This window comes from Eucalyptus grandis, chromosome 2, assembly GCF_016545825.1.
Source record: "Eucalyptus grandis isolate ANBG69807.140 chromosome 2, ASM1654582v1, whole genome shotgun sequence".
Taxonomy (NCBI): Eukaryota; Viridiplantae; Streptophyta; class Magnoliopsida; order Myrtales; family Myrtaceae; genus Eucalyptus; species Eucalyptus grandis.
The window spans coordinates 18,524,909-18,596,693 of record NC_052613.1 but is presented as its reverse complement, the minus strand read 5'-3'; the positions used below and the strand labels follow the sequence as shown (position 1 = coordinate 18,596,693).

The 71,785-nt window shown below is 39.4% G+C and overlaps 4 protein-coding genes, 2 long non-coding RNA genes and 1 pseudogene across 10 annotated transcripts; 5 read left to right on the top strand and 2 right to left on the bottom strand.

Moving 5' to 3' along the window:
• Nucleotides 1-5,567: 5,567 nt before the first annotated feature.
• LOC120290548 lies at nt 5,568-8,197 on the top strand. The gene is made up of 2 exons (XM_039306845.1): nt 5,568-6,495; nt 7,382-8,197. The coding sequence occupies exons 1-2, from the start codon at nt 5,968-5,970 to the stop codon at nt 8,195-8,197; spliced, it is 1,344 nt and encodes a 447-aa protein (XP_039162779.1). The 5' UTR covers nt 5,568-5,967.
• A 176-nt stretch (nt 8,198-8,373) lies between these two features.
• Nucleotides 8,374-12,560, top strand: LOC120290845. Its single transcript, XR_005548510.1, has 5 exons — nt 8,374-8,639; nt 8,739-10,425; nt 10,530-11,003; nt 11,819-11,934; nt 12,145-12,560. It is a non-coding gene; the product is annotated as an uncharacterized LOC120290845 (long non-coding RNA).
• Nucleotides 12,561-14,801: 2,241 nt separating this feature from the next.
• LOC120290846 lies at nt 14,802-20,274 on the top strand. Of its 5 annotated transcripts, none has more exons than XR_005548515.1 (6): nt 14,802-15,221; nt 15,921-16,081; nt 16,728-16,888; nt 17,944-18,950; nt 19,332-19,448; nt 19,659-20,274. It is a non-coding gene; the product is annotated as an uncharacterized LOC120290846 (long non-coding RNA). The 5 variants fall into 5 exon arrangements; XR_005548514.1 differs by lacking the exon at nt 19,659-20,274 and adding an exon at nt 15,353-15,611 and having other exon boundaries at nt 19,332-19,617; XR_005548512.1 differs by lacking the exon at nt 19,659-20,274 and having other exon boundaries at nt 18,447-18,950; nt 19,332-19,617.
• A 12,452-nt stretch (nt 20,275-32,726) lies between these two features.
• Nucleotides 32,727-33,443, top strand: LOC120290266 (protein DMP2-like). The gene has a single exon (XM_039306129.1). It carries the CDS (start codon nt 32,759-32,761, stop codon nt 33,368-33,370), a length of 612 nt encoding a protein of 203 aa, XP_039162063.1. The 5' UTR covers nt 32,727-32,758; the 3' UTR covers nt 33,371-33,443.
• A 7,890-nt stretch (nt 33,444-41,333) lies between these two features.
• On the top strand, nt 41,334-42,036 carry LOC120290258 (protein DMP2-like). The gene has a single exon (XM_039306093.1). The coding sequence runs from the start codon at nt 41,395-41,397 to the stop codon at nt 42,013-42,015; it is 621 nt and encodes a 206-aa protein (XP_039162027.1). The 5' UTR covers nt 41,334-41,394; the 3' UTR covers nt 42,016-42,036.
• Nucleotides 42,037-44,587: 2,551 nt separating this feature from the next.
• LOC120290273 lies at nt 44,588-47,288 on the bottom strand (annotated as a pseudogene).
• Nucleotides 47,289-59,308: 12,020 nt separating this feature from the next.
• Nucleotides 59,309-64,954, bottom strand: LOC108957455 (iridoid oxidase). The gene is made up of 3 exons (XM_039306044.1): nt 64,426-64,954; nt 62,245-62,642; nt 59,309-60,013 (listed from the first exon to the last, which is right to left on the bottom strand). Exons 1-3 carry the CDS (start codon nt 64,931-64,933, stop codon nt 59,402-59,404), a joined length of 1,518 nt encoding a protein of 505 aa, XP_039161978.1. The 5' UTR covers nt 64,934-64,954; the 3' UTR covers nt 59,309-59,401.
• Between the last annotated feature and the right edge of the window lie 6,831 nt (nt 64,955-71,785).

Below are 71,785 nucleotides of genomic sequence, written 5' to 3'. Positions count from 1 at the left end.
CAAAGATTGAAAACACGTGATATGTGGTGTGATCTTATCATGGCACAAGTGTGTTGTCTAATTTGAACCCTATAAAGAGTGCTGATCTTATGCTAACAAAGAAAAGATGGGACATTATTGTTGACATTAAGATTGAAATTAATGCAATTGTGACTGTAATTGATGCAGAAGTTATTTTCACAAGGGATATATCTTTAGAAATGTGAATTTAAGGAGTTAATCAAGTTCAAATATGGACAAAAGTCAAATATAAAAGATTAGTGATAATGTTTGTTTCATGAGGGCACATATCTTTCCATTGAATCACATGAGACTCAACATTTTAAAATGTAGTTATTGTGCTCGATATGCAGGATTCAAGATATATTCAACATCTACAAACTCTAGATGTGTCACATTGTGCTGGGTTATCAAAAATGTTCACACCGACAATTGCTGAAAATTTGGTGGCACTCACAAAATTGAGGATAAGTAATTGTAGAATATTGACAGAAGTCATTAATGATGAGAAAGGTGGGTATGAACGTGTGATGGCTTTCAATCAACTGAAGTATATGGAGCTTGATGGGTTGATAAAATTGAGAAGTTTCAGCTCAGGGGGATACACTTTGATGTTCCCCCTCTTGGAAAATATCATTGTGACTAAATGTCCCAACATGAAGTTTTTCTCTCAAGGACCAATAGAGGCGTCAAAGTTGGAGAGAGTTCAAGTATCGAAAGCATCGTGGTTTTGGGAGGGAAGCCTCAACATCACCATCCAGAATATGTTTGAAGAAATGGTATGCACTGGTTACCAAATTTTGTGCAATTGGATGGTTTTGACCACTAACTAAATAATCGCTTTTTGCTAGCTAGAAGTTTATGTTTAATGATGCATTTTATTTTATTTTTTTGACGGGGTACATTTGCTGGAGCAAAGAACATGCTGGTATCTGAGTTCCCCAAGTTGATTGGAAAATGGCATAATGAACTTAATCCCATCAAGTCGTATTGGCAATTAAAATCATTGGTGGTAGATAAATGTCCATCATTTGCCAACGCTATTCCATCCAAATTGATGCTTGTATTAAACAATTTATACTTTTTGCAAGTGCGCGATTGCGAGGTGCTTGAAGAAATATTTGATTTGGAAGGACTAGAGGCTGTGGAAAGCACTCGAGTGCTGCCTCGGCTACGGGAATTGAACTTGGTCAATCTACCACAATTGAGGCGACTGTGGAACAAAGATCTTCAAGAATTGCTATGCTTCAATTCTCTAAAAAATATCATCCTTTATAATTGCATCAACTTGGGACATGCTTTCTCTCCATCAATGGCTCAATACCTTGCCAATCTTGAACTAATGGAAATAAAGGAGTGTGGTCAGATGGAAGGAGTGATCGTAGAGGAAGAAGGAGAGGGAAGCGCAATGGAGAAGATTACATTCCCAAAGCTCAAGCGGATGACTATGGAATACTTGCCCAATTTGACTTGTTTCCTCTTGGGAAAAAATCATATGCTGGAATGCGCCACATTACAAGTGCTGAAAATTGCCCATTGCCCAGAGATGAGAAGTTTGATTAGGCAATCTTGGATGGAGAATGACCATGGCACCCCCTCACTTTTCACTCCCCAGGTAAGTCTTTCAGACAAATGCATTTTGGCATTTCATTTCAAACATATTCTCGTAGTATTGGATGATGCATGGTATGATACAAATTTTGTGCTTTGTGCGGGTTTATATACATAATCTTCTAATATTTAAAAATATTCTAATCCTCAAGAAATATAACTATGAATTTTACACCTCCGTATCCTTTTGGAAGTGTTAAGTTGGTGTCGATTCATGGAATCGTATCATGCATGGTACTTTAGAATTAATTAGCGAGGTTCTTAAGAAAGTTATCACAATAACCATGTAAAAACATTCAATTTTTGCAATTTCAACTATAAATAGTTACAGTAAACATAGAGTAGCATCTAAAAATGGCCAAAAAAAAATTGTAGTATCGCCACTTCATATTTTCCTGTGCAGAAGTAAACTGGCATCGTTCTATTAAACATGAAGAAAAAGGGGAAAGAAAACTTCGTAATATAGAAGTCCAATTCACAAATTGCCTAGCAATTACAGCTCATTGTACCATAATCATCTTCCCAATCAATGAAATTGGAGGAATTTTGTGAGCAACTCTTTTAACTGGAGTGCTCTAAACTTCAATAATGATCAATGCAATCAACCTTTATATTTCCTAATAATCGCCTATGCTTAAGCTGGGTTTGATAATAAAATAAATAAAAATAAAAGGTCCTTATGCATGACACAATTCGTCTTATTTGTTCGTAAATCATACTTGAATCGCTATACTTCAACAACCTATCAAATTACGTACCTGCATCATACACTAAATATTAACTCTGAATTATCATATTGAGTGATAATTAGTGTGATACTGCACACACAATCTGTGTTTGGCAAGAGAAAATGTAGATAACTTTTTTCATAAAAAGAAATGGCAAAAAAAAGGAAAAAATGAAAGAGAGAAAAGGACAGCTGGACAATAAATAGTAGCAATTTCGTGGGTGGTTGCCGACATTGCAAGTCTTATTTCATAACTAGATGACAATATTTAGTAAATGTTCTAGCTAAAATAAAAATTTAAAAAAATCAGAATAAATTATCCAATCAACAACACTACTGAAGAGAAAATATTAGGTGCATTAAATACACAAGGTAGAATCCGTATTGAATCATCTGCAAATCGACATGTGGTAAAGCCGGGCCCACCTATCAGTTGAACGATCAAAATATTTGCTCCCCCTCCCTTCAATAACGCCCGTTACTAGAAACCTCTTTCCTCTTTCGGTGTGGCTTTGCTCCCTCTCTCTCTCTTTCCTTCCTCGGTGGCCTTGGCCTCCGTCCATGGGTGCAAAGGCGCTCACTATACAAAGGAAAAAAAGAAAAAAGAAAACAGAAAAGGAAGAAATTAGACAAAGTCTATTTGATGACTTAGGGCCTGCATGGTTGCACTTACTGCTTCCTGTGAATGAAATTTCTGTTTTTCTGTTCCTGGGAACAAAAAGGAACAGAAACGCGTTTGTGTGCGTTTCTTCCTTTTTGTTCTTTTTGTTCCCAGAACAAAAATAAACAAACAAGAAACACAAATTTTGTGTTTCTTGTTTCGAACACAAATCGAAACACTTTGTTTTTTTTTTCTTTTTTTCTTATTTTTTGTTCTTCTTTTTTTGGCCGGTCGCCGCCTCGGCCATGGCCGGCGACCGCCGACGAGGGCCGGCGGCCCGCCCACCCACGGCGAGGCTCGCCGGCCCCCGCGAGGCCGACGCCGGCGTCCCCCGCGAGGCCGAGGCTCGCCGTAGGGGCGAGGGTCGGCCTCGCCGGATCCGGGCGAGCTCGAGCTCGCCTGGGCCATGGCGAGGCCGAGCTCGCGCCGGCCCGGGCGAGCTCGATCTCGCCAGATCCGGCGAGGCCGAGCCGCCCGCGGCTTAGCTTCTCCCCCTCTAAGAAATGTTCGCTCTGAGTCATTTCGTTTCACCTTGATCCCCCTCTTCGCGACCATGGGAAAAAAAAGAAAGTGAACCAAATCTAGAGAGTCAAGTAACAATAACTCTTCTTCCTCCCCCTCCCCCCTCATCCTCTTACCTTCGTTTTTTGGGGTGATTGATTGGGTGGTCTCTCCAATGGTTGAATCGGAAGCTTCGGAATCGCTTCTCGAAGCTCGCCTCCTCTCTCGTGCGCGTGCTTCCATGGGTTCCGAGTGATTACGCGAACCGGAGCTTGTTGGTTATGGCGGGTCGAAGTGGATCTCCGATGCGGAAGCAATTTCGGCGTCGATTCGGTCGGGGCGTTGATTCCGGCGAAGAAAAAATAAAAGATCTTCTCTTCAGCCCTCTCTTCCTCTTCCTTCGTCCACAGTCGCCCGATCTCCGCCCCTCCTCCGCTGTCGCCAACGGGCGTTGATTAGGCTGACCCCCGCTATGTCCAAGCCAAGCATGGCCTGCTTCCTCTGTTTTGTCCGTCTCATAGTTTTACAGATCTCGAAATCTGGCCGTCCATAGCAACGGAGTTGCAGATCTGGAAGTCGACCACCGCCGCTCACAGCCATGGACGAGCCGTTGTCGCTAGAGACATGGTTGCAGATCTGGAAGTCCCGTCGCGAGCAACGACTACTTATGGACTGCCATTGTCCCCTCCGTCGTCACCCGCGATTGGCTCGTGGTCGTTGCCCGTCCAGATCTGGGCTGGAGTCGTGCCTCCAGATCTAGTATCGTCCATGGACGCAAGCCTAGCTCGTCCATGGCTCGACAGGAGGCTCCTCCACAGATCTGGCGACCGCAGCTTGTCCATGGCCATGAGTCTTGACGGCGAGTTTGAGATCCCTTCGTCCATGGACTGCGAGGTCAAACGGCGAAAGAGAAAACAGAGAAATAGATGTCAGGGAAGAGCGGCCATGGACGAGAGGCGTCATGAATGGGTAGACCACAGAGACGATGGAGAGGGTTGGACGCTCGGCAATGGTCGCCTTGGACGCGACGCCGGCAACTCCGCCGGTGGCGATGGCTGGGGGACGCGGGAAGGTTGGGCTCAATGTGGCTGGAGATGGAGGAGAAAGCGTAGATGGAGAAGGAAAGTGAGCGGAATTGGGATTTTTTTATATTGAGTCATTTGACCAAAAAACAATCAATATTTAGTTAATGTGGTAGCTACATAAAAAAAATTAAAAATAAATGGACTCAAACATCCGGTCAACACTTCCATTCCGCCTCATGAAGTTCTCCTCATGTGAAGACTAAACGCAGTAAATGACGACCTCCTCCGGCACTTCTTTTTTTGGGTCGAAATTGAGGCACTTGAAAATGCGCGATATCATTTTTTTATTATAGATTCTATACAAGTTTTGTTTTTTTTTTCCCCTGACAGACGAAATCCTTTTTTTTCCTTATTCTAATACTTTTGCGCAATTCTTTCTATCGTTTTATACTAGTAGAATAGAATGTTTAATTATAACAAGTATCTACACATTTGTTTACTTTTTAATTGTAAGAATCATCACTAATTATTTATTTATAATGTCATTTGCATGGATAAGTTGTTATATAATACCTAGCCCCACATTCTAAGAATATTTCAAAAAGTCATTATAACACTCAATCAACGATACTAATAAATTTGGGGAAGTATGAAAATAGTCACCTGATCTTTTGGTAGTGACAAGTTGTGATAGAATTGTTTTCATTTTAGTGTCAAATATGAGCTGTCATATAATAATTGATTTCTCCCACATTATTAGATAATTTCAAAAACTCATCAAAATCCTCAATTAAGAATATTGATAGATTTAAGGAAGTGTGGAAAGTCTTTTTTTTTTTTTTTGTGACAAGTCGTAATTGCATTAATTATATTTTAACCAAATGAAAAATATCAATACTTACTTTTCAATGGACAATTCGTCGAGGTCATGATGTAGCAAAAAAAAAAGCATTCTTGATTTTCTCCATACAAGCAAAATGTGATCAACGGGTGCACACCCACTTTTTGCCAAAGGGTGGACCACTCGTACACCACAAGATCCTATTTTTATTATTTCACCTCAAATCTGAATAAATATTATTTCAAGGATGTTATTAATGGTCCAATGTAAAACTAGTAAATTGTCCCAACTTGCTTTTGCTGAGATCATAACATTATGTTATTTATTCAAGTTGTTATGTTGCCCATGCCTATTAAGAAATCATTTTCTTTCAATACAAAAATTTTCCATGCATAAAAAAGAAAAAGGTTGTGAACAATTGAAGTTACTATATTTATTTTTTTATATTCGGTTCGCCATATCCTTGGCCTTAGTCATCAGTCAACTTGTATAAAAGCATCAATCAACCCCTCCCTATTTATGTCCCTAACAAAATCTTGAGTTCTCATGATTTGTGAGAACAAGGGAAGTCTGGAAATTCCTTCTTTAAAGTCATAACTCAATGCAATCACATTCATTGTCATTTTTTTTCTCAATATGGCAGGTACAATTTCCTGAACTTAGGTCGATGGATCTCTTCCACATGGACAATTTAAGCAAAATATGGACTGACACTCCTCAAGAAACTCTTACTTTTGATTGTTTATGGAAAGTGGAGGTTCGGAATTGTAAGGGCCTTGAAAATTTGTTTCCGTATTGGGTGGCTACAAGTTTAACCCACCTTGGAAAACTTCAAGTGGAGTCTTGTGAGATCGAGGAAATAGTCGCTAATGGAGGTGACACTCCACGCTCCAATACTACCCAAAATCTTTTCCCAGAACTAACCTCTTTGGTGTTATGTGACATGCCACGACTCAAGAGTTTCTATCCTAACTTGCCCACTTTGCATTGGCCATTATTGAAGGAATTATGTGTGACTCACTGTGACAAACTGAACATGTTATCCTTTACGGCATCCATGAACAGTTGGGCTCAAAAATATGATCAACAAGACCTTTCAAATCAAGAAGCACACTCTTCATTTGAGAGGGTATGGTTATAGCTACTCTCCATTAGTTTCTACTTTGTTCTTTAAAGCAGTCACTAATATCATATCCATTGCATATCATGTCGTGTTATAATGTTATAGAAAACATGAACTCCCTTACTTATTAGTTTGTCGACAACATTAAGATATTTCTAATATCTTAAGTATACTTTCATTTGTGGACATGCATAAGATATTCCATTACCTAGAGTTACAAAAATATTTATAGTATTCTATTGACAACAGAATATATTCCTAATCTAACTCAACGGTGCTCCTTGGTGACATCAATAAGAATTTGACAAGAGGTCCTCTCAATTATTGACACGTGTCGCACATTTGAACTTTTCTTCTCTATTTCATCTTCTACAAACTCTAAAAAAACCAATTCAAACTTTTTTTAAAAAAAAAAAAATAACATCAGTATCTTAGTGCACCATTTTCTAATGTATTTTTTTAATACACTGCATAGTCGTCGTGTTGTAACATTAGTAACATCAATACCTTAGTGCATTGCATAGTCGTCTTGTTGTCTTGTTATAATACTATAGAAAACTAGAACCCCTTTCCTATAAGTTTGTGGACAACATAAGGTATTTCTTATATCTTAAGCACACTTCTAAATTTGTGGACCCCATATGTTTTAGTAACATCATGAGCGCATCTCATTACATAAGATTCCAAAGAAGATATATTTTTGTTGACAAGATATTCCTAACAAAAGATGAATTTAGTGATTGTAGGGGTCTTGAATTTAGATTCACACTATCCACTTGACCAGACCAACCTTCCATGCAAATTATCTAAATAGGTTTACTTTTTACAACACATGATTTATTACCAAAACTTTGCTGAATATTCTTCTCTTGTTGTATTGGCTATTTGACAGGACTTTCCCAACTTTGAGAGACTTTTATTAGTCAATAACAATATTCATATGATACAAGATGGAAATTTTCCCGATGATATCTTTAGCAAACCAATAGCACTAACACTGGCATGCTTTCATGATGAAAATGCCATCTTTCCTTCCATATTCCTCCTAGAGAGATTTCAGAATCTACAAAGGCTTGAGGTATTATGTAGCTCCTTTGAAGATATATTCCCGGACGAAGGGCTTGTTGAAGAGGGGAAACATCCGGTGCTTGAAAATTTAAGAAAAATTAAGTTAAACAAGCTACACAACCTGAAGCGTGTGTGGAGAGAAGACTCTTTAGTGTCGAAAATTCTTCAAAGCATCAAAAAATTTGAGATTTGGGATTGTCCCTGTTTGACGACAATATTTCCAACTGTGGCATCCTTCCAGAATCTGACGGAGTTAGTGGTGAAGAATTCCTCTGGATTGGTACATCTAGTAACAGTTTCAACGGTCACAAATTTGATGCATCTCAATACCATGACTATAATAGGATGTGAAAAAATGAAGGAAGTAGTGTCTAATGATGGAAACGGAGAAGGAAAAGTGATTTCTTTTGGAAATCTACGCTATTTGAAACTCCAAGATCTGCCAAGCCTAGAATGCTTCTCCTCCATCTTGAGTTGCACCTTCAAGTTCCCATGGTTACATAGTATTGAAGTGGAAGAGTGTCCGAAAATGAAGACCTTTTCTAAGGGTACGCTAAGCACACCAAAACTAAGTTGGCGGTATAGTTCGAGTAAGCCTGTTCAGATACAAGTGGGAAGGAGGGAACTGGGAGGAGGGTGATGATCTCAATACAACCATACAAAAGTTATCAGCATAAACAAATGCACATAGAATTGGTAAAGATTCAATTGATGTCATTCTCTCATCCATTCTTTTTCCTTTTTTCTTATTTTTTTGGCAGCAAGGTAAGTCTTTTAAATTTTCTTTTTGTAACTTTTCTGTTATCGATTACGTCTAATCAGCGCATCATCAACCCTGATCTATTGATCGATCTCGTCTCCTCCTTCACTGAATAGCAGGTAGCGAAGCAGGGCTCTCCTTGTCCTTCTTGACGCCAGAGGCTCTCTCTGTTGCATTCACGGAGGAGGGAGCGAAAAGGAAGCGTCGGGAATTGCCAGGACTTGAGAGAAGATGGCACTGCCGAGTCTGGACAGTCGGTCCTCCACTCACTTCATCAAAGAAGAAGATCATTCTCTCTCTCCGCATCTGTATCCGACGAATCGTAAGTTCACGCTTCTGCACACATCATTTCTCCTGTCTGCCAGAATTTCTTCTCGACTTTCGTGTCTTGTTGCTCGTAATTTTCTTCCGGTTTTCGTAGAGACCTTTCCTCAATCGTCGTCGTCTTCTTCAGCTAGGGCTCTGCTTTTTAAATTCGTTCCGTGTAAATTTCTCAGTCCACTACTTCAGATCATGGACCAATGGAGGTCCTCCACTGACATCATCAAAGAAGAAGATCTCTCTCTCGCTCTCTCTCGCACTTGAACTCGGCAAACTCGTAAGTTCACGTTTCTTCTGATTTTGGTGTCTTATTGCGCGTGAATTAGGTTGAAGTCGGAAGCTGGTTTCGTAGAGACCTTCCTCAATTTTCGCCTTCTTCTTCAGCAAAGGCCTATGTTCTTCAAAATTCGTCCCACATTAGAGTCTAAAAGCATAAGTTCCTCAAACTAGCAATTTTATCTTAACAATGGAGTAATTGAAATAGGGAAAAGAATGAAAGGACTATTATTGGGACATAAGTTGGTGGTTGGAGCCTTGGAGGTTCGGAAAGATAACAATCGTCTCCTTTTTTTGTGGATGGATGCGTTGGAAAAGCAATTCCTAAGGCGTCTTAGAATTAGAATCCAAGTCCTCTTATATGGAGAAATTTGACAATGTGATTCAATGTCGGAGAAGTAGAATATATATGTTAATCGCACAAAGAGACTATGTTCATATGGACAAGCAAATTGCAAAGAATGTTGCTGCCTCCATAACTAAAGAGAAAGACCTAATCGATAAGGGGCTGGCTTGTTGTGATTATGAAATTTCATTGTAGATCTAATGACTGATAATTTTGTTTTCAAATAGGAGATGCTGTTGTATTTTGTTATATTAATCAGATTTGGGGAAAAAAAAAGATTTTACTTTGTCAAATTGAACCGATAGTTTGATAAAACCTTATTTGAGCTGCACTTGAAAGAATCAAACAGCTTAATTTTAAACTTTCAATTCCATCCATGTTACAGTCATCAATGTATTTGCTTTTTCCCCTGTGATTGTGATTTATGTGGCTGAAATTGATATGTTTTAAATATACATAGGACCTGGAAGGCTTCTTCTGACTGTGTGCCCTATTGCATTCTGGGAGCATAGATTTGACCTTGACTTTGGATTAATGACTTTCGTCATGTGGCTTACTGTCTATTGAACTCCTGAAACTAGCAAGTAATGCCTTAAACTCACTCTGTGTACGATTTAATTCTCTCATTAGGGTATGCTTATGTCTTGGTCTTTTCTTCACCATATGTTGGTTTTTCAACCATGTACATGCGCACTCGGCTCCTGTTCAATTCATCTTGCAACATATTCAGGAAATTTAGCAAATTGTGACTCTCAGGTATTCAAACAGGTCATGGATGGTGAAGCTAAGGAGTTGTGGATGAGATCTTTTTTTTTTTTTTTTTGGCCGGGGGGAAGGGAGGGGTACGTTCTTTTCTGCTGGTCAGCCCAAATTTGCAAGAGAACGTCATCTGCATGTAGAAACTCATTGATAGGGATGATTTTCTGTTCAGAATCCACATATTCACTAGTGCTGGTTAGGACTTGATTTACATTGATCTAGATGAACTCTGGAAGTGTCACTTTCACTGGTCCAAAATGAATTTAGTATTCCAAATAATAACTCCTTTATATAGTCTTGAGGAATCAATGAAGTGTACTTCTATGCCGATTGGGTTTTATGAGGTTGATCACAATCCAGATGCACACTCATTAATGCCACATTCCAAATCTGAATGAACTGAAAAGTATGTGCTTCAAGACGTCCTTTTTGGTTTATGCATTCTTCATTTTGAATTTAAAAACAAGTCTCATAGGCTTATTAAGATTATGGGTTTTATTTTTCCTACAGGAATATTAAAAATGTTCAAAAGGATGCTTTTGAGAGAATGGTGCAATTATTTGGCCTGTAGAATTGGAAAAATGTGATGAGATGGTTTGGTTAGCAAAGGGTTTGAATGAATATGCAGAGCATTACTCTATCTGTGAGGTTCAATTTTTGGTCTTCTAATATGAAGGGGACTCCATTTCCCGTGTCACCATAATTGATGAAAGGATGTCTGAGATAGAATATCTGCCAATCAGTGTTGATATGAGGAACCGAGCCTCATCAATTATGGAATTGTCTTGCTGAAAGTGGAAAATGCCTTCGATTGCCATGACCTTTCAGTCAAGCTTAAAGTCTGGGGGGATGAATTGCATTCAGCCAAGTGTCCTCGGTTTTGTATGGAAATCGAATCTGATCAGGTTTGCAAAGTCCATGGCAGTTCCTATGTAGAGTTTGGGAGGGACAGAAGTTCCAATTGCTCATCACAAGATTTTCCAGGTGTGAATCTTAATATTAGCTAGTTCTGCCCTTGATTGTGTTGTTTCTCGTGTTTGATTCAAATACTGTACAAGAACTGTTCATGTCGTTAGGCTAAGAGAAACTGTGTTTAGAGTTAATGCTAAGAGAAACTGTGTTAGAGCTAACTCATTCTCTTAGTGTTTCTCCGTCTCTAGATCTCCTATGTATGCATATATATGTGTTGAGACTGAATGGGCCGGCAATTGCTGTGGTGTTTCGGTTGAGCTTGAAGTCTTGGGGGATGAATTGCATCCAGTCAAGTGTCCTCAGCTTTGTATGGCAATGGAATATGATTAGGTTTGCAAAGTTCATTGCAGTTCCCATGCACATTCATTAGCAAAAAGTTTGGGGAGGGACAAAGTTCAAACTGCTCATCACGAGATTTTCCGAGTGTGAATCTTAATATATTAGCAAATTCTCCCCTTGACTGTGTTGTTCTCGTATTTGATTCAAATATCATGCAGGAACTCTCCACGTCGTTAGGCTAAGAGAAACTGTGTTAGGGCTAATTCATTCTTGTAATGTTTCTTTGTCTATAGCTCTCCCGCGTGTACATATGTATGTGTTGGGGGTTCACATAAATAATGGAAACAAACCAAGCCAGTCATATCAGATTTCATTGTGATGAGAATGGATTGGTGTGCATATAGGCCTCAGGAAGCTAGACCATTAGAAAGACTCAGATCTATTGATTTAAGGTTGCTATGTCAGTAGATATGAGTTTTACATAACAAAAAATAGAATACGCCTAAAACGCTAAAGCCTTTTTCATGTTCTGTTTGCGGCTGCTGTAGGTAAGCTGAGAGAGTCAAGCTTGTGAAGAGCTCTTGAACTGGCCAGCAAATTTATACTCGATTATCCTTTCTTCCAAATTGCGGTGAGGTGAATATATCTGAAGAAAAGCAATATGGTAAGATCCTCATGACAATGACAACTCTTGGATTTAAATCACATAGAGTTGCTAGACTGTGTTAGATCTAGATATTAATCACGTGGCAATAACTTCTTTTTTTTTTTGTCCTTTACATGCTTTGAAAAGGATATTCATACTGTCTTCCTCAGAAACATTGGTTGTTTTTTCCTTTCTGATGACAAAATTGCAAAATGTCTCCTTGAGCAGGGAGTTCCTGGTTCATTCCTAAAGATGCACTTTAAGAAAAGCCCGCAGACCATGGCTCTCATATTTCAAGACAAAGCATGGCATTGAAGCTCACCAACCCTGAACATCATGGAAAGCTATTTGCCCGCAAGGCTGTATTCATGAGAGAAACTTCACTGGAGGCAGAAGACGCGTGTGTTTGAGCTCTACTGAAAAGGACAATATCGTGTTCGGACTATCCAACTTCAGAACCACTGATAAGACTTGGCTGAATGATAATACTATGCAATACGATATAGCAGAGGAAGTTTCGGCTTAGCTCACTTTTGGTGAGAATGTGACTTTCAGAATGGCTAGGCTGAATTCTGCTTCCAATTCGGCAAAATGGATAAAAGCATGAGCTTTGTTCAAATGAATGAAATGGTTCTGAGTGTGTACGATGCCTTTCCTTGATCCTAACTCAATAATCACCATGAGGGCACGAGTTGTGAGTCGGAGGAAGCTGATGACTACTTTTGATTCTGTAACTTCCATTTCAGGAGACAAACTCTCAAATCTGGGGCTTCTTCAAGGTTTCCAGTGGCTCAATCTGACCTTTAGAATTGTAGAGGGTAGTAACATCGGATACGCTTCCATAAACTAAGTCTAAATTTCAAGGTGTAACCATGATTTTACAAGCTTCGGTGAACTTGATTAGATTCTGTTCATTGTCTCTTTTTGATTTTTTCAAGATTTTGTGATCAGTCTTTTCGCATGTGAGAAGTTTGTTAGTTTCTTCTCATATGGAAAGCATTCAGAATTTATTCTGTCAAATTAACTAAATCATGATATGTATAACAAAGCAATTTCCAATCTATGCTGCATATTTTCATGGTTAGTCAATTGAGGAAATTTTCACATCAGGGTCTACTAAAATTCCTCATTGTTCAACTGTGGAAAAAGGGATTTCTAGTCACGCACCTTTCTACCCTCGGCCATGCTGCCAAATGAAATGATATCATAGGATATAGATAAAGAAGTCCCCCAGCGTGGAAGGAATAGCTTTAGTGGGAAGTAGTTTATATGTAGATTGAGCCATTCTGAGTTGGTTTTTCATGGTCCTACACTTCCTAAACCTCTCTTTACACACTTAAATTAGCTCGCAAATTTGATTTATAACTATCCCTTTTCAAAATGGTGATCCCGCATTTTATATGAATAGTTTGGTATGATCTTGAGCTTAATCCGTCACCTATACCCAAGCTCAATTATGATTGCTAGTGCCTACAATATCACGACGGCTTTAGCAATTGATGTCCACTTGTTGGAGTTTTTTTTTTTTCCTCATTTGTAAAGCATTTATAATTGAAGCCAATAGAACACTAGAACAATATTCACTAATGACACATATTAAAAAAGGATGTTAGCTAGTAATTTCTTTTCATCCTTTAGCACTTTTAGAAAGATAAATTAATCCTTATTTCCTCGACCTCAAATTATTACCTTCTTGTTCTTTGCCCTCTAATTTTATCTTTGATTTCTCATTTCACTTAAACAATTGCATAGCTTGGTTGTTCAAACATGTAGATGTGCGAAGTATTCTGGGTGGATTCATTAAGCAATATATAAAAAAAAGAAGAAGCAAAGAGCAACTATTAGGTATTCCGATAGTGAAGCTCGTCGGGGGTTATAGACTCGTAAGAGGGGCCTGGTCTCTATATTTTTCTTATGGTTGACTTGCCTTTCCAAGAGAAACTCATATGCGTGCAGGAGACGTTTGCCTGTTTGAGCCAATTGATAGGGATGATTGTGTTTGAAGACTCCATTTTGATTCTGCATGTTTCAGCTAGTTGATAGGGATGATGGTGTTTGAAGACTTCATTGTATGAAATGAGTACTCCCATGTTTAGTCGTGCTGCATCACTGACAAGCAAATTTCCTTTTCTTTGTTAATTGAAAATAAACTCAAAAAGATTTTATGAAGACTTTGGTGCCTCGATTTGTAACAACGATTTAGGCAGGAATTCTAGGTAGTTATATTTTCATGAATTTCCACTTCTCCATTAATGTTCAGAAGAGTTATCACCTCAATAGAAGACAATGACATATCAAAATGGATGAGTCATTTATCCAGGGCAGAGTCAGGACAACTAAACTAAACTCTATCATCAGATCCCCCATGAATGAATGGACTAAGATGATCACCTAAAGGCCTGCATTCTTTGCAGCAACAGCTTCTCATTACTATATGCTTATCACTACTCGTGACTCAAATACCTCTATGTAATTATGTGCTTTTTCTTCTCCCCACATGGTGTCATAGAATCCACAAAGAAACTTCTTCAGATCTCCATGATTTGTATTTCTAGAGTCTTTATGTTGATATGCTATCACAAGACACGTGTATAATCAATGATGACATTGCTTAGGAGTGAGCTTTGGGAGCTCACTAATCCTCTACACCGCTTTGTAACAAAACGAAACAACACATAATATTGATACTAATAACCATGAAGCAAAGCAGACCCAAATAAAATTTCATTCAACCCCTAGAACACCAGAGCACATACTTAACAAATCAAATTCGAAAAGATGGAATCATCGACTAATTTAAAGAATAGCAACAACAGGTCACCCACCAAAGTATATGAGGGTAAGGAGTGTCATTGAATAGCAAAAGCAAATTACTACTTCGAAAAGAGACGAGCATGTCCAGACTCCAGAATCTGCCAATGGTTGCTTACCCTTTCGAACAAAGTAAGGCAGGAAAAGAGGACGCGGGAGACGTGGAGCTTTCTCGATCCTTCTTCTTCTTCCTCGGGAGCGAAACTGGGGGAACCTCTGCTGCACTTCACGGAGGACGGAACGAAAACGAAGCGTCGGAAATTGCGAGGACTGAGAGAAGCGAAGCTGCACTTAGCGGAGCGGAGTGAAGTAGAGGGGGGAGAGAGAGGGAGACTCAACCAGATGGAGTGTTACTGTCGTCGCCGTCGCCGCCGCCGCCGCCAGAGAGAAGACGAAAGTGCGACGCCGGAGATGGCATAACCGAGTCTGGATGGACAGTCCCCCACTCACTTCATCAAAGAAGAAGATCATACTCTCTCTCTCTCTGACGAATCGTAAGTTCAATGCTTCTGCACCCACCATTTCTCCCGTCCGCCAGAATTTCTTCCGATTTTCGTTTCTTATCGTGCGTAATTTTCTTCTGATTTGCGGAAAACCTTTCCTCAATCGTTGTCGTGTTCTTCAGCAAGGTCTCTGCTTTCAAAATTCGTTCCACAGTCGAGTCTTGTCCATGTAAATTTCTCAACCCACTGCTTCAGATCGTGGACCAATAGAGGTCCTCAATCGTCGTCGTCGACATCTCGCGTGCTTCTCTTGTGAGTATATGTATGGTTTTTCTTTATCACACTGGCTGCTTTGAAAATGTGCATGGAGCATTTAGTCAGATCATGGCCGGCGAAGATAAGGAGCTAATCCGCACAAGCATGTGGCGTTCTTCTCTGCCGGTACGCGAGCGTTTGTGATAGAATCATGTCTGGGTAGGAGATTTCTTGCGTGTGTGGACTCATTGATGGAGATGATATAAGGTGTCACTTTTACGCCTTGTTCTTAATAAACTTCAGAGTGCTCATCGTCATGAGAATTTGGAGGGGTGACTTGCGGTTTAACATATTGAGTTTCTGTTGTATAACTCTCTTTCCGTCGCTCTTTGCAAATTCTAGAAAAGTTTCTAAGAAGCTCTTGTTTGAATCTTGATTGATTACGTCATGATTTGTACATAAACTATCACTAAAGTTATCATTTTTCAAGTACAGGGAGGACCAAACAGTTAGAAGATTTGAGGCACCCGGAGCTGGTTTTTTATGGTCCCACACACCCAAGACCTCTCACTGGTCTTTAATTGGCCAACAAATTTCAAACGGAGAATCCCTTTTTCAAGGTGGTGATGAGGCCATCTTCTGTTAACTATGGCATGGTAAGATCCCAAGCTTATTTACTCAAACTGGCATGACTGAAAATCGAATATATCAATGCTGTTTATATCTTTGCCCATACTCTAATGTAATTCCAAGTTTACCTCATTAAACCACGACATGTTCTTTTCCTTGAAGTGTTCATGAGTATATGTTTAAAACCAGGTATACATCTTAATGATGGAGTAATCAAAGCAGGGAAAAGAATGAAAGGATAGTTATGGGGACATAAGCTGGTGGTTGGAGGTTCGGAAAGAAAACAGTCGTCTTCTTTTTTTTTTTGGATAGATGTGTTAGAAAAGCAAATGCCGAGGCAAGTCTTAAGAATTAGAATTTGAGTTATATGTTAATCACACAAGGAGACTATGACATGAACAGGCAAATTGCAAAGAATGTTGCTGTCTCCATAAACTCTGGACTGCTCATTATCATGGGAATTTAACATGTCTTGTTTCTGCTTGCCTAACTCTCTTTCTCTTGTTCTCTTCAAATTCTAGAAGAGGTTTTTTAAGAAGCTCTGGTTTTAATCTTGATTGATTACGTAATGATGTGGGGATAACTTCCAACCCATGCTATATTTTTTCATGGCAAGTCCAATTAATGAAGTGTAAACAAACTGTTGCTAAAGTTGTCATTTTCCAAGCACAGGAAGGACCAAACAGTTAGCAGATTGAGGCATCCTGAGCTGGTTATTTTATGGTCCCACACACCCAAGGCTTGTCACTACTCATAAATCGGCCAACAAATTTCAAATGGAACATCCCTTTTTCAAAGTGGTGATGAGGCCGTCTTATGTTAAGTATGGCTTGGTAAGATCCCAAGCTTATATCCTGAGACTGGCATGTCTGAAAATCAAATATATTCATGCCGTTTATATCTTTGCCTATACTCTAGTGTATTTCCAAGTTTACTTAATTGTATAGTAAACCATATGATATGTTATATTCCTTGAAGTGTCCATGGGTATATGTTTAAAATCAGGTATATATCATAACAATGGAGTAATTGAAGCAGGGAAAAGAACGAAAGGACAGTTATTGGGACATAAGCTAGTGGTTGGAGTTTCAGAAAGATAGTGATTATCTTCTTTTTTTGTGGATAGATGTGATGCAAAAGCAATTGCTGAGGTGTCTTAAGAATTAGAATCCAAGTTCTCTTATATGGAGAAATTTGACAATGGAGAAATCAGGTATATGTAAATCGCACAAGGAAACTATGTGGATATGGACAAGCAAATTGCAAAGAATGTTGCTGCTTCCATAACTAAAGAGAAAGACCTAAGAAATGAGGGGGTGGCGTTTTATGATTCTGAAATTCCATTGTAGATCTAATGATGATAATTTTGTTGTCAAATAGGATATACTGTTGTATTTTGTTATATTAATCAAATTTGGGGAAAAAAGAAGATGATTTTACTTTGTCAAATTGAACCAATAGTTTGATAAAACCTTATTTGAGCTGCGCTTGGAAGAATCGAACAGCTTAAGTTTGACATTTGACATATATGTGCCAGTCATCGATGTATTTGCTTTTTCCCTGTGATTGTGGTCTGTGTGGCTGAAATTCGTATATATAGGACATGGAAGGCTTCTTCTGAATGTTTCCCTATTGCACTCTAGGAGCATAGATATTGACATTTGACTTTGGATTGATGACTTGCATTATATGGTTTATATTAAAACTCCTGAAATTAGCAAGTAATGGCTTAAACTCATGTTGTGTGTGATTTGATTCTCTCATTAGAGTATGCTTATATTTTGGTCTGTCTTTCACCATATGTTGGTCTTTCAACCATGTTTAGGGGCAGTCTGCTAATATTCATCACGCAACATATTTAGGAAATCATGCAAATTGCGACTTTCAGGTATTCAGTCAGATCATGGAGGGTGAAGCTAAGGAGCTATGGAGACGCGATATTGGGGTGGGGGGTTGTTTTTTTCTATTGGTTGGCCCACATTTGCAAGAAAAAGTCATCTGCATGTAGAAATTCATTGATAGGATAATGTGGTGTTCAGAGTCTACGTATCCACTAGTGCTACTTAGGACTATATTTACATCAATCGAGATGAACTCTGGAAAGGTCACTTTGGCTGGTACAAAATGAATTCAGTATTCCAAATAATAACTGCTTCAGATAGTCTTGATGGACCAAGGAAGTGTACTTCTATGTCGATTTTGTTTATGAGGTTGATAATAATCCAAATGCACACTCATTAATGCCACATTCCAAATCTGAATGAACTGAAAAGGATGTGCTTCAAGATGTCCTTTTTGGTTTATGCATTCTTGTTATATTGTTCTTCATTCTGAATATGAAATCAAGTCTCATAGGCTTATGAAGATTATACATTTTATTTTTTCCCACAGGGAATACCAAAGAGGTTCATGAGAATATGGTGAGAATCTCTCAAAAGGATGATTAGTGAGAGAATGGTTTGGCCCGTGGAATTGGAAAAATGTGATGAGATGGTTTGGCTATCAAAGGGTTGGAATGAATTTGCAGAGCATTGCTATATCTGTGAGAGTGTGAGGGCCAATTTTTCGTCTCAAATCTGAAGAGGACTCCATTTACCATGTAATCATTTTTGATAAAAGCATGTCCGAGATAGAATAACTGCCAATCAATGTCAATATGAGGAACCGAGCCTCAGCAATTGTGGAATTATCTTGTTAAAAGTGGAAGATGCCTGCAATTGCCATGATGTTGCAGTTGAGCTTGAAGTCTTAGGGATGAAGCCAAGTGTCCTTGGCTTTGTATGACGATGGAATTTGATCAGTTTTGCGAAGTTCATGGCAGTTCCTATGCATGTTCATCAGCACGGAGTTTGGGGAGGGACAGAAGTTTGAACGGCTCATCATGAGATTTTCCAAGTATGAATCTTAATATATTAGCTAATTCTCCCCTTGATTGCGTTCTCTCATTTGATTCGAATTCCATACTGGAACTCTCTAGAGCTAAATTCATTCTCATAGTGTTTCTTTGTCTCTGGTTCTCCCATGTGTGCATATGTATGTGTTGGGGCATCTCGTAAATTCAAGCCAATGGAAACAAGCCAAACTGGTCATATCGGATTTGATTATGCTGAGAATTGTATTGGCATGCAAATTGGCCTCAGGAAGCTACACCGTTAGTAAGACTCAGAACTATTGATTTAGGGTTGCTATGTCGGCAGATATGAGTTTCACATAACTAGAATAGACTATGCCTAGAAAGCAAATAACTTTCTTCATGTTCTCTTGTGACTGCTGCAGGTGTAAGCTGAGAGAGCTGGGCTTGAGCAACGCTCTTGAACCAGCCAACAAATTTAAACCTGAGTATCCTTTGTCCAAAATTGCAGTGAGATGAATACATCTGAAAAAAACAATGTGGTAAGATACTCATGACAATGACAACTCTTGGGTTTAAATCACAGAGTCACTAGACTATGTTAGCACTAGGTTAATCGCGCATCATGTCAATAGTTTCTGTTGTTATCCTTCACATGCTTTGAAAAGGATCCTCCCATTATCTTCCTCAGAAATCATTGGTTGTTTTCTTGTTTCTGATGACAAAATTGCGAAATGTCTGTACTTGAGTAGAGAGTTCCTGGTTAATTCCCAAAGACGCGTATTAAGGAAAGCTCATAGATCATCGGTTTCATATTTCAAGACAAATCATGGCCCATTGAAGCTCATCAGCCACGAACATTATGGAAACTTATCTGCTCGTTGGGCTGCATTCAGGAGAGAAACTCCTCTGCAGGTGGAAGACGTCTGTGTGTTCGAGCTTTATCGGAAGGGACAATATCGTGTTCAGAGCATCCATCTTCAGAACCACTGATAAGACTTGCGTGAATAACAATACTATGCAAATACGATGCAGCAGAGGCAGCATCAGTTTTAGCTCACTTTTGGTGAGAACTAAACAGATAGAATTGCTAGGCTGAATTATGCTTCTAGTTCGGCAAAATAGATAAAAGCATGAGTTTTGTTCCAATGAATGGAATGGTCCTGAACGTGTACGATACCTTTCCTTGATCCTAGACTTAATGATCACCATGTAGGCAAGAGTCGTGAGTTGGTGGGAGCTGATAACTAATGTCGGTTCTGTAACTTCCATTTCTAAAAATGATCTTTCAAATTTGGTGCTTCTTTTATGTTTCCGGCGGCTCAACCTGATCTTTTAAATTGTAAATGGAAGTAACGATAATTTTACAAGCTCTACAAGCTTCGTGAACTTACATCAGATTCTTTTCATTTCTCTTTCGATTTTTGAAGATTTCGTGATCAGTCTTTTAGCACGTGGGCGCAAATTGAAGTTTGTTGAGTTTCTTTATTATTATTAAGGGCTTTCATATTAGCTGAATGTTGATATGCATGACAAAGCAAATATGCTGGCGTCTTTGCGTCGCTGTGGCATGACTCTTCCGCATACTCTCTCGACAGATACAGCATCCGAGCCTCCAGCAGTGGCTTTTCGTCTTAGAATCAACAACGGCGCTCTCAGAACTCGCTCTCGCCGCCGGATAGAAAGCTCTCCTCTTCTCTCTCTCTCTCTTCTTGCAAGAACTCGATACCTCCTCCAAAGCACAACCGACGGCAATGGAAATTTGGGAGACAGCAAGAGGATGGGAGAAAACAAAAGCGAAACATCCTGGAGATGGAACGTCCCGGCAATTGTGACTTGTTGATCAAGGAAACTCCGTGGTCAATTTCGCTGTCGTGGCTGCAAGGCGACTGTTATCTTCGAACCGGTAGCCACACTGTTTGTGCTTCAGTCGCTGCTGGAAGCAACAATCGTTAGAGAATTCAATCTCGATGAATCGCTGGCGGGTGCTCCGTTCGCGGTTGGACTCTCTCTCCAGATTTTCTCCGACTAGATTTTTTTTTCTCTCTCTCTCTCTCTCTCTCTCTCTCTCTCTGGCTCTGGATTCCCCTGATTCATCTCCACCAATTCAGATCATGCCGACGATGAAGCACACCATTAAATTCCATATTCGAGTCATGGCCACTTTGATTCGAGTTGTCGTTTTTCCTGTCCTTGCCCATGTCTGTCATCGAGTCATCTCGGGCTCACGTGGCCATCGCCGCTGAACCATCATCAGGGCCGTTTCATGTCCGATTGAACTTCCAAGTCAAATTCCGATTCACTCCAGAATACGTTCTGTTGACTCTTGCTTCGTTCTGTTCCGCTCCCACTTCATCGCCGTCTTTCAATTCCATCGTTTCGCCCATCTACGCCGCGCGCAAAGGGGATGCGGAGTGGTGTGTTCACTGTTTACAAGAGCTTTATCCGATTGCCAAGGCTGAGGTTGGATGGATGATCATCTGGATACGATCCACCGATTCGAAGGATGAGATTCTTCGGGTTTTGCTCTCGGCTCCCCCGCCGATCCGGCCTCGCTTCATCGACCGCGGCAGCCAAGGTCAATCTGGGTCGTCGTCATCATCCGAGACGATATCCCAAGCGTGAAGATTGGCGGCGGTGAGCACGAAGAGAAAACAACGAAGAACAAAAAGGAGCGAAGCAGCGGATGGAGATGATTTGGATTTTGCGTGGGGATTGTGGGGAAAACAGTACAAACGAGGTGAAACCGATGGTGGTTCTTTGGATGAGAAGGAAATAAAGTGTTGAAAAGAAAAAGGAAAAAGGAAATTAAAAAAAAAAAAAAAAACAAGAGACGAAGGGAAAATATAGAGTGCCCACGAGAAATCGGTCAAAAGGAAGACTTGCAGAAGAGATGTAATTCGTCATATATCGAGCATCTTCCTTGCAAACTCGATCCCTCCTCCACAGTGCAACCAACGGCAATGGATCTTTGGAAGATGGCGAGAAAGAATAGGAGAAAAACGAATGGAAACAGATATCAACAGACGAAGTCAAAGCATGTCAAAATTAATTCTAGAGTCAAATCGAAGATGAAATGACATGGTGATAAGAACGACCGTCGATCTGACATATATTATAATCGCCTGAATGTCAGCAAGGAACGGGCTATCCATGGATATTTCTTATGGTGCGATCTTCGTTCCTCCGTCTGTTGTTACAGAATCGTTTCACTTTCTCTGTTTCTCTCTTGCGCAATTCAACGAACACCTTCTGCTCAGAGGACACAGCGCATTCAATGACCAGGAAACTCCGTGTGTCAAGTTCTTCACCATGCATCGTTTTCTCTATGTCCATCTTCATTCTTCACCAAGTCTTCCTCCATCAGGGTCGTTTCCTATCCGATTGAACTTCCGAGCCCAGTTTCGATATATTCCAGAATACGTTTTGTCGATTCTTGCTTCGTTCTATTCTCTCCCACTTCATCGCCACCTTTCGGATTTCAAATGCCATCGCTCACGTCCTTCGTTTCGCCCGTCTACGCCACGCACAAAGGGATGTCGGGCTGGTGTATAGGATCCACTGATTTGAAGGATGAGATTCTTCGGGTTCCCTATCGGCCCTCCTGCCGGTCCGAGAAGCCCGTTGAAAGGAAGACTTGCACAAAAGATGGAATTCCTTGAGAGGAAGATTCATCCCACGACTCAGCCAACATTTTCATTTTCTTTTCCTTAGAAAAAGGCATCAAAAACTCCAAACGACGCCATTACCGCGTCTCTTCGCTTCACATACCTTTGTCGGATCTCTCCCTCCATCTCGATGCACTCCCCCGCTCAGTGAATTCCGAGTCGCTCCACCATCACCCTCACTGTCTACTACTGCCTTGAAACCAAGTTGCACTCACCTGTTTCCAGTGCGAGCCTCGTGATTGATTCCGTCCCTCGCTGTCTTTAGAAACTTTCGGTGATAATTTTTTTTTTCCTTCTTCCGGTTTAAATCACGTTTTTCGTATTGTGGATTCTTACGTGTTTTGACAGAGGCTTCAATCTGGTGGCCTCGAGCGATGTTTAATGCTCTTGTCATTTTGCTCATCAATGGAGTTCATGTCAGAATTTTTTTTTTCCTTTTTTCCTTGTTTCCAATCGTGAATCCGAGACCACTTGGAAACGAGCGAAGATTGAACTGAAAACGTCGTGAGAAATTGCCACAGCGAACAAGAGTTGTGCAGAGTTAAGCTTGGTCAAACAATGGTTCCGTTTTCCTCTGTTTTTTGGCATCCTATCCTATAGTTACTTCTGGATTTAGTTGTGGTGCAAGGGTGACTTACTAGCCATTCCTGATCAGTCCTTCGGTTAATGCTTTTCTCTAAATCTCGACTTGAGGAAACCTCGGAACATAAGTTTTTGCATTTCCTCAAATAATTTCAGTAGTTTGTCTCAATATTTTCCATGCTAAGCTAGCTTCACATTCTATATGGAATCCATCTACAATGTAATAATCTCTTCTACTATATGTGAAATACCCTAGAGTTGTGTAATGCTAGTGGTATGAAAAAAAGTGCTAGGTATAAACAAATTGGCATGCAAATGAGATTTTCCCATCATGTAGTCTTTTGTACAATCAAGTTAATAAACTTTGATTTCAATTGCCTGATGCACTAACATTATTTTTCCCCCTATCCAATCAATGCATTATGAAGACTTTTTGAACAATTTTTCTATGCATTATTGACGTGGTGTCTTATATATCTGATTGGAGATGCCATTACGACGACACGATGCCATATGGGTCTCAATTAAGAAAAAATCCAAAAGCAAATTTTTTTAAAAAAGAGAGGGTTACATGGCCCTTGTGTTACGAGAGGAGGTTCTCAAGGCGTAACCCGATCGGGAGGAAGCTAAAGTGATCATAAGTATCTAAATCCTTTTTTATCCCCATTGGATTTTCTAAAGATTTCTTTAATTGAGTCCATAATGACTATTTTCATTTCAATTTACCCCCGCAAATTGGTGAAGCTCAATAAGCGATTTTAGAGTCATGAAAAATCTAGTTGCCATAAAAAAGCCAAACAGACACAACGGTAATTTTGTCACATATTTTTACCGACACAACGGTAATTTCATCACATAGTTTTACTCTCGAGGGCATTGGTTTATTTACTAAAATAATCATCACTTATTGAAGTTTGCCCCCACTAAGAAAAATTTCTAGATGCATCCATGGATCGGCCATAATTTGGTCGGGTTTTGAATACTTACAAATTCTGAAGTTCATTCCGCAATTGAAATGAAAATTTAATGATCGATTGCAAAAATGCGCTATATAATTCAGTCATCACAATTGATTTACCCTAAAATAAGTAGGTCTTATATTTTGAAGGTCAGTCTTAGTGCGTTTAATATTGTTCTTTAAGTAAGTAACAGTAATATTTGTGTTATTTTGGATATATAATGCAATTCCAACACAAATCCACACTGTAACTTCTGGCCTAGCCTCATCCGATCAAACTTTCACAAAATTCCCATCAATCCGTCTCCTTTTCCTCTTCAACCGAGAGGCCACTCGTAGCCACAATCACCGCCTTCTCCCCATCTTCAGTTGAATGAAAACCTGCTGAATGAGCGTCGTGCGATCTTTTGCGGCCATTTTGGCTCAGTCTTTGAAAGTTGAGCTGAAAACTTTTGGGGAATAAATATCTGAAATCATTTGATATAGGACTACACACTCTGCTTCTGCTTTGGAATCGTAGGTAAGTGTTAGTTTTTGAATTTGTATGTCAGAGAGATGAGGTACTCACGTATCCATCTTCAACTGTTGAAGTTTCTGCTGTAGGCAAAGGTGAAATCAAGACTTGATTACGTGCAAGTGTTCTGCCTGGGTTTTCTCATGTGAAATCTAGGGAAACCAAACAATCTTAGTGTAAGCTCTAAGCTGTGATTTCTCCTATTATAGGTTTATTTATTTATTTTTGACCAATGTATTGGTTGATATGATCAATTTGTAGTGGAATTCATGAATTTATTACTTCCTTTTGGTTAATTTGTCAGCGCAAAATTGTATACATCAATCATATTCAACTTCATTTATGGCAGCTGAAATGTTATTTCAAGGATTCAAATTTTCTGAAATTATTTTCTTTTTTAAGTTAGATTATGTCAACCCTTAAGTTCTGAGCACATCAGCAACAAGCGAATTGGAAAAACAGGGGTACGTCCCATATATGAGTTTTAATCCGAGTTTTTTTAATTGGTCGACTGTCTTTAAAGCTGCCAAAAGTAGTGGAGATACTTTGAAATTTAAGAAATAACGTATTTCAAGAAAATCATTTGCTTATTTACATTTTCAAAGTTTTAAATTAAATCTCAACATGTTAATAAAATTTTTCGGTTAACTTTAGATGGTTTCCCATCTTTCGGCATCTCGTTTTAGCCTCTCTCGAGTGATCATTGAGCGTGTTAAAAAAATTTGGAAAGATTAAAAATCGTATATGATTGGATCTAATAATGCACTTTCATTTTAGTGAGTTGAACAAAATTACCTAATAATTACTCCTTGATGGAATAACTATAATTTAGCAATTTTCTAAACCAATTAGTTACTCGAGTGATAATGTCTCGTGTTCTATAATATATATTCGAGCCACCGGTTTATCGCTTTGATCTTACTTATCTCATGAGGTTGATGTGTATTTGACTTTCCGAATAGACCTAATTCTTTCATACTTTGAAGACTTCGTTACAATCCTATATCTAATTTATTAAATGCTCTTTTGACCGAGTCATACCCACCAAAATAAATTCTCGAATAACGAAAATCCATATCATGATATTGCTAGAAGTATTTCTGAGAAAAAAATGGTTGTAGCCTCTTCATGTTTAGATCCTTTCCACGAATCATAGCACAAAATCTATCATCTTTTTTTTTGGGTTTTGTTTTTCTTTGACAACCCAATTGTGAGAAAGCACCTTGGTGGGTCATTGCGTGGGCTTTTGGAAACAACAAAGCCCGGCCCAACAGGGGCCGGCCCGAGCTTTTTGATTCCAATGAAGTGGCTCTACAGTCCAAATCAGGCCAATCATTAACGGCCGTCGTTGTGGAAAGAAAATTATTCAAGTTCCAATCAAAAGCTTTGTGCACCCCGACATAGTCTACAACGAGTTAGAAGGCTTGCATATATTAGCTGCGAAATTACATGACTCAAGCATACTCATCAGAAAGCTTATTTAAAGTTTCAACTAAATATGAAGGAGTTCATTTTTGGCCCCTAATAGGGGTAACCATCAGTCTGGTTTCAACTCGGGAACCGAATGGTGCTAGGAGGTCCCATTTTCTGTAATTGGGAACTGTCAATAACCAGCTTGGCTCTCTATTCTAGGTGCGGAACTGAACAACTTGAACAGGACTGGACTGACATGTCCTTTTTTTTTTTTAAAACTAATTCTTTTTCTCTTAAAAAGTAAAGATGATTGGAGACACTTAAGATTGGCAATTTGTAATCTCGTTTTTATGGGTGCTGCTCTATGTTGGCGAGTTGATTCGGCCGACCATCGTCGAGATTAAGATAATTGTTTGAATCCTAAACGGACACTAGTCTCCCAACTTTTTCATCATTGAGATTCAATTTTTATGAGCCGTCTATTCTATAATCTGTCGCATCACCGTTCACTCGCTTATTCACGGACGAACCACCTCGAGTAAATATGCCTAATTAGCGTCCTTGACTGACTTTACTTATGTTCAAGTTGATCTTGGATTTGAGGGTAATTGCAAACCACGTTCCCAAAACAAGAGAGAGATGGGCAAATCGAGTCCGTAATATAAAGCAACGTGGTGCACTTTGCTTTACCACTGAAAGGGTTTGCCATTTCCTTTGCCGCTGAAACAAGTCTTCCAAATGGCTCTCCCATCTCACCTAATTCACGTAGCTACCAAGCTTGATTACTAAAATGCCATTAAGTGGATGGAAAAGGTTAACTTATAAACCATCACAACTGGTTCCTAAATTGACCTGGTCAGGTGGGTCGGCTTCCGGTTCCATATCAGTTTCAGGTTTCAAGACAGGAACTAACCTAATATGAACTGATCAATCCCTGTAAATTCACTTCCGACTTCACCTGTGCACTTTCTAATTCTATTGTGATCGGGGTTTGTATGGGACTCGGGTTTTTAGGAGGCTTGTGCATGGGCTTCTTGGCCGATTTGTGTTTGCCAGGCTATAACTGAAGCTGGTAAACCGGGTGGCCCGTAAATGGACCGGTCAATGCAACCCGGGCAGGGATCTTTTGTCTGGTTCCTTGCTTGAGGTACTGTTTAGCCAGGAATCCCAAAACCATAAATTTAACCACAGAAACACAAGTTTCGTGAATAATGAATAAAAGAAGCTTAATATCACCAATACTTCAAGTTGTTTGCCATCGAATTGCTCATGGGGAGTAAAGATACCATTTGTTTCTGAACTTTTGTGGAGAGTTAATATGGTCCCTGAATTTTGTTTATTTGAGTTGACCATGGGGATATATAAAAAGATAGAAATGTCAATGTGAATCGTGAGTTTGTACCAACTAAAGACCAAATATGTTTATGCACAAAAAAAAAAAGAGGACCAAATATGAAGACGTGGAAAAAGCTATAAAAAGGCAAAGAAAAGGAAATTTGGAGGGGGAGGCAAGGAAAGAGAGAGAAAGAGAGAGGATGACGACCAAGCCATTGTCCCGACTACAATGAGGGTCAAAATCTTTGTCAAGCTTGGTAGGTCGCCCGATCTCAAGTGATGGCCTTCATGCCTCGCTTTGTTTTGAGATTGAGAGAGGGAGAGATGTGGTTGCAACTAGTCACGGAGCCAGGAAGGTGCAAGAGGGTCATCTCCCCCTTGACCACCATGCAACTTTATCGCAATAGGTCCAAAGCGTCAATTACTAAAAATAACACAAGGAATGATCTGGCCATTTTTTTCTTGTATAACCATCTTCATTATTTGTGAAAAAGTATTTTATTTATTATATTTGCAATAAATGATGAGATAAGATATATTTTATGATCATCCACACTAATGACATAATTATTTGTTGGTGTCTTTGAACAAGATGAAACTTCACAAAATGAACTTTGTAAATTTCACTAAGCTTATTCCAATGATGGCTCTTTAGTCATTTTCATTCGGTCAAAATCAAAAGTACGTTTTCCTACACCTTTTCCTTTGTATTTTGATTTATATTGTGGTGTGCTTCCTTACACGTAATGATAACAAATATTAGTCAAACTTTCAACTTGAGTACTTTGAAAATTTTGCTCCCTCCATTAGGTTATGTCTCTCACACCGGTTGCATCCCCTATTTTGACATCAAGCAATGGTGGCGGAGGCCTAGTGAGAGGTCGCGGCCCACAAATTCACAATGGCTATGATGATGACAGCGAGGGCCAGTAACCCTCGTCAAGATCTAGACAAGAGTTGGTGACGAGCTTGCATCTCTCTCTCCTCCCTTCCTTGCCCGAGATTTCATATTCCCAAGCTTTTTTGGTATTTTTCCAAAATCTCTTTTGGTATAGCTACATATATTTGTATTACAGATCGATTAGAAAGATACTAGATTCTGGTTGATCGCTTAGGTCAATCTGTCAACCACGCAGTGAAAAGAATCTAACTTCTCATCTCAATCTTAAGCAAGCAAAAGCGGCGACCAAGCACCGATTTCAAAATTACCATTCCGTCTCCTTGTTAAAGTAGATTAAATGAATGACGATGATATGCATGGGATGTGAATTGCTTTTTAATATTCGAAGTGGTCCCAAACTTTCTTTTATCGAATCTAATCTCCAAATTTGCAAAATTCCGTTCAATATGGTCATTGTGTTAAGAATATTGCCATGTTGCATATGTTTTTTCATGTGAACTGCCACGTTAGCGTTGATTAGGCCGAATTCTATCTAAATGCACGCGGACACATAACATCAAGCCATTTATAATATATGATGTGGAAGTTGTATGTAAGCCACAGGGATGCTTGCATAGCAAGCCTAACATGAAGTTAACACAATCACGGTCAAGTTAGCTAATGGTGTTAGAATTACTAACTGAAAACTACATTGGTTGATTTTTTGAAAGTTTAAGAGCTATATTGAGCATAAAAAAATTTCAAGACCCATGTCGAACATTTGAAAAACTACACGGTGTGTCCATCATATCATCCTATATCTAATATATGTGTCATATGAATGATGACATGATATAATGAGTCCATCATGATGTCCGTGTGATATGAATTTAAGTTTAAATCCATTATAAATGGTAAATTTCACTCTTGTAGAATTGACGTGTGGCAAAACCGATGCACAAATTGCCTAATTAGAGTAACTACCAGAATTATTGACGGTAACGAGATTGTGCCAACTTATCCTTCGAATATTCATAGTTAGATTCTGTAAATCATGGTCAGCGGCGTCAGCCCAATCCCCGCTTCTTTTACCGGTTGGTTTACGTCGACTTCTAATTCCATTTGTTATATCAGCTGCTGAATTCTCGGATTGCTTTCCTCATGTTTGACCACCCAATGACAAGCCATAGTCCACTTTGGCACAGTGTTCTTATCCAACGTTCAACGTTTAAATCATTGGTCTTTCACAGATGAGAACAAAATAAAATACACACGGGAAAAAAAAGATTATTAAATACCTGCGCATTAAAAACATCATTCGTCGATTTTGCACTTGTGATAAGATAATCCGTTGTCAATTTGCCGATGCAACTGAAATGTACTCGAGTTGACTCTTCTTGTATTATAGTCTCTTAAATTCAGGTGTACGTTTCTAATTTCATTTCTTCACGGATGTTTGCACAATATCATCGTACCAATTACAAATACCGACCAGCTAGACATGATTATCGAGTACTATATATAAAGGCATAAGTATATATCAATCGGCATATACCCTTTTGAGTCATGTCATTGTAAGAAGATTTCTTTACGTCATGTGGCAAGACAGATGGGCTTCAGGTTTTTCTCATGGTTTGACAATTATAGTATTATTTGTATCGCATTCTTCTGGAAAGAGGATGAGAAAGAAAGCCTTCCTTGAGGGCTTCCCCTCCGTTTTCCATGAAAGCGAACTTCTTTCTTTTTCGTCTCGGTCAGGTATGAGATCTCATGACATTCTTCATTTAAACTGAAGAGATCATGTCCCAAGTCCATTTGAAGTAATACCATGGGACAAGAAAAGGGTTCTCTTTGGCCCCGTCCTTTTGTCCTTGTTAAAAGGATGAGGAGCTTGGGTAACCATCTCACCAACCCAACGGATTCTTTGATTTGAGCCATAACTACTCATCATTGTTCTTGTTTTTACAGCTTGAGGTTAGCGAACTCGATATTGTCTTGTAATTCTACTGGCACACTGGTGAACTATAACCCGCTCCATATGAGAGTAGACATGTCTCCTTTACAAAATTCATCATGTCCTCTAGTACCAATGGTCTTGCACTTGGGAAGACAGTGAATGCGAGAAGCGCCGGTAACCATGCTTGGTGTTACAATTGGAGGCACTTAAATCGGAAAAAAAAAAAAACTAAAAATTCATGCATTCTTCCATTCATTTTTTTATTGGTGCGTTTAAATACAGATACCTCATTGTGTTCATATTTAGTTAAGTTTATATATGAATGATATCTATAATTTGTAATCCACCAATTAAAAGTATGTTTAGATAAAATTTCCTTTGATTAGAATGGATGATAAATATGGCAGGAACTAGAGTACAAGCGATCAGATGAATGTTCACCAAACATAGAGAAAAGTATAAAAAAGAAGTTCTAAACCTATTGCAATTGTGCCAATTCAATTATAAGCATTTTAATTGTACTAATACTTTTTCATATTTTGTCAATTGAGTATATTTGATCAACTTTAGTTGGAAATCGTCAATGTCGGTGCTGCCCATCCTACATGTCATGACCGGCGCTATTGTGGACATTTTGAAATAATATTTTGAATTTTTTTGTTCTTTTCTTTTCTTCTTATTATTTTTTTGTTTTTGTTTTTACTTTCTTTCTTTTTTTTTCCCTTCATTTTGGCCAGTGAAGGCTAGAAAGCCCTCGGACAAATCTGGTGAGGGCCTCTTTGCACCCTTGCTTGCAATTGGGGGGGAAGAAGGCCCTAGCAAGGTCCGTGATCCTGTTTATGGTCGGTGAGGGTTTGCTAGCTCTTGCTTAGTGGCCGATGACCATGTAATGAAAAAAAGAGAGGAAAAAATAATAAAAAAACTAATTTTTAAAAATTGTAAATTTTTCTATGTGAGTTGGCCATGCCATGGAAGACAGCTAGTATTCACATCAGCAATTTCCGGCCAAAATTGGCTAGAAAAAATCAATTGACAAATTTTGAAAATATTTAGGAATAAATGACATAATTGAAAGATTTAAGACTGAATTAAAATAAGCACAATAGATATTTTTTCCCAAAAAAGAATTGTGTGAATTTTTTTGCTACTTTTCCCCCAAACATATGAAGGGTAAGATGGGAAATTATGTGAATTTAAAGATTGATTGTGGGTTAGGAAATATTGATATTGACACGTGACACGCGATATAACATGACATGACACACTAACAAGTTATTTCTCGAAAAATAAAGAATTTCGACACGTTAGGATATGCTGTATATTAAATGTTTATTTTATATATAAATGATAAATTATCATTATTATTATTATTATTTGAATCAAATTAATTTGATTCAAATTCACAAATAAATAAATAAATAATAAAAAAAGAGCGTGGAATGAATTTATGCTAAAAATCGCAAGTCACGAGAAGTGAGAATCGGAATAGAAAACAAGACTAGTTTCTTTAATTATTTTTTACATATTTACATTATGACCCTTCATTTATTGAAAATTTTCAAAATTGACCCCATGCGTATCGGATTTCTAAAATTACGTGTCGGAGTGTGTCGAGAGAGTTGGCCATATGTCGGATTTTAATACTTGTTGATTGCATGTTAAAATATGTTGGACATGACACGAAGGCTCTAGAAAAGTGTCAGTGTTTTCTAGATTATGGGTGCACATGTATGTAGTGCATGCAACAATTACTTATAAGATGGAACCATAAGAAGGGTTTAGGAAGATTCAAATGGGTTCAATCACTTTAGTACATAATCTTCCATAAAAGAGAAGGATATAGTCACAAGGCATAAAGGAGAAGGATATAGTCACAAAGCATGTTCTTCACCTCATTGAAGCCTATCGATGTTATATTTTTCTCTATCTATATTTTCCAACATTGCTAATCTCAAATCATGCTTACTATACTTGGTGGTTACAATTTATGAACATCACTCATATGCAAATTTAAGCTAAAATTAAATGTGAGTGATCCCCTTGATGTGCTCTTGGTTAATTAGGTTTGGAGATACTTGTGAGGCCCCAAAACATGTAGTTTGGTGTTAGGAAGTTTTCGAAACTAACAACGGCATCGAATCAAATCAATCTACTATTAAAAGCAAGATGTTTAATTACGATTTCTTGTCACAAGTCAAAGTTATCATTCTTTATCGATGGACTATCACTTGCTTAATCCATCCTCTCATCTCCTCTCAAAATTTATTCGACCTCCCAAAACGTGATGTAACAGCCATCACTCTTAATTATATTCGACCTTCGAGGGGTTGGGACCAAATCGGCCGACTGCCTTTTCCCACTTCGAAAATATGGCAATTGGCGCGATTTTTCGTACAAGTTACTTCCTCTTCCTCTTCCCCCAACGTCTCTCCACTTATAAATCCCCATAATCATCGGTTGCTTCAAGACATTCAAACACAACCCTTCACAAAACCCTAGCTAGCTACCTTGTTGTTTCACAAATCAATTAGCATTTTACGAGAAAATGGGCAACAAAAGCTCTGCGAAATCCAAGACCGATTCTCAGGAAACAAGCACCACCAAGAAGAAGAGCGCCTTCAACGGACTAGGCAACCTCATTAGGCTCCTTCCGACCGGGACCGTCTTCTTGTTCCAATTCCTCAACCCAGTCTTGACCAACAACGGCAAGTGCCACACCGTTAACCAGTACCTTAGTGCCATTCTAATCGGGGTTTGCGGCTTTTCGAGTTGTTTCGCTTGCTTCACTGATAGCTACAAGGGGATGCTCGGGTTGACCTACTATGGCATCGCCACGACCAAGGGCCTCTGGCCGGGCTCGAGCTCCGTGGATTTATCGAGTTATAAGCTTCGGTTTTCAGATTTTGTCCACGGTTTCATGGTGGTGATTATTTTCGCCGTCCTGGTATTGTTGGACACGAACACCATGATGTGCTTCTATCCGTCTTTCGAGAATAGGGAGAGGACTTTGACCATGGCTTTGCCACCCGTGGTCGGCGCGGTCTCAGGCGTGGTGTTCGCGTTGTTCCCAACCAAGCGCCATGGAATCGGGTATCCTGCTTCAAGTGAGACTAAGACTACCTCAGAGACCAGTACTACCTCGGAGAGCAAAGCCTAGAGGAGCTTGATGATAAACATAAGTACATATATGCATGATCCAATGTAATAACATGCCTATTTCCAAATACTTGCATCCACGACTTCTCATGTCAGACTCATGTGCTCAATGAGAAGCATGTAAATACGATCGTACGTGCTTGTTGCCGTAGATCCTACATTTTATTAGGGGTGAATGATTTATCTGTATTGGAATCGACAGATTCATCAATGTCTTTTTACTGGTCTGTAAGCACGAGTGGAATATTAATCGTAGTCAACTTCTTTTACATCAGTCGAATTTAATTAAAAAAATCCGGACTTTTTAAAGTTAGTTATTTCTTAAACTAAAGAAAATTATTCCTTAAGATCTCGACATTTCAACAACGAGCGAATTGGACGACGGCTTCCCTCTTTTTCTTTCCGTTTTCCTCCCTCTTTCTTCCATCCCGTTTTGCTCCTGGATGCATCTGATAACCGTGCATGACCTCAATCCGTCAATCACCGTGCAAGACGCAAGAGCTTACCTTGACCAACAGCCGCGATCGCGCGCCCGCCGTGCCGGCAACTTCACTGCCGTCTTCAGAGGCCCGTCCTCAAGCACCCAAAGCCTTTGTATCTCCCTCTGAGCCCCTCTCTGCACCTGCCAGTATTGAGTTGAGCTGGGCTCGTGATGCCAGATCCGACGTCGCACAAGCCTGGCCTGGCTATGGCTGCCTGAGGCTGGGTGGCCACTTGGGAGGGAGGGGAGATTCAGGCCTCATTGATCTCCGACGCGAGATTTTTAGCATGGTTTGCGACGCCGGGGTGATCACCAAGCCTCGAAAAGAGGAGGGGGGGATCCAGAGAGCGGAGGCGGGAGCTGCCGCTGATGCGAGGTAGATGGTGGAGCTCAAGTCCGGCCGGTGAAGAATGTACAAATAAGATGACAGTGACATCCTCACTGAAATTCTCACGTAACCTTTTGACGAAATACTATTGAGAAAAGATTGGGCTTTAGGCGATTTTGGCGGTTGGTGACAAAAGTTCATCCGTGTTTTCTTCTCTAAGGTATATTCTCGAGTGCTTCTCATACGTCATAACAATTTAATATTTTTAATAAAGAATATACATTAATTTATACTAGCCGGTCCAGTTGAGCCTTGCTTCCTAGAGTTTCTCATCAGCAATGGATCAAAGTCTTGTAGACAATGGAGTGTAGACAAATCTGTGACTAATATCCAAGTAAACACGCGACTCAAGACTGGATGAGGTGTTATTATCGGCGAGGCATTCATCACATGAGTCCTTGTTGATGGCCATACCGATCACAAGAGTCTTTGTCGATGGCCATGTTTATCAATAACCATGATCAGCTATTGATATACAATAGCGGCTGGTTGATGATCGTCATCGTAAAACTAATTGCAGAAGACATAGATCGAAAGGAATCGATTAACAGCCGAATGAGGAACCATGTGAAAACTAACCCTCTGGTGGGTAAAGTGGGTGCGAATTTCAGGCAGAGTGGTATTTGAAGTTAAAATTGCTTGCGGGTAAGCCAATGGAGCACAAGAGGTCAGATTTGAAGACGAATTCAAAGAAGTAACGCCTTGGATGAGAGTCAAAGTGGCGACAAGTAAAAGTCCGGCATTAAGGCGCGAATTTGAAGGAGTAACCGCTTGGACATAAAAAGTCGTGGCAATATGAAGATGTGGAGCCCGAAGGTTTTGAGATGTGAAGGCATAGTTAAAACTGCTGAAGAGCTGTTTTATGGATAGTTATGTTGTAAATAAGAACTAGTGCTTGCGTGCAGTGGAGCCACCCTAGAACAAACAAACAAAATTTGTTGCCTTTTAATTATCTTTCAGTTTGTATTTTGGTTGTAACTTTCAGATCTTCGTTGTCTATTAAATTCCGGTGTTGTATCTCTATGTTACCATGCTTTGTCGTCGATTAAAATCTGGCAAAGATTTGTGTACTACGATGTCGATTAAAGTCTGTTGTAGTATATCCTTCACTTTCCTTGTATTGCAGTAATATATTTTGTCCAGAATTGTCATAGGACCTGTCTCTTCTTATAAAAATTGAAAAATGACTTTTGATGAAAGGTATTTCGTCTTCCTATCCACTTAGCAAAAAAGTTACAGAACCTCTTTCATGGATTTCCTAGTGTTCTCAAGGTCGCATGATACCCTCTGAACTTTAAAATGTAATCGAAGTCACATCTTCCCTACTGTCCGAATTATGGTTGAAGTTCACTTGGCACATTCAAATTAATTAAGTGAATAATCTTTCTACTGTTTTGTCCATAACTAAAGGGTGTGTCATGAGCTTATTGTAAAAACTTGTTCGTGCCACTCATGATTTTGAATCCATAGACCCACCAGAAATTTGTCCGAAGGGTTTGCTGTCCAAATATTTCATATCTTCGCCAAGGGCCATTTTACACAAATGTTAACGGCGTGTTTGACAATTTGTCAAAATAGTGACTGATTTTATTTTTTTGTTTCCGAAAATAAATTTGAAACAGAAATCCATTTGGTTTGTTCCCAATAACAAATTTGTTCCAAGAAGAGATTTGGAACAGAATCAATGAGTAAAAAATATAAAAAATTGCTTCTTTATTTCTAGGAACAATTCCGAATCAAGCTAATTTAAATTTCTTTTTTTTTTTTCTTTTTTTTTCTTCTTCTTGTTCTTCTTCCATCATCGCTGGTCTTCGACGATCGATTGGGTGAGATTTGGCGAGCTCGCCGGAGGCTCACCTAGTCACTAGCGAGCATCACTTGGCTGGGCGAGGTCGGCCGAGCCTTGGTTGGGCGAGGCTCGACCTTGCCTAGATCTGGCGAGGTTGAGCTTGCCCAACCAACGGTGGGGCTCGACCTCGGTAGCCGTGAGGTCGGCCTCACCTAGCCAAGGCTCGACTAGAATCAAGCCAACCCAAATTTCTTTTTTCTGTTCTTCTTCTTTTCTTCTTGTTCTTCTTTCTACTCTCTTCTTCTTCCATCGCCGCAGGTCTCTGGCGACTGGTTGAGCGTGGTTCAACAAGCTCTCTAGAGCCTCACCTAGCCATTGGTGAGGCTCACCTAGTTGTGGCAAGGCTTGGCGGTCTCGTTGAGGGTTGGCGACACTCTGGCGAGGTTGCCAGCCCTCGTTTAGCCGGGTCATTGGTCATCTCAAAGCCGGCGACTGGCCAAAGTAGAGGTGAGCATCGGTCCAGGGTCAACCCCGGGCCGACTCTAGACTGGCCCAACCCTGCCGGTCCTGGTCCGATTCCCAGGAAGACTGGGTCGGTCCTTGGTCCTAGAATTCCTAGACCAGTACTGTGCGGGTCGGTCTTCGGTCCTGAGAGTTTCGAGTCAGTTCAACTCGGAACAACCCTCACTATATATATAATATTATTTGTAATTTTTTTTTTATATAGAGAAAACCTTAAAATAAACGGTGTCAATAACATTAAATAGCTCTTTAGTGAGGAGTTTAAGTAATTTTACATTGTTCTTTAATAACTTAGATTTTTAATATCTTTTATAGTGTTAGTAGTCATAATTTACAACGGAGGAAAATGTTTTCGTAATTTATAACGGAGGAAAATGTTTTTGTGAAGAGTCCTCACGGTGTCCAAAAAGACACCTTATAACATCATTTTTTAGTATTCGTTCTCTTCTGTTTTATTTGTTTTCTTAGTCTTTAGTTTGCTAAAATCGAAAAAAACAATTTCTCCGCTCTTCACTCGACACTTGCCTTACTCGCTTTGGGTTACTTGTGTTGCTTGCTGCTCGCTTGGCTTGTTGCTTCTTGCTCGACATTCGATACTCATTCTGTTCAACAATCACCCCACTTGACCCTCACAGCTTACCTTTCTTAGCTGACCTTGCTGATTGTTGAACATATTAGGTTGGTAGGGTCCTCGGTTGCCCTTTCGAGGAGTACAAAAAATGAAATAAAAAATTATTACTTGGTCCCGAGTTGACCCTGAAACCGGACTGAACCCATTGGGTCGGTCCGGTCCTTGATCCCAAGCTCAATATGGTCGGTCCTCGGTCCAAAAAATTGAGAACTAGCCCTGTGCGGGTTGGTCTTAGGGTAAGGAGGTGGACCGGCCCAACCCAAACCATGCTTACCTCTAGGCCAAAGGTTGAAGAAGAAAAGAAAAAAAAAGAAAAGAAGAAAAGAAGAAGAAAAGAATAAAATTATTAATTTTTTTTTTTAAAGAAAATGATTTGAATTAGAATTTTGAGGACGGTGCCAAACGCAATTTTATTCTAGGATAAAAATTTGGGCAATTACCAACCGCCTTCAAATGTTTAGAAATTGTTTCCGGAAACATAATAAAAAAGAATCATTTCTGATTAAAAATTATTATCGAGAACATAATGGTTTGCGACTGATGGAGTGCATGGGGATGTGCACCCATCCTTATTGTTATGGTTGCTGACCCACACTTTATGCGTTGAATTTCAAGTAAAATTCATTGTGTCGAGATATTAAATTCAAAATCATAGAAATTTGAATTCAAGAGAAAGTAGAAATTTAAATATATCGCAAATGATTTCTACGAATATTATCCCCTACAAATAATATATTATCCGTGAATATAATCCCTTTCAAACATAATAGTGGACAATCCTTTTCGTTCTACACTTAGTCCGGTCGCGAGAGTTATTGGGTTAGTTAAGATTCATTGACGAATATATCTCAAGTTGCCCCATCAACCATGGCTTGTGCAATGAAAACAAGTTTCTTGGAACCACCTCCGTAGCTTTCTATCTCGATAAGCTGTCCAGCACTATTGAAGTGGGCTATCACGACTTTCTTACTAAGGCGCGAATCTGAAGGAGTAACTGCTTGGATATAAAAGGTCGTGGCAATATGAAGACGTGAAGTCAAAAGGTTTTTTTTTTTTTGGTCAGTCTTACTTTATTCTTATTCTAACACTACTCTCAGACTTTTGTCCTGCCTCATTATTGTCCAAATATTTCATATCTTTGCAAGGGCCATTTTACACAAACATTAAGGGCAATGGCTAATTCTATTATTTTGTTTCTGAGAATAAATTTAGAACAAAATCCGTTTGGTTTGTTTCGGTAACAAATTTGTTCACGAGAAGAGATTTGGAACATAATCAATGAGTTAAAAAGAAAAGTTGCTTCTTTGTTCTTAGAAACAATTCTAGAATCAAGCCAACCAATTTTTTTTTTTGCTCTTCTTCCTACTCTCTTATTCTTCTTCCATCACCGTTGGTCTTTAATGATCGGTTAGGCGAGGTCTAGCAAGTTCGCTGGAGGCTCACCTAGCCATTGGTGAGCCTCGCTTGGCCGAGTGAGGCTTGGCTGAGCTCGCCCAATTGTCTCCGAGGCTCGACCTCCCTAGGCCACCGTGAAGTCGGCCTCGCCTAGCTGCGGGCGAGGCTCGGTTGATGAGGTGCGGCCTTGCTGGGGGCTGGCGGCACTTTGATGAGATCGCCGGCCCTTGTTTGGCCGATTATCGGTCATCCTAAGGTTGGTGACTAGCCAAAGGTTGAAGAAGAAGAGAAAGAAAAGAAAAAAAGAAAAGAAGAAAAAAACGAATAAAATTATTAAAAAATTAAAAGAAAATAATTTGGATTAAAATTTTGAGAATGATGCTAAATGCAATTTTATTCTGGGAATAAAAATTTTGGACAGTTACCAAATATGTCCAGTGCTTAGAAATTGTTTTTCGAGAACAGAATAAAAAAATAATTTTCAATTAGAAATTATTTTTGAGAATGAAATGGTTGTTAAACACACCATAATTATACGAAAAGGGCAATTCGCGACTGAGGGAATGCACGGGAATGCGCACCCATCCTTATTGTTATCATTAGTTGCTGACCCGCGCTTCGTGCGTTGAATTTTGAGTAAATTCATTGCGTCGAGATATTAATATTCAAAATCATAGAAACTTGAATTCAAAAGAAAGTAGACATTTAAATACCTAAAAGATGATTTCTACGAATATTATCCCCTACAAATAATATACTATCCATGAATATAATCCCTTTCAAACATAATAGTGGACAATCCTTTTCGTTCTACACTTAGTCCGGTCGCGAGAGTTATTGGGTTGGTTAAGATTCAATGACAAATATATCTGAAGTTGCCCCCTCAACATTGGCTTGTGCAATGAAAACAAGTTTCTTGGAACCACCTCCGTAGCTTTCTATCTCTATAAGCTATCCAGCACTATTGAAGTGGGCTATCACGACTTGCGAGATTAGTCGTGTTCTTTATTTAGCTGTAACACTTGATGTCATAAAAAATTAATTACCGTTAATTATTTACATATAGCTACATGCAAAATTGTCCAAAATGTTTTAAATTTATTACACTTTTGCTAATTGAGTATTAAACTTTTCAATTTTACCAATGAGTCTTAAACTCTTTTACGTTTTGACAATTGAGTTCATTTGGCCTATTTAAATTATAAATCATTGATGTGGATGCCAACTTTCTTACTTGGCACCATAAACATTGATGCGGGCAATTTTAAATGATATTTCGATATTGTTTTATTAATTTTATTTACTTTATCCTTTATCCTTTTTCTTTTCTTCTTTTACTAACCAAGGGCAATGGAACTCTCGCCCAGATAGGGGGAGGGTTGGTTGGTGGCTTCGCCAATGTAGGGTTAGAAAAAAAAAAAAAAAGGAAAAAAAAAAAAAAAAAGAAAATGATAAAAATATTATTAGAAATTATTTAAGTCAATGCCAGTAGTGCCATGTAGGACGGCTGATGTTTACGTTAGCGATTGTTAACTAAACTTGATATGATTGACTCAATTGGTAAAACGTGAAAAAGATTTATGATTCAATTGACAAAATTGAAAGGTTTAAGACTAAATTGAAAAGATTATGTAATATGTTTGAGACTTTTTGGACAATTTTCACTCTAAGTACACCCCTTAAAAGAAGGAAACTTGGAAAATAAAAGGAGGATCACCACCTAAACTCATATTTCCATTCCATGTTTTGGTTCATTTCCTTTTTATTCGTGGTTTACCGGCATGGATATCACCTCACATATTTATTTAGTTAAGTTTGTGTGTGGATAATGATCGTAATTTAATCCACCAATTAAAAGTATGATTGGAGAAAGTTTCCATCGATCAGGATGGAGGAAAATATAGTCCGAACAAGAATGCAATTGAGTAGATGTACATGGTAACTTATATGTAAAAAAAAAATTGATTGTGGGTGCACCCATGTACGTGACGCATGCAACAACCTGCACATGAGATAGAATCATAAGATGGGTGTAGGAAGATTCAAATGGGTTCAATCACTTTCGGACTTAACCTCCCATAAAAAAGATTACAGTTCTAAAAGCATGATCTCGACCTCATTGAAGCCTGCTGAGGCTATAATTTCCTCCATTGCTGGTTGGATGAAATTTTCTCAAACCATGCTTATTATAATTGGTGGCTATAAGTTATGAATATCACGTACATGTAAATTTAAACTAAAATTAAAAGCAGATGATCTCCATTCACCAATCAGGAACATGGTTGAATGACATTACCTCTATATAAAGTGTGGGTTTGGTTAATAAGGTTTGAAGATACTTATAAGGCCGAAGAACAATACTTTTAGTGTTAGCAAGTGTTTGACACTTAAAGATAATGTCGAACCAAGTCTAGTTACCATGAAATGCATTACGCTGAGTATGATTTCTTGTGACAAGTGAAAACTATCCTTTTTAATTAATGGAGTATCACTTTCTCACTCCATCCTCTCCTCTCTTCTGACACTCGTCAATTTCCCAAAACGTGATGAAACGATCTCTTGCTCGTCATAAGATTCGACCGTCGAACTGAAATTGGCCAACTCTCTACGGTTGTACGCAAAACCTTCACACTTTAGAATATGGCAATTTCATTTTTCGTACAAGCAACTTCCTCTTCTTCTTCCCCAACTTCGCTCCACGTATAAATAACCTAATTGGTGCTTGTTTAAAAGACACACACAAACACAACTCCATATACTTCATAAAACCCTAGCCAGCTTGCTATTTTTGCAAAGCAATAGGCTTTTTCCAAAAGAAAATGGGCAACAAAAGCTCTTCGAAGTCCAAGACCGATTCTCAGCAAACAAACACCACCAAGAGGATCACATTCAATGGACTAGGCAACCTCATTAGGCTCCTTCCCACCGGGACCGTCTTCTTGTTCCAATTCCTCAACCCCGTCTTGACGAACAACGGCAAGTGCCACGCTGTTAACAAGTACCTAAGTGCCCTACTAATCGGAGCTTGTGGCCTTTCGTGTAGCCTTGCTTGCTTCACTGATAGCTACACAGGGAGTGACGGGGAAACCCACTACGGGTTCGCCACGGCCAAGGGACTCTGGCCTAGCTCTAGCTCTAGCTCGAGCTCGAGCTCGAGCTCTGGCGATTCTGTGGACTTGTCGAAGTATAAGCTTCGGTTCGGAGATTTCGTCCATGCTTTCTTTGTGGTGATTGTTTTCGCAGTTCTGGTGTTGTTGGATAGCAACACCATGCGGTGCTTCTATCCGTCTTTCGAGAATACGGAGAAGACTTTGCTCATGGTCATGCCAACTGTGATCGGCACCATCTCAGGCGCGGTGTTCATGTTGTTCCCAACCTCGCGCCACGGAATTGGGTATCCTTCAAGTGACACTAGCACTACCTCGGAGAGCAAAGCTTAAAGAGCTTGACGATACACATAAGTACACACATGCACGGAACAATGTAACCACATGCTTGTTTCCAAATACTTGCATTTGCGACTTCTCGTAGTAGACTAGTTTGCTCTAGAACGAATGTGTGATTACATGTATTTGTTTCCATAGATCTTACGTTGTATTGGTAGATAAAGGATCTATTTGTTTTGGAATCAACAGATTCATCCATATCTTTTGATTAGCATGTCATCATGAGTGTCATATCAATTATGTTCAACTTCATTTACGGCCGTCATATTTTATTTCAAGTTTCCAAATCTTCTAAAGATGGCTTTCTTTGAAGATAGATAATGTTACCCCTCAAGATATGAGCAACATTAGCAATTATCAAATTGGACGTTTCAAATCGGGTCTGTCTTTTTTCCTTCCCCCCCTCTTTCTTCTCTCATTTTCCCCCTGTACGCGTCTGATGACTGTGCATGACCTCAGTCGCTCGATCACTTTCCGTGACGCAGAGCCAACCTCGACCTACGGTCACAACCGCGCCTCCTCCACCAGACCCCATGGGGCAGGGTGGTGACGCCGGGGTGGTTGCGACCTGGGTTGTCTCGAGGTCTTGGCGACCAACCCTCGAACAGGGGTGCTGTGAACGCGAGCTAGACGGTGGAGCTTAAGTCCGGCCAATGGACACGACCTAGACTACGGTGACTGGAGGCACCAGCCGTGAGGGGACTGGGATTGACGGGGCGCGGTGGCTACATCAGTGGCAGACGAAGGAGGGGGGGAGAGAGAGAAACTTGGGAGAGAGAGAAAATAGTATTGAGGGAAGATATGAGCCACAGGCGATTGGAGGTAGCTCACAAAATTTTATTCGTGTCTTCTTTTCTAAGTTATTTTTCCTGAGTGTTTCATACGTCGTAATTGCTTAAAATTTAGGATTAAGGATATACATTAATAATTTTATGTATCTTAGCCGCTCAATAGAACCTTAGCTTCCTAATGTTTCTCGGCAGCAATCAATCAAACTCACATTGACATTGGAGTACAGATGAAGCCGTGACTAATAATGGATAATTTGTACTTACTTACCAAAAGTGTATAGTGCCATCTGACAAAAATTAGCCTTCAACTTTGTTAAGCATGTATTGATATTTATAACATATTCACAAAACCTATATCAAAAGCATTCGGAAAAATTCGCAATGAATACATTTTGATCAATTTGAAAGGTCCTGGAATCTTAAAATTGACTTGACAATATGCGTTACGACCTCCAGATCAAATTTCGTGGAGGAAAATTCTCCAAAATACAATTAGAAAACAGTTAATTATGAATTTGGTCGGTTACTACTTCCCTCAGTTAAATTTACAATAACTTCTTGTTTTATTCTTTATGGGATGTTAACCATGCCCTCAACCATAAGCTTAAATTTCTGTTTGAATGTGAAGAAAGCATGACTAGTTACATTCGATATCAATCAAAATCACTTAAAGATTAGATGAAAGAACAAACGAATGATTTTCTTACAAGTCAAATTTAACAACGTTAAATCGTCAACGGATTGATTGATTCATGATCATAAAAAGGAGAAATGCGTTTTTTCAACTTTAACACATAGTTTTACTTTAAAATAGATACTTCTTTTATTTTTTAAAAATACCAAGATGAAAGGGGGATTCGTTAACTAATTTCTTTTTAAAAACTTAGCTAATAATGGTGTCAAGAGATGAAATAGTGCGATCAATTTTTTTTTTTTTTTTTTTGAATGTGAGGGGTAAGGTTAACTATTCACACTGAACGAAATCTCGTGGTTAAAGGGTAATTTGGTCACTTAACATAAAATAGCGGGTTTTAGCTAGAAGTGGTGTGGAAATAGCGCCACTTTATAACAAAAATATAATCTAATATTAGTATTAATCATGGGAAACTTTTTGGGGGCAAAAAGGCAAGTGGGTCTGGCCCAAGAGGGGCCAGCATAGTTCGGCAGGTGGGGGTCTCAGCCTCAACATCTGAAAATTGGTCATCTTCATGGCGCGTCTGGTTCACAAGAATAACTATTTCCTTCCTTGTCTATTTCTCATGAGATACTTGTTCCTCTGATTGGTTCAAAAATGGTTTAGGGAAAAAGTTCCTGTGCGAATTTGTGTGGAAACTCTTTCACATGGATTTCCCAGTGTTCTCGGCGTGGCGTGATGCGTTAGCAAACTCTGGAACGAAATCAAATCAAATCCTCCCGGCTGTCCAAATCTTGGATTGAAGATCATTTTCCATTGTTTCGCATGACCAAAGAGTGTGTCGTGAGCTTGTTGTAAACAAATGTTCATGCCACACATGGCTTAGATTTCATATGCCCATATGCCCATCAGAAGTTTGTCCAAAGCGTTCTAGATTTAGTCCATTTGTTGGATCTGATAAAAATTTCAGCGAGGAGCCAACTGGTTGTGTTTGTTAATCTCAAGAGATATTGAGTTGGTTAAGACTCAATACCGAAATGTGTCTTATGTTGCTCAATTGGTGATCGAAAGTACAATGAATTCAATTTCCTAGGAGCCGGCCTGAGAGCTTTCTATCTCTACATAGAGATCTAGTACCCAATGACAGGGGAATATCAGGACATGTGAGATTAATTGTGAGACTTCTAAGAAGTTAGAACACTTCAGGCCCCCTAAAAAGGGATACACAACTCTTCCTCCAACATGGAGGAGAGACCATATAAAAATTATCAGTGGAAACCCAGAAATTGGGCTTGGCTAATGCAATAAAAATAAGAAAAAAAGAAAAAAAATTTGCAGTTCACCCTATAATTTTTTAGGCTTTTACTTGCCATATACTTCTCCAAGGGTATCTCACCTTCAAAGCCATCTGTCTTGCCTTCTTTTTTTGTCTGAGAGGGTCTTTCCTAGGCTTACAACCTGTTTTAACAACGTCAACCTTGACTATGTGGTGGTCTGAAGTGCCCTTAGATGAGATCACTGAGTATGAATTGGGCACAAACTTGTAAGGTGCCTCTGGAGATGCCCAGACGTAGTCCACACGTGTGCCATACTTGCACGTGCCTTGCACATCTGGCAAGAGCCAAGAGAAGAGATTAGACTCATGGGGAGTGTTACTTTTTCTTTTTATGGAGGCATGTGAGCTAGGTAGGACAAGGAGCACGTACTTTGACCTTTTGCAATGATGACCACAGGCTCACAATCCCCAGCAGAGTTCTTTGCATCAATGTAATCTTTCCCTTCAAAAACTTGGTTACTTCAACCTTTGGTGTGGGCTTCCCTATGTCCTCATAATACTACATAGGAAAGCAACATAGACAGTTTCAGAAGTACACAAACAGAAGAAAATAGCAACTTTTTTAATCAGGGTTTTTTTTCCAGAAAAGAGAAATTATGTTTCTTTTTCTTGAATTTACCTTGACAATGTCCATCCATCTAGAGATGGAGTAATCTGATTCATCCAGTGAGTTGAGGCCACCTGCAAGGATGTGAGGAGGGTCATATGACTGAACAATTGCTCTGATCTGCCTCATCCTCCAGAACTCATCCAGGTGGTCCAGCTGTGTGCAGTTGAAGCTAAGCTCTCCTGCCCATGGCACATCTATGGTGGCCTTCAACACATTCCTGGTCATCACCCACAAATCCAATCATGTCCACTGACACTGAGCTCATGTGGACTTGTGTTTGGGGATTTATGATTAGCCCGCCATGAGAGGACAACAATTTTAACATGATTCCACGGATAACATGACTTAATTGAGACGAAGATGATAAAAATCACTGAATTGGGACTCGAAACTCGGCACTACTTGAGCATATGATTACCTTGAACTTAAAATTTTCCCTTTCTATCCCTTCTGCGGGGATAGTTTGTTAATTTGAAAGGCACCAAATGGTGGGTCACGATGGGAGTGCAGTAAAACTGAAGTGAAGTTTCAGTTTCATCCCCGGGATGTGGCTACTCTTTAAGCTTCTAATCTTACTAAAAACAGAGCACAACTCCCTCTCAAGAGGTTAACAATAGCCAAAAATTCTACTTGCTGATATGTCAAATGACAGACTCAATTTTCCAGATAAGAAATTTGCTGATTGACCCCTCAAGCACTCAATTAAAATGCCAACACGGCAAGCGCTGCAGAGCACAAGATACCATGCTTTTCCTTGACCAATGCAATGATTTTAGGGAGGATGATAACGAGATGACTGAGCAAGCACCTGAAGTCGTCATCGTCAGCTATCTTCTGAACCCGCCACCGCTTGATTGGCCACCTCGACAGGATCGCGTTGCCATACTCAGGAGCCCAGCTCTCAGCAAACACGTAGTCCATTCCCAGAGCACTTGCCAGGTCGGAAAGCGGCCTCATTCCCTTCTCTTCCTCAGCCTTCACATCTTGCAATGCCAAAATGTCAGCGTTCACCTCCTAAGCACTTCTAAGATGCTCTTGCCACTCCTCAGATTCTCTTCGTGATTGCTCCTGGAATTTCCCAGGGCTAAGCTGTAGGGGAAACATATCGGTGATCTGACAGGGACTTTGCTTCGAGTGTTGGCACTGCTGGTGATCATGATCGGCGGGCTCTTGACATCATTCTCTTGAATGAAGCCAAGCAGCTTGCTATTGGCTATGGAGATCTCGTTCTCGGGCAGATTTATCGAGACCTTCAGATTCGACCTAGCAGGCCTACCGTTCACAGATGGGTGCAGAGGAGACTGCTTCAATATGCTCCTAGGCTGAGAATCAAGTCCTGGCTTCTGCTGATTATTACCAAACACGAAGTAATGTTCCTCTTCTTCTTCATGATCGAACACAGAGGTTTCATCGTGATTTGGGACGGCGGGCGCGAGAGAGAACATCGCTACGTTGAACGTTGCGACCCGGATCGGCCTCTCTGGGAAAGAGAAACTGAATTGGCCATTGTTCGAACTGTTCTTGGCACCTAGCGATTCACCGGAACGGACTCTTGAGCCAAATTTTCTCAATCTCTTGACGGCGATCTTTAGACGTGGCCGCTTCTTAATCAGCCTCCGCATTCTCGAGCAGAGAATCCGGACTTTTCGGCGTAGCACACTCAGTATGTGAGCTGAATGCTCAGTGCACAAAGCTTCATGGGCCATGTATCTGTTAAAGAAACAAAACGATGCTTTTAGCACATCATGAGCCCCTTTCTTCACAAGATTAGAGCAAACGAAAATCTTTGTTCATGGCAAGATTGAGGGTCATGAGAAAGATGATAAATAAGAGAGTTAGTAGAAAACAGATGAGGACATTGGACAAAGGTTGAAAAATGTTGTAAACGACAATGTTGAGGGGGAGAGAGATGGGGAGGGGGAGGGATATACCCACCAAACTCCAACTGCTCCAATGAAAAAGGTGGAGGCTTGAGTTTGACTATAAGCACGAAACTGTTGGGCTCCTTTTCCAAAGTACCAACTGCCACCAATCGCATGTGAACTTTTGAGCCCAAAACATAATAAATTTACATAATTGAGGATGGAAATTAGAAAATAGGTTCATGATTAAACGTAGAAGCAATGATCTTTGCGACCCCCTCAAAAGTTATACAGCTGGGAGGTCAGTTTTCATGTGTAGAACTTCAAGAACTCAAAAGAATTATATGACGACTTGGGCGAATATATTTGCAAATAAGACTAGGTTCTGTCCCTCGGTTTATGATCCTTCTAAGGAAAACACAACTTATGAGGAAAGGTCGAGCCAACGATGATTGTGGTCCGGAAAAGTTTGACTTATGTGTAGGATTGCTTGTCTTGGACGGTGGTGTGCGGTGTGTTAAGAAGTCATGTTTTCTTTTAGGGATCTTTTATTGGTGTTAAAGTGCGTAGGTTGAACCGAAATGAAGTCACCAAAACATGAAGAAAGCATGCGAATGTGTGGCCGTGAGTTGACTTTAGCGGTCCTTTGGAAAATGTTTAAAAAACAAAAGCTCCTCCTCGTCGTCGTCGTCGTTCTTCTTCTTCAACAGTGATGGGAAAATGAAGTGATTATGCGCCGGAGTGCTGCGATGTCTGGAAGTAGGAATGCCAATTCATGTTGTTGTCTGCAAACTATTTGTAATTACAACCTAAATTATCCGAGTGATATCACGAAAGAGTTAATTATGGCCATCATTCAAGGAGACCCTTGATTTCTGAAACATAAGCTAATTAGAGTCATTTACATACATAGTTACAAGTCTTCTGGAAGGAATACTCTATAGATATGTTTGAATATACATTTTGTGATTTATAACCACTTGCTCTATTTCACATGAGCCAAGTTGAGTATTTTGAGTAACCACACAAAGTAGAGCATCTCTCATTGATCCGAGACTCTAAAACATTACAAATTCCCTCAAGTTTAATGAACTGACATCCTTTTTAATGTTGGCTCGTATTGTGATATTACTCATATATTATGTGCGGTCTAGTTCATTCATATTACTTTTGCCATCTTACAAGTTTATTAAGAGCCATACATTGTCTACGCTCTCTCACCTGGTATGGCTTAGTCCATCCAAGAATCGCCCACCTATTGAAGGGGGTCCAACTCCGATATTCAACGTAGCAATTTGGCGTGTTCCATGAGGTTCAAGTGTTCAAAAAGAGTATCCCCTTGACCACACAAGACATATTTAAAGAATACGGTTCTTATGAATCACTAGAGAGTCTCTCTTCCATTGAGAGTGAGTTATCGTTCTTCAGATGTCTCCTTCAATCCAATATTGGATTCTCAAGCAGACAACTTTTGAAGATAAACTCCATACTATGTCATTCTTCTATAAAAAACAAATCGTCAGTGACGCATGCGGAGAATAGCAGTAGTTAAGGAACGTCGACCCACGACCAAAAACCATAAATTCTTGCAGGTACTTGCATCGGATTGAGACAGAGGACTGTAATCGTTTTGGGTAAACTAAGGACAATAGAAAATCCCCGCAAAGTACAACCCTCTTCAATCTACGCTCTCATGATAGGCTTGAGAAAACCGTGCTGTGTACCGACGCCAACTAATGCTTTCACGTCCTAATTGAGTTGCGATGCAAACAAGACTTCCAACTCTACATGGAAGTGATTTTTCAATGTTTGCCACAGCAAAATCATGAATTTCAAAAAAAAAAAAACTTCAGCACAAACTACAAAGTCGAATATAGGGTTCAGATGTCTGAGCACCAGACTCGACATCAAGGGGCCCACCAAGGAATTCGAGCCCAGATGTTGGGGATCAAGGCATGGCTACTGGGTTCCACGATAAGTTGATCACGAGCCTTGGTATTTCTATCCCAAAAAGCCCTGGTAAAAGTAGCCGGGTCATTTTACCCATGCTTCTCTCACTGGCTCCATAAATGTTAATATAATATGTATCATTTTTGTAAATTCTAATTATCCATTTCATCAACTTTTGCATTGTTTTCCTTACCAAAAAAATAAATAAATTTTGCATTGTTCTTCAAGGATCGCGTAATGCTTGTCTTTTCTTTTTATTAGATATATTTTATAATCCATAGATGATCTAGTTTAGTTAGATTGAGAGAGAGAGAGAGAGAGAGAGAGAGAGAGAGAGAGAGAGATTTTGAAGTCAAAGGCAGAGGCCTTTCTCTCCGATGGGTTCCGAAGCCAGCTCTAGGGGTCGGATTTTCCTCAAGCGAATCGGACATGGACATGAGCCTAATTGAAGCTGAGCGTGAAATGGGCTGCTAGGAAGCTGAGCGTGAAATGAGGTAACTTTGATGGACCCGGTCGAAAGCAAATGGCCGGATGGGCTGATATGATGGGCCGGCTTTGGTTCCTTGCAAGCTATAATATCCCAGTTGGACTCTCCTCTCCCTCTCTCTGTCTCATCCATTTATTTATTTGTTTTTCTTTTTTTTTTTGTTGTATTCATTTTTTATTTTTGCAAAAATGCATACTTTACCAGTCACAAAAATTCAGGCATCACCAATTGATAATTGCCACGGGAAGCTGAACTAATAAGAGTTTGTGCACAAAGTGTGTGCGCTAGAAAAGGTGAGTGACATGCATGAAATGTCTAATTATAGGATTTTACATAGCATAAATGTGCAGCTTTTGTTATTGCCCAATATAGGAAGGGATCTTAATGGAAATTTTTTTATTTAATTAGAGAATAAGAAATAAATAAATAAAGCAATAACGTAGAAGCATTACTCATAGGAAGCAAATAAATTTGAGAGATTAGTAAGGAGAGAGAAGTTCGCAAATCAAGGTGCAATTTTTTAGTAAAATAATAGTGAGAATGTTACGTGATAATAAGAAGAAGTGTTTCCAACTGAGAGATATAGTGATCACATCTGAATTTTAATAAATCAACCATGTTATCTAAGCATATAGAAATTTTTATTTTCACGAAAAGAATCTCCGTCCTAATATGGGCTGCATATGTATAAATATACATACATATATATGAGTAACTAATAAATTGCAGCTCACACCTCATAGATCCCCATAAAAGCTAACTAATATTCCCTAAGTTCATAACTTAAGTTCTAATATCAACTTTGTCATATCGCAAATGCATCCCAAGATTTAGAAAATGACTAGCTATCCTTTGGAAAATATAAAGGACGAAGCCTTTAACAAAATACAATAATTTTAAATAAATGTATTGACTCCGCAGAACCTTTCATTAAATAATAGTTATAACAAAATCCAGTGAGCCATGAATAATAAAAAGTTAGAAAGTAATTAATCCCCAGAATCGCTCTCCACGCGTATTAAAACTAAAAGATGAAAATTAATGCGATATTTAAAAAATTGGGAGAGTCGCTATCAAATTGATCTGAGTGCTGGAATAATTTTTGAAACTGCTTCCGAATAAGCTTAAAGAAACATAGCAAGATGAAAAAGGCCACATTCTTCTTAGAAAAAGAGACATGCAGGGAAATTTAATTTACTTAGGAAATTATGCACCAATAACTATACCTATTAAATAGGTTTAATTCTTGAGTAATAACAAATAACTTCGGAGGATTGATTGATATTGCATTTATCATGTGGTTACGACTTTTTAAGATGGTGAATATAGGATGACAATACCATAGAAAAATGTACAAAAATACACCGTAAGTGCTAAAACTTAGCACACACTAAAATGTCAAAACTTCCAAAAATACACGTAAGTGTTATTATTATTATTATTATTATTTTTTTGAAAATTGGGACATTTAAGTATCAATTTTGATGATGATAGCTAGAAATCTGATGTAACATTATTTTAAGAATAAATGTAGTCTAAGTGGCTCATCGGAGTTCCCTACTCAGCAATAAAAGTGCAAAATAATGTTGTTTTGCCCCAAAGTTAATTTTTAATATAAATATTAAATAAGTTAAATTAAAAACTAAATTAAAAAAAAAGAGGTTTTAGCAAAGCAACGAGGGCCTTTACATTCCTTGCCACCGTTGTTGCCGCTGTCATCACCGTCGCCTCCACCATTGTCGGAAGGGCTGATGACTGTGGGGTGAGGGTCGGCCGGTGTCGAGCCCTGGCCTTAGCCTGTTGTTGGCAAGGGCTTGTAGCCTTTTCCCAGGTTCAACGAGGGTTGTCGCTAGCTGGGGCAGGGTCATCTAGCCACGCCATAGTCGGCGACGGCCCTTGGGCCCTTTGGCCGAGGGCCGGCGACCCTTGCCAACGGTTGGCCATGGTCGCCGGCCACTAGTCGAGGCCCAATAACCTCGACTGACCACCGTCATGAGGCTTTTCTAGTGATGGTGGGGTGGCAGTAGCCGCAAGCTCTAATTGCATTGCCGCAACCCTTTTTTTGAAATTTATTTTAATTAATAATTATATTAAAAATTAAATTTTGAGATAAAACAACATCGTTTTGGGATATGATAGTCACATCAACGTTACAAGGATAATTTTTTTTTTTTGAAATAATTGCCATCTCAGTAAAAAATATTGCCGAAAAATGCTACGTCAGTATTTTGATCAGAATTTCTCGTTATTGACATTTAAATATCCCTTTCGTTTCCGACTGTAATATTTAAATATATTTTTTAGAAATTTTGATAGTTAAATGTTCACTTATATTGAATTTTGGCATTTGAAATTTTGGATACTATGGGAAATGCATTTGCCAACTTGGTTTTATTCTCCTTTGCTTTTGGGCCACGAAAATCGTCAGATAAAAACAAATTGATCAATAAATATCTATGTCACTTCAATGCTAGCATTGTCATTGCCCACGCAAGTGTCACAAGTCAGTCGATTAAGAACAATCATACACCTGTGCGGCCTTAGGATTATGATCCCAAGTTGGCCTCACGGACGCTTAGCTCACAAGAATGGAGTATGAGAGTGAAACACAAGAGTATTACTTGTGAACGAGAGAGTATGTACAGCTGAAGGGGAGGGTCCCTTCTTTATACAAGGACGAGTCTAATCTCAATCGTTGATCCTCTCTCCGATCCAATGGTGGCATTTGAATCTACATCATCGTTATAAGTCTATACATTAGGCTACTCGACGGCACTAGGCATATGGAAGGCTCAAGGGGCGTGTGTCGAAGAAATGGCAGGGGCCGCCCGACACGAGAGTTGGACGGTTACGGGCTTGTCCTGTGTTGCACATGGGTTGGTCAAGCACCGATCATGGGTCATTCATGGACCGGTCGTGGGCCGCTGTGACATCCCCGAATTTTCGACTGTCTCGAATATATGAAATGGGCATTCGCCAATACGCCATGGTCCATTTTCTCTCGAGTGATCATTCATGAGTTTACCAATCTATTGGGTGAAGCCGTTAAGGGATATAATCGTGGTAAAATCCCTAAAAACTACCCGGTAGGTTGGATCGGACTAAAATCGTGTTCGATCGATTTTAACCACAAAATAGAATTCGGTTTCGGGAATCGGACGTTCGAGCATGTCACGGTTCATGTATAGGACGTCATCTTGTCTTTTGGAGAAATTCCATCGAGTTCGGGATTTTTACGGAAAATCGTGTCGGGCAATTTGGAAAATGAACGGAAATTCGATTGGCCAATTTGAAGGGATTTTTTGGGATATGGTGTGAGTGAATTGATGAATAGAAGTTGTTTGGACTTTTTGAATTCAAATGGACCTCAACCGAATTTGTTTGTTCGAAAATCGGATTCTGAAGAAAAATGAATTAAAATTCGGAATCGAAGAAAACGGCCGTTTTGTTGCTAGAGATTTATTATTTGAGGGGAATTTTGTACAAGAAAGCAAGTGGGGATCAAGTACCTCAGCCTGGGAATTTTCAGGGTTCAAATTGGATTAGACAAGAGCATTTGAGACTAAGAAATTTTGATTATGAGACTTTCTTTTAATTTTTCCTTTCTATCTCTATTTTCCCTCTTTTGGCCGACTTCCCCACGCCCACTACTCTCTCTCTCTCTCTCCTCGTGCGAAATTTTCCCCCCACCGACGTCTCTCTCTCCCTGCCGTAACCCATTTCCCCTCCTCTCTCGATTGCTTTGATTTTAGTCAAAGCTCTCTATTTTTTCTGCTTTATTTGACCGATACTTTCATCCACACACTTCTATCTTCCTCTGCACGTCTTGGAGCTTCGGTCTTTGCTTTGCTTTCGTTCTTCTCTTTATTAGTCCGCCCGAAGTCTGCAGCATCACAGAAGGGAAGCCACGATCCACCGAGCGTTCCTCACGCAGCCATCCACCGAATTTCAGTCAACATCCTTGCAAGTAGAGCTCATTTGTTGACCGTGTGAAGCCCCCACTCACCCAGCAACAGCTTCAGTGTCGTGTCTTCATCTCCTGCCCCATTTGCTGCCACCGAAGACCCCTAGCAACGTCCACCGAAGCTTCCTCCTTCGAAGACTTTGCTGCCCGCGTGCGTCTCTTCCAGCTCTGCCACGTTCAGCCCACGTTCCACGGAGCCTCACGCCTGCATCGCCAGACCAAGCCCACCAACGACCGAAGCCCACCGGTTTTCTCTCCCTCTCGCTGTCCCCACGCGGGTCAACGAACCAACTACTTCTCCCATCTTTGACCGCGACACCCACCAACGGATGCCAGCAGCTGCTTCTGCCATCTTCGATCCTCCTGCCTCGCTTGCTGTCTCCATCTGGCCGTGTGAATCGCACGAAGCAAGCCGTGGATTCCAGTGTCTTCGGCCCACCAGCAGCCCAGTTGAGTCCAGAGAATTGAGTCAGCCAATTTCAGCCCTTGCCGCTCCTTTGCTCGGGCCCATCAGCCCAGCAAAATGAAGTCCAAGTTTTAAGCTCAGTCCACTCAAGTCTTAGCCCATCTTCACTTGGATCCAAGCCTGCAGCAGGCCCATCTTCAGCCCACACGATTTCAGCAATTCAGCCCAAGGAGTCAAGCTACAGCCCATGCGAAATTCAGCCTTTGGAGCCCAAGTCTACAAGTGTAGCCCATCTTCAGTTTTTGGCCCAAGTGAACCTCAGTCCAGCAGCCCAGTTTTTGAGGCCCAAGCCCATCAACCAAGTCCAGAATTTTCCGTGGGCTTGCAAGGCCTGTTGAGCCTGGCCCGAGTATTCGCCAACGCCACCGAAAGTTTGGATTTCGGCCGCCGTCGCGTCGTCGTCGCGGTGTCCCGATCCCCACTTTTAATTAAGTGAGTTTTACTCACTAATACTTTCTTAGTTTGCTACTTATGTTTAAGGGTTGACTAAATTTAATTAAGTGCAATTAGGTGGTTAGATTAGAGTAGATTAATGATTATTAGATAATTGTGATGCATGTTAGACAATTGAATTGTGCAATTAGCAAATAGAGACGTACTATTATTTATCAAATGCATCTCGGGATTTTTCCCGACCCGTTTCGGCTTCAATCGGCATTACAAGCCTAAATTGAATTTTTAGTATTTATTTATTAATTTTCGAAATTAATTACTTATTTATTTATTTTTCCAGAAATTCAACCTGGATGGTCGGTGACTGGAATTTCGTGCCGATTTCAGTGATGCTTTTTGTTTATTTAATTAAGCACTGGTTTGTGGAAATTGAGTGAGTTGATGAGTATGTGGGGATTTATCCCAAGATTGATCATGTCGTTGTTTAATTAAAAATTGATTGTGAGAGGTTGTGAGTTGAACCTCGAAAGCCGCCAAAGTATGGCTGTGTCGGTGGGACCGCGTTTTGCCACCGAATTTGGAATTGGTCGTGCCCGTTGGGCTGTAAATTGCCACCTGATAGAGGTCACGCTCGTTGGTTCGTAAATTGCCACCTGATAGAGGTCATGCCCATGGGGCTGTAAATTGCCACTCGATAGGGGTCGCGCATGATAAGACCGTAATCTACCACCTATTAAAGGTCGCGCCTGTTGGGTCGTAAATTGCCATTGATAGAGGTCGCGCCCGTGGGGCCGTAAATTGCCACCCGATAGGGGTCACGCCTGATAAGGCCGTAATCTGCCACCTATTAAAGGTCATGCCCATTGGGCCATAATTTACCACCTAAAGATAGATTGTGTCCTTTGGTCCGTAAGTTGTAGCCAAGAAATTTGATATGTTGTGCTCGTGAAGCCGTGAGTAAGATTTGAGACTGAATAAGGGAGACGACCGGGGAATGGTCGGATTGACATGAAATCGATTAGGTCGATTGATCAAGATATCAATCTGTGATGTGATTGCTTGGGTGCCTATTGAACTATGCTAAAATGCAGGTGGAATCTGAGGCCAAGGTAAGTCCTCTGACCCGTGCGTGCATAGGCAGCCCGGATAGCATATTAGTTTACTAATCGAATCTTAGGGGGTAGAATTTGCTGAGACGTAGTCTCATCTCGGTTGTGGGACAACATTTCAGGACCCTGATGAGGAGCCTGAGGAGAAAGAACCTAAAGAGGAGTACCTGGAGGAGAACCCCGATGATGATCTGAGTACAACTCGTATGAGGACTATGATCCCATCCTCTTTGTGAACCCTGTTTATAGGGGGTTGAGTGTGAGACTAGACCTTTGTGAATAGTATGGTAAAATACTTTGAGGTGTGGTTGTATAAAAGTTTGGTTGTGAATTTCAATATGAAAAATATAGCTCTACTTTTCTATCACATTATTTTATTGTCTGGGGGTTATAATTACTCCTGCATATGCATATTAAAATGAAAAGGGTCGGCGATACGTCATGGGATATCGCTTTTAAAATCGATCAAAGGTAAGGGATATGTGCGTGCCTGAGGATCGGGGCGTGACATCGCTTGTGGGCTAGCCCTTGTGTGTGACGCGGCCCCATCACAGACGGTCTTGGATCATGCTTCGTCTGTAGGTCGTGTCAATCTCCCCCACCTAATCGGGCGATGCCCTCGTCACGTTTGTGGTATGGAAGGTATTGATGTGTTTCTTGAACTGCCACAGAGTGTCGGACGGTTCCCAACTCGCTTCACTCTTAGGAAGGCCTTTCCATTGGACGAGGTATTCCTTCTTCGGCACATGATATTTCTTCCATATGATGCGATCCGCCAGATGCATTCAACATCCTAATCATAAGAGATTTTTGCTTCCATGGGCACCCGTTTCAATTCGCCTCAATTCAGGTCTTCCTCATCTACATGGAAAGGTTTTAGCATACTCACATGGAACATGGGGTGTATCTTGAGTTTGGTTAACAAGTCCAGCTTGTATGCAACCTTTCCGATCTGTTGCAACACTCGAAAGGAGCCTTCATAGCGACGGATCGGCCCTTTGTGCACGTTGCGATATTGAAGAACCAAGTGTAGCTTGGCCAACACCAAGTCTCCAACTTGGAATTCCACGTGCGGTCACTTCTTGTTGGCCCACTTTTTCATGCTCTTTGCAGCCTTACGTAGGCACGCTTGCGCTAAGTCCACATGTTCGTCCCATTCTTTGGTGAACTTGTAATCGGAGGGATTGCTACCTCGATATCTCAAGGCAATCGTGCTTGGTGTAAGCAGTTGCTGCCCTGTCACGATCTTGAATGGGCTTTGATTCGTGGACTCACTTCAGTGCAAGTTGTACGAGAATTGGGCCACGTCAATCAGCCGTGCTTAGTTCACTTGCGTGTTGCTCACGTAGTGCTAGAGGTAGATTTCTAGGAGTGCATTCACCTACTTCGTCTGATCATCAGTTTGGGGATGCAAGCTTGTGGAAAAGTTGAGGTTCGTTCCCAGCAACTTGAAGAGCTCGATCCAAAACCGCTTGGTGAATCGAGGATCGCGGTCACTCATGATCATGCATGGTATGCCCCAATACTTGATGAAGTGCTTGAGGAATAGCTTAGCTACTTCCTCGGCTAGACAATCTTTTGTGGCTAGTATGAATTTTTGTATTTGGAGAAACGATCTATGACGACCATGAGGGTCCAACATCCTTCGAACTTCGGCAAGTTCACGATGAAGTCCATGGAGGAGACACTCTCCCATGGATGCTCCGGGATAGGCAACGGTTTAAGGAGCCCTGCCAGTGACCATTGCTCTATCTTGTATTGTTGGCACACAAGACATGTCCGTGCATAGGCTTTGATGTTGTCCCGCATGTGTGGCCAATAGTAGTGATCCTCAATGAGTGCCATAGCGCGGTGGATTTCTGGATGACCCACCCATTTAGAATCATGGCACTCGTGCAAGATTTCCTTCTTGAGTTTCCGGTGGACCAGCACATAGAGTTGTTGTCCCTTGGTGTAGAAGAGATCATCCTCGCACCGGAATCGCCTTGTCTTGCCTTCTCGAGAGTACTGAAGGAGGGCTTGGGCCGTTCGGTCATGCTTTAATCCCTTCTTAATGTGATCGATCCATGGATAGTTTAGTCGACTCATCATACTGACCAGTTGCAACTTTCGACTTAATGCATCGGTCACAGAGTTAGACTTTCCAAGCTTATATTCTAGTACATAGTCAAACTCGGCTAAGAAATCTTGCCACCGAGCTTGCTTTGGGTTGAGCTTCTTTTGTGTTTGAAAGTAGCTTGTGGCCACATTGTCAGTCTTTATGATGAACCGAGATCCCAAGAGATAGTGCCTCCATGTACGAAGGCAATGCACCACCGCGGTCATCTCTTTCTCTCGGACCGTGTATTGTCGCTTGGTATCGTTTAGCTTCTGAGACTTGAAGGCAATCAAATGCCCCTCCTGCATAAGGACACCACCAATAGCAAAATTAGAAGCATCGGTTTCTATCTCGTGTGGCTTGGCGTGGTTAGGCAACACGAGCACTGACTTTTCGGTCATGGCTCGCTTTAACTGATCAAATGCCTCTTGACACTAGTCTGTCCACTCCCATGACCTTTCTTCAGAACGTTCGTGATTGGCATGGTGAGGCTCGAATATTCCTAGATGAAGTGCTGGTTATAGTTTGTGAGACCAAGGAAGGATCTCAATTCTGTCACCTTGGTCGGCAGCTCCCATTTAACGATGGCATGAATCTTGGCCACGTCTATCCGCATTCGTCCACCCCTAACGATGTGCCTAAGGAAAGGGACTTCATTTTGCGCAAAAGCGCATTTCTCCTGCTTTATGTACAGGTCATTTTCCCGCAAGACCTGAAAAACTCACCTCAAGTGCTTGATGTGTTCCTTGAGCGTCCGGCTATACACGACAATATTGTCGAGGTAAACCATAATGAACCGATCATTGAATGGATGTAGTACCTTGTTTATAAGAGTGCATAACGTGGCTGGTGCATTTATCAAGCTAAAAGGCATGACGAAGAACTCGTACGATCTATAACGAGTTATGCGCGCGGTTTTGACACTTGAGGTGTTCGCGCCTCGAATCAAGATGTATCTATAGGCTTCTTTAGCAAATTTACAATCTTTTATTTATTTTAGCGTAGTTTGCAAAGGTGACAAAGTACGTGGGCCAAGACCATTTCGACCGTGTTTATGTTGGTTGTAGTGCAGGTGCGCGCGATCAATTGTCCATATAAATTTGACAAGATCTGAAAAGATCATACAATATTCTTTTTATTCCTTTTCTTTCATGTCGGTCTCTATGACCTCCTTATTCTATTATTCAACAACCTTATTAAGCCTTTGCCTTCTTACCTTTGGTTAGTACTGCTCTGGGTCTCTGAATCGGGAATTTATCGTAGGTTCCATAAAAAACATCCATTGTGCACTCACCTGTGGAACCAACTTTAGATTAATTGTTTTTTTTTTTTCTTTACGACCAGTAAGGTTTTATCGATGTCATAAAAGGAAGATGAGCTACCCTGCTACATGCTGAAGTCATACAACTTAAACAAGACCAAAATGCTAACATAACAGCTTGTAGTTGCCCGAAGACATTCGTGCAATAACAACAGCATTCTTAAGAAGTCTTCCTTGGACAGGTTTATGGATCTTGACAAAATAAGATCAGCGCTTATATACTTAGGGTAATTATATGTTGAAGTTATATTCACGAAAATCTCACTTCTTGTGCTGGTTTTTGGTACATGACATCATGTCTTGCCATTTCCTTTATTACCAGTCAATAACTAGTTACTATGGATAATATTCCAAATACATCACACTCTACGTTTCTTAGGTACCACTTTCAAAGGATGGAGCTTCCTTAGTGTTATTCCGATCCGCTCTCTCATGTCTAGGGTCTCTGGAGTCAAACCACCACCTAATTCCCAATTGAAATGGTAAAGCAACGTTGCAAGACCCAGATGAAGCACCCTATGCGCCAATGAAAGTCCGATGCACATTCTTCTGCCTGATCCAAATGGAATTAGCTCGAAGTTTTGACCCTTGAAGTCAGTGTTAGATCCTAAGAACCTCTCTGGTTTGAACGCCAATGGGTCCTCCCAAGCATCCGGGTCTCTTCCAATTCCCCACACATTCACGAAAACCTGTGTATCTTTGGGTATATCAAATCCCATGAAATTGGTTTCCTTTAGAGCATTTCGTGGGACAAGAAAAGGCAATGGTGGATGCAATCTTAGGGTTTCCTTCACCACAGCTTGCAAAAACGGCATTTTTTCCGTGTCATTTTCTTCGAGCTTTCTCGTCAACCCCACTACCTGGTCAATCTCATCTTTGGCCTTTTTCATGGACTCGGGTTGGCGGAGTAGCTCCGCCATCGCCCACTCGATGGTGCTGCTTGTAGTCTCTGATCCAGCGAAAAACATTTCCTACACCATCAAGAAGACCCATTTAGTATACTATCGTGTCTAGCTAGAATATCACTAATATTGATTCTTGTGCCATCATTAAAAAATTCTATCTAGCTTGAAAATCACTCTCTTGAATCGTCGAGTTAATAGTAAAAGTTCTCGCGCTTCACCTGATAAAAAAATCCTGATCAAATATAGCGATTCCTATACTTCGAATTGACAAACAAATGTTAAGAGTGCCGACAGATTCACAAAAGAATTACTCATTTTGTGTTCCAATTTGAATAAGATTGTCGATCTCAATCCAACCTCTTCTATAGGCTTAAGACTTGTTTACTAAGGTCCAATGATACCTTCCACAATTGAAATAGCCTTTTCAACAACTACTTACTATTTATGAAAAAACATTTAACACTTTGAGTTTTTAGGGAACATTGCATAACAAAAAGTTGATACTAGTATATAGATTTTATCATTCTATCCCGGTTTGGCCAATCCCCACTCATTTCATATAACTAGCTTGAATGCTCTAGGAAAACACAAGATTGATTTACAGTTTATTTAAGGGTTGCGCTATTTCCACCCTCATATAACTAACTCCACCCTATTTTTCATTAAAAAAGCAAAATTGCCCTCAACCATAAAATTGCAATTTAAAGTGGTAGACCCAAATATATTCACTTTCCTTCTTTTTCATTCTTATTATATTTTTATTTAGAATCTAGTCACGATAGTTAAACTTTTCACATGTTTTTTTTTGTTTATTTAATATGGTTATAATGTGTATATTGAAGGCATTTTGTTTTTATTTTTAAATTTTACTTCTGCAGAATAAGTTACATCGAATTTTTTTTTCCAAGAAACCTAATTTTACATTGTTGAGCAAATGCATGGATTAATTGTCATATATAATCTAGAGTTTAATATAGACAATTTTTCTAAACAATCTCATCTTCATAAAATTTTACTTTTGTTATGTATATCACCATCAAACCCTTTCTTATTAGGTCTTTTTGTTGTTTTTTTTGTTTTTTGTTTTCCAGAAACACTTCATGGATGATATTAATTTTTGTTATTCCTATTTGATGAGATTTCACTTGAATTTTTGAAAAGACATTTCTTATTTAATAAGAATTGTGATTTAATTACATTTTACCTTTTAAATTTTCACATTGGAGAATGTAATTATGATTTTACTTCGAAAATTCCTTATAGGTTTTTTTTTTTTTTTTCTTTTTCCTATTGATCATCCCATTATATGTATACGTGAACAAAGTGATAAGAAATGATTTAATGGTGACATGCACAACAAATTTTAAAGTTTATAAACAAGTTATTGCATTAAAAAAGTGCATGTGTTAAAATTTTTCTAGTCGATTAATCAACAAATTTTTTAGACAACATTGAAAAGAATTTGATTTAATGAAAATTTTCTTTACGAGTAATTTAATTTGTACATAAGTAAATTGTAATAATATAGTAAAAACATAGTGCCTTTAATATACATAGAATATCCACAATAAACCAAAACAAAACTTGCTAAATCTTGATTATGATAAATAGATCCTACATAGAAGAAGAAAAACCAGAAAAAGAAGGAAAGTGAATAAGTTTGAGCCACCACTTTAAATTGCAATTGAATATTACGAACCATTTTGTCTTTTTGGTGAAAGTGGACGGATTTAGTCATATAAGGGGCGGAAATAGAGCCATCCTCATTTTAATATTAACTACTAAAATTTCTCTTTGACGTGTGATGTGATCTTACTTGTTTAAATGTCACTTAAGTTTACCACACCGCTTAATAAACCAAAACGAAACATGTTAAATTTTGATAATGATAAAGTGAAAATATAGTGCCTTTAATATACATGGGATATCCACAACAAACTAAATGAAACATGTTAAATCTTGATTATGATAAATGGTTCCTACATAGGAGAAGAAAACCTAGAAAAAGAAGGAAAGTAAATAAGTTTGAGCCACCACTTTAAATAGCAATTGAATGACTAAGATAAATTTTACCTTTTTGGTGAAAAGTGGTTGGATTTAGTATATAAGGGGTGGAAATAGCGTCTCACTTATTTTAATATGAACTAGTAAAACTTGTCCTTGATCTTACTTGTTTAAATGTCAATTAAGTTTACTGCACAACTTAATAAACCGAATTTGATCTAATATCTCTAAGATGGTAATCTATGATCATGCCTTTTGGCCGTGTTAGACGTGGAAGGGAGGAGCAAACTCACCAGAATGATTATGTTTACGTTCTGGGAAGAGATTTTGCGAGGGCCTTCTTTTCCATCGCCCTCATAATCCAATAACGCGTCCAAGAAGTCATTTGTCGTTCCCATCTCTCCCCTGAGCTTTCGCTCCTCCAACCTCTCTTTTACAAAACCTTCAGCAATCTTCATGGCTCGACCCATGTCCTTCGCCATGCTTGCCTTGATCCCCTGCGGGTCCAACCATTTCAACCACGGCATGAAGTCGGCTACGTTAGGCTTGCCGGCCCACTCCATGAACCGGTTCATGGCGTCATAGAACTCGGCCCCGTCCTTTGATTTTGGGTCCAATAAATCTCGCGAGAGAACCATGTTGCCCACCACATTAAATGCCAGGAGAAAGAGGAAGCGGGATAAGTCGATTCCTTGCTCTTCATAAAATGATTTTTTTTTTTTTACGATTAATTATAATGAGAGGCTGTATAGCAGCACGTAACATATTAGACATGAAAAAAATTTATAGCACCAAGTTGCGCAACTAGTTAAAAAGAGGGATATAGTCGAATCGACCTCTAAGCTATTCTTGAGCTCCACTTGACTTACTATGAATGCTGCAATGTTCAACACGAAAGGTCGAATTTTTTAAGCTCAGGTCAAACTTAATAAAGTGCTTCTAAGCTTGGTTTCGACTCTACTTCACTAACAAAACTAAATTAGCATCTAAACTCTTAAAACTTCAAGCTGACTACAAATAAAATTAAGTGGAAAGTTTACTTATGCATGCTTTTTGAAATTTATAGAGATGTACTTGATAAATGCAACGAAAGATATATAAGACCCAACTTCTTGATCATGCTCGAGTTTGGGTCAATTAAATGATGAAGCTACACGAGCTTGACATAATTCAACAGTAGAGTCACTCTACTTCAACTCAAATTTGAAAAGAATGAAAGCGAGTTCGACTAAATAACATATTTAATCCCAATATCTCTTGGTAACTTGAGTTATTTACACTAGTATTTAATTTGTTGACTTTGTCTACAGTACACAAAGCAAAGGGACAAAAGTATCAGCGGCCCCTAAACCTTTACAGAAAGTTTAGTTAGATCCTTAATTTTTTTTGTATAATTAATTCCGTAAATGATATACTTTCATGTCCGATATGGTCCTTTCATTAAAAAGAAGACAAAAATTCAGACGTGGGAGTTAAGTACCGTTAAATGCTAACATGGTATCCTACGTGACATATAAAAAACTTAAAAATAGAATAACACAAAATTCATAACCAAGGAAATTATAAACAAAATAAATATAAAAAAATGAAAAATAAGGAAATTTGAAAAAAAGAAAAGAAAAGAAAAGAGAAACGAAAACACAGAAGTCTCGTTAGTGAACTAGGGCAGACGTCCGTGAATTGTGGCTATACTGAATTAGGGACGGAGGCGACTCGTTGCCGGTGGTCGTGCGACCTGTCGAGGTGACGCCGATGTCACGCCACCTCAAAGGGATTTAGCCTGAGGTGGCGCATGGGTGCTTGGATGGGAGGTGGAGGTCGCAGACAGCAAGCACTGCATGACCCATGTCGTGCCTCGAAACTGCCACCCGCCCTAGCCAGACAGCCCTCCATACCCTTGTGCATAATTTATTAGTTAGATTTTTTATTTTCTTATTTTTCTTATCCATATCAGCACTATATTTAAAAATAATTCATGTCACTGAATAAGTTAGTATAATCAGTGCTAGGGCGACATTCCTCATAATCATTCTATCTACGTATCTATGAGGAGGGTCAACTCTAATTAGAAGATGTATAATTTCGAGGACTAAATTTGCAAACAAAAAAGATTCTGGAACCTAATTGAACATCTTACAAAAGTTGACAAACCATGGTTCCTTTATCCCTGAAAAACAGGCCCACTATTATATTTTTTTGAGTTAAATCTAGTTGCAAGTTGTATTCTTTACTGAAATACATTATTTTGACGGAATGGTTGTAGAAGTCTTAACATGTCTTAATCATTGATTTTACCTATATTAATAATCGACATGTGGTTGTGACACTAGTAGAAATATCGTGTAGGTTATATGATTTTGGTTTTACCTTGATACTATAGAAGAAGCTTACGAAACGTTCCCCACTCCCTCCTTTCTTTGGAAAAAATAAAAGAAAAGAAAGTCAAAAGTAACACCAAGCACGTAAGAAATAACCTGTTGTTAATTGTTTAGCCGCCATTTCTTCCTCTAAATACACGATCATGCTGTCGACGCACTTCTGCCTGAGATGGGCCGTCTCGTTGATGCGCTTGGTCGTGAGGAGCTCTGCAGAGCAGAGACGTCGGAGAACGCGCCAGTAGCCGCCGTAACGACCCACGGCGAGCGAGCCTTGGTCGTAGCCGAGAGCCGTCAATGCATGGGGACACTTGCGGTCCGCGAATGCCAAGTCGTGGCCCTTGAAGAACTCTGCGGCGGCCTGAGCTGATTGGATCACCATGGTGTTCACAGAACCGAGCTTCAACCACGTGACAGGCCCGTGCTCGGCTCGGAAGCTGTGGAGGTTCTGGTGCGGCATGATCCCGAGGTCGAGGATGTTGCCGATCACGGGCCATGCGGGTGGCTGAGGGGGGAGCTTGGTGCGCTTCCAACGGTTGAGAAGGAAGAATAGAAGTGCCGGGAGGAGGAGGCCGAGCCAAAAGGGCGAAGTAGGGCAGTACTCCATTGGCCAAGCTTTCAGCTATTGCTCACCTTGCACCTATGCGATTATTGCGTGGAAAACAGGGTATAAATATACACTATTATCCTCTTCACTTCACGAGAAACCAACCCAATACAATAAAGAAAAAGAAATATATGCCGTCCACATTATAAAAAGGAAAAAAAAAAAAAAATCTTTTGGCTACGAAATGGAGTAAACGTGCTGGTCATGTTGATTCTCGTACATCTATTTCATCGAATTAGCTAAAAGTAGATTCTTCGTTTTAATAATTTCAATATTGGTCCAACAACTTACGCGAATTATGCAATCAAATCTTGTACTTAATTCATGCAACTGAGTCTTATAACTTAAGTTTGGTATTCAATGTAATCTCCGGCTACCAAAGATCGAAAATTCCTGTCAAAATTATGATGTCTTGTTCCATCTTGAATTTCATGGACTGCTTTATCAACTTATTTGTCCTAAAAAATCAAAAAATTATGCACTTACTTTTGCCTTAGTAAGATGGCATGTCATTTTTCTAAAATTACTATACTAAATAATTCAATCATCAATTTGATGAAATTTCTGATCTTCACTATCCAAAGGACTACTTCATGTTGAAACATGATTTTCACCGATAAAATCATCATGTATTTTCAAAGAAAATTATTTCAGCAATCAAATTCACCAATGAGGACAGAGTTTGATCCTTGATATAAAAATAATAATTTTATATGACCTTGTATTCATTTTTCTCGCTGTGTCCCTTATGCACGTTTAAGCTAGAGGCATGATAGTTCATTGATAGTTAGGTTTCAATATGAGTAAGTCATCCATTTATCTTATGAAGATTAGGGATCTCCTACCCTCTTCAACTAGGGACAATGTCTCATGAGAACCTCGGGCCGATGGCTATTATTTTGATTGACAGTGACTCTATGGTTCTTACTTGGACTCAATTTTCTTCTCGATAATTTTGAACTGGCTTCTCTTGATCAATTAAAGACCCAAACAAGCTCAAAAGATTGCAATCTAAGTATCAAGATGAACGTTTTCGAGTCTCTTTTCTAATGATATAGTTCATGGACTAATTCTAAGTGTAGTTTCCTAAATTTGTATTTTTCTAAGAAACAGCGGCTGATCCTGTACTGGGCCGCCTAAATGAAAAATGGTGATGTTGGACTTTCAAAAGTGGATTTCACAATAGCTTTTCGGCCTAAAATTTTTATGCAGGTTACGTCGGCCTGTTGACTAACTCTATTTAACATTTCAGCCCGATTGAATAAAGGAGGAGCGTGTACCGTTTCGGCACGATTGCGCGGTCTGCCCGTGTCTGATCCGAGAAACTCACTTTCCCTTTTTTTTTTTTTTTTAATTCCCGTTGCCATCTTCTAATTGCCCATAATGAAGCCCCTAAGCAGCCACCATCTAATCCCAATTGGACTAGAAGCAAACAAGAATTGAACTAGAGAATTAAAGAACCAAACTAGCTTCCAAACCAGTACCATCCCTGGTGATGTCCACCTAGAATGGCGTGAATACAGCTGGAGGTTGCAGTAAACCGTCAGAGAAGGGACTGGACCATCGCAATTATATGGATACACGAAAATTTTCAAAGAAAATAAAATGACTAATGATAGACGATGGTCCCCATCTTATGTGGTGTTTAGTACAATTGCGTTTATTATTTTAACGTGTCAGTGCTCATATATTTTGGAAGTTGCAGTAAACTGTCAGAGAAGGAACCGGACCTTCGCAATTATATGGACACACGAAAATTTTCAGAGAAAATAAAATGAGGAATGATAGATGATAGTCCCCATCTTGTGTGGTGTTCAGTAGGATTGTGTTTATTATTTTAACTTAACGTGTTGGTGCTCATATATCCCGTCTTCTCTAATTGTATGTGTGCATTTTTCTTCCCCACAATACAGAGAATATCAATGATTTTTACACTAAAAAAGAGTTGTATATTGACAACTCTTCACTTTAATTCATCCCCACACCAAATTATTCCTAGAGGGTCATTGAGTATGTGTAACCTTCGCAATTATATGGACACACAAAAATTTTAGAGAAAATAAAATGAGAAATGAGAAATGATACAAGAAATGGAGGTCGTTCAATAGCAATGTTGAAACTTGTATTAGTAAAAAGAGTAAGCTGTTAATGACCTACTAGTAAATTGGAGAACACACTATTACAATCGATGACACACTTCTGAGTAATTTCCAGTCCCATAATTACACCAAATACCCACGGTGTTTATGGAACAAATTTCATAATATACACCAAAGAGAGAAATCCCTTCCGGTCAGATAAATAGAAGAAAAAGAAAAGACAAAAAAAAAAAGAAAAAGACCAAGGGGCCACCAGAACCAATGATTACTCTTTCTTTTGTTTTGTATTTGCTTCTCGTGTTGACAAGATTTTCCAACAAGCTCCCTATTTCTACTAAATCATGAGCTCCTCTTCTATAAAATTATACTACTAGAAGAAGGCTCTTCATTAGATGTTGCTGCTGCTTGTGAAGAGAATTCAACGAAAGAAGACGACAAACTTCATGTGTAGCGGTTGAACACACACGTAAGGAATCTATTGCAGGTTCGAACCAAATCGAAGAAGTATTTGAATTTCATTAATTCGATCGGACTTGCTTTGGACCGTGTTAATTAACTGGTTCAAACTCAAGGCCTTATTTTAATGTAAACAGAACTAGAAAAGGGCGGTCAGAGCAGGAAGTGGGACTTGTTTCAGCAAAGGAAGAGGACCGGTTTTTGCTGAAAATTTGCAGGGATCAAAGCTGGAATGGGCCCACTGTAGGCAGCCTGTTGGGTCTGAAGTGAGCTGCGTATGAAGCCATTTGACAGATGCTATTCGTGATCAAAGCTGGAATGGGCCCACTCAATAATTTTTTTTTTTTTTTTTGGTCGGAACCCACACATTGTATTTGATATTTTCTCAACAACCCTAGGAATAGGCTCCGCTGAATTGTCTGGAAATGGCAGAGCTGAACTTGCTGGAAAAAAAGAGAAAAGAACAGAGGATAATGAACGCAAAACCATTAGAGACTGTAATATTTTTCCTTCTTCACAGTAAAACATCATTGAAAGGAAGGGCATCGAGCACGTGCGGCCTTCAAAAGGGAATTTTCTTTTTCTTTCTTTAAGAGTTGGTGGAAAAAGAAATTAGGAAAGATTCTAAATAAAGGTATCAAAAGAATCTTATTGCAAATATGTGCCTCAAAAAAGACATGACATCGTTGCTAGTCAATGGCATTTCCCCCTTTTTTATTATTATTATTATTATTATTATTATTATTATTATTATTATTTTATTTTCTTTCCTTTTTCTTATTTTTTCCTTTTCATCAGTGACTAGTCTTAAGGCCACCAATGATATGTGGAGAGGGCCAGGTTAGGGTCGCCCTCACCTTACTCAGGTAAGGCCACCCTTGAAAGCCACAAGCTAAGACTCGATTTTGTGTAAAAATCGAGTTTTTTGGCTAACTCCATTTAATTTAACTAACGAAAAGACCTAACTTTTTAAATATTTTATCTCTTACACTCAGTGTCCTACGTACATTAAGATTAACTAAACCCCTAAACGATATCGTTTTAATCTGAATCCTAATTTTTACACAAAATCTTAATTAAATTAAATTTAAAAATTCCAAATTTTTTTCCATAAAAAGACAAACTCAAAAAAGAAAAAAAACGCAAAAACGTAAAAATAAAAATAAAGAAACATACACAAAAAAATAAAATAAAAACCCATGATCATCGACCCATTGCTGGTAGTATAGGTGAGCATTGTTTCAAGGTAGAATTTGGAACTTGAAAATCAGATTGGTAAGAACTTATAGATTCCAAGTTTGAATGTATGCAAGATAGGTTCTAGGCTTTCAAAAATGAGGAACTTGTTTTGACGAATAGGTTTTAGGTTCTTGATTAGAGGAACCTAGAACCTAAAACCTAAAACCTAGAATTTAGAATGAGTTATAATATTTTTCTTAGTCCATGTCTAAAAGTACTAGTACGAACACCTAAAGGGGGGTGAATAGGTGTTCAAAAGAAATCTTGACAAATAAATGCGAAATAAAGTAAGTTGCGGGTAAAGTCTGAATAAGGATTAGAGTCTGATTAAACGAGCCACCAGACTTCTGGTAGATGTTTAGAATCTGTTATGCGATGTAACATACTTCTAAAATAACCTGTAAGTATGCAACATATTCAAATAAGAAGAGTTAAGGAAAGAGAATGTTGCACACAAAAATTATAGTGGTTCGGCTTAGATCAAGTCTACGTTCACTCTCTCACGCTAACAGCCTTCTGGCTGGATTCCATTATGCAATCAACAAGAGATTACAACTTTGAGTGCAAACACTTAGTGGTAGATCACACTATCTTACTAAGTCACTCTTTTGGTATTTTTCTCACGATCACAAACGTTTAAGCTCACCAAAGATAAGTGTATGATCGAAGTTCACTCAGATTTTGGAATTATAAATTCTACACTCCGTTTCTTTCTTGCTCATCGGTCCTTGATCTCCTTAAATACTCCCTCACCTCCAAATTAGTCGTTGGACAGTATCTAAAGGATCGTCTTCCAATCTACCCATTTGATCTGTCTAGAAGATTTGGTAGCCGTTGGGTGACAAAAGTATAATCCCAAGTTGATTCTGATGGCCCATACAAATAGAATCTTGGTTTCCATAAGTAGAGCTTCTCCGTTTAGAAAGTTCTTATCTTCAAGATCCAATTGTCAATAAATTAGATTGATTTAATCAAATCTATCTTGATATAGAATCCAAACTAGATCACTAGCCGTTATATGTTAAGGGCTTGTGTTACATTTTGTCAAGTTGTCTCATTCTGAACATGCTTCGTTCTGAATCTATTAGGTTATGAACTGGTGTCTCGTTCTATATGTAAAGTTTGAGAGTGTTCTATCGGAAGTAAAGTCCGAGTGTCTTTCGTCTGAAGTAGAGTCTGAAGTAGAGTCTGGGTGTATTCCGTCTGAAGTAAACTTTACAATCTAGACGTAAGTTTGAACGTAGTCTGCTTTTAAACATATTTAGCCTTAAGGTTTGGATATAGTTTGAATAAGTTCAGCTTAAGCATTGAGTTTGTCTTCTGGTTCTTTCAAGTATAGACTTCGACAATATCCTTTACATGTTCTATCATTTGCATAATCTATTACTCAACTATTAAACATGTTAATAGCCTTTAATTTATTTTGTCATCTTCAAAACATCATAAGGGATTTCCCTAACAATATTTTCATGCAATTCTATGATATTCCATGTCATTCGATGATGAATGTATAATCTAGAAGCACTAATCTAAGCTTTCAATTTATGACTAAAACTTTTACTTTATTAACGTCCATATTTTTCGTGTGTTTGAATATAAGATATGAAGTAAATTATAGTAGTAAGTGGTGATCATTAAATGTTTAATTCATTGCAATCGGTCAATTGATAATATAGGTGGAACCTGGGTAGACCCTAGAACCGACCTTAGAACTTATGATAGGGTAAGTTCCAAGTTCTAGAATATGCGGGTAAGTTTCATGTTCCAAAAAATAAAGAATGTGTTCCAACGGGTAAGTTTTAAGTATCAAGTGGAACATGTATGAAACTTGAAATCGCTTACCCCTAGCCAATAGGGCGTTGAGTTTGCGAGCACCTTGATGAGGGCCGCAACCCTTGCCGACCAAAGGTGAGGGCCTACACTGCATGTATTTTTTTAAAAAGCTTTTAGATGAACTTTTAATCTAATTTAATTAAATTTTGGGTTAAAATTTTCTTTGGACAAAAATGTCCCTTTCTAGCTAGAATATTCAACCGGATGGCGAGTTTAGACTTTTATTTGAAACTCCTATGGCAATTTCAGGTCTTTTTTTTTTTTTTTTTTTAAGATCCACTTCGAATCATTTTTGAGAAATTGATAGAACCTTGGATCCTTATTTGAAAATTTTCCAAGAAATTTGGGTTATGGGACCAAGGACAGACCTAGTTCCTCCGAGAATTGGACTAGGATAGGCCAGGTTGGGCTAGTCCAAGGTCGGTCTAGGGTCAACCTTAGACCGATGCTTGGCCTTACTATCAAGTGTTAGAAAGTAGAACAATCAAATAAAACCAATGAAAGTAATATCCACAAGCATTACACAAAGGAAATCAAATGAGTCATATTCAAGCCCAACGAAGTCAGATGATTTAGTGCAAAATACTCGTACATTACATAGTAAGATTTTATTAAATTGGTAAATTTACAAGTGGGTGAAGAATTGCCAACTATTGAAGGAATTTAACGATGAAAAAATGAATAGTAAATTATCAACCTGTTTGGATGTTTGGCATTATAGCAAAATCTTACCTTGGTAACATACATAGAGATTTAGCAATTTGTATACAATTACCGTCATGCACTTTAGATGACTAATGTTTGGCAATTTTTTTTAAATGAGCGTCTAAAGTGAGGTTATTTTTTTAAAAGATGGCATAATATGGACATTATTTCAAATAAAGGTCTGAAGTTACCAAATTAGTCTCAAATGAAGACTTGAGCTTGCTGGTTGGCCAAATTTTTGCTAGTTGGCAAGTACTTGATTTTTTTTTTTTTTGGGTGTTTAGAAGGGTACCCTTCTAGTAGAGGAAATCATGCTGATTTTTTTTCCTTTGGCCTAGAGGGTGGCCAGTCAATCTGGCAACACATGCAGTTTTTGTCCTCCAAGTCCCCCTCCATGAGCATCTCACTTATGTACTTAAGAGTCAAATTGGAGTTTCACCATCTTCTTTAGATTCCATCGCCATGCTACTGGAAGCCGGTGATGCACTAGCAATCATGTTATTGGGTTCAATATTGTGTT

Excerpts from the sequence above, each read along its gene's own strand:
- LOC120290258 (XM_039306093.1), top strand. The coding sequence starts at position 41,395 with ATGGGCAACAAAAGCTCTTCGAAGTCCAAGACCGATTCTCAGCAAACA.
- LOC120290266 (XM_039306129.1), top strand. The coding sequence starts at position 32,759 with ATGGGCAACAAAAGCTCTGCGAAATCCAAGACCGATTCTCAGGAAACA.
- LOC120290548 (XM_039306845.1), top strand. The coding sequence starts at position 5,968 with ATGCAATCACATTCATTGTCATTTTTTTTCTCAATATGGCAGGTACAA. Across the intron at positions 6,496-7,381 it reads CACACTCTTCATTTGAGAGG|GACTTTCCCAACTTTGAGAG; the intron begins GTATGGTTATAG and ends GCTATTTGACAG.
- LOC108957455 (XM_039306044.1), bottom strand. The coding sequence starts at position 64,933 with ATGGAGTACTGCCCTACTTCGCCCTTTTGGCTCGGCCTCCTCCTCCCG. Across the intron at positions 62,643-64,425 it reads GGCTAAACAATTAACAACAG|GAATCGACTTATCCCGCTTC; the intron begins GTTATTTCTTAC and ends ATGAAGAGCAAG. Across the intron at positions 60,014-62,244 it reads ACGTAAACATAATCATTCTG|GAAATGTTTTTCGCTGGATC; the intron begins GTGAGTTTGCTC and ends TTGATGGTGTAG.